The sequence below is a fragment of the Panicum virgatum genome, chromosome 1N, assembly GCF_016808335.1.
Source record: "Panicum virgatum strain AP13 chromosome 1N, P.virgatum_v5, whole genome shotgun sequence".
Taxonomy (NCBI): domain Eukaryota; kingdom Viridiplantae; phylum Streptophyta; class Magnoliopsida; order Poales; family Poaceae; genus Panicum; species Panicum virgatum.
Genome location: NC_053145.1, coordinates 14896445 through 14968045, shown reverse-complemented (window position 1 = coordinate 14968045; position 71601 = coordinate 14896445). Strand labels below are relative to the sequence as shown.

Genomic DNA, 71601 nt, shown 5'->3' with positions numbered 1-71601 from the left:
GATAACCTTCGGGAAGTTGCCAGCATTGACGATCTTCCGTTTCAACACGGTACTCCCCTCGTAACCGAGAGGGAAACTGGGTCCGGAGAAACTGTCCTAGCTGATTATGACTCAGACCTGGAAAGTTTCTCCCCCAAACGTTTGGTTTCAGTGATCATCCAACAACCTGAAGCTAGTCAGCACGACCCAAATGAAGCCTTGGATCAGATTTCAGCAGACAATCTGACCCAAGACGCTCCACAAGATGAAGATGAAGCTACTCGCACAGCTCGCAGGGCTAGAAATCAATGTAAAGGGGAGTGCAGGGTTCAAGCTGCCGAACGCACCTGCCTTCCTCTGCGCAACCTCAACAACGAATTCAACAACGTCGCGGATCCAGTTTTCAGAACCCCAATCGCCGCGATGACAGAAGCAACCTCGCGGCTCATGCAGATACCTCAAAACCCGAAGATGGAGCGTGTCATACACCTTGCCAAGAACGCCATTGAACAACTCAAGAGACAAAACCCGTTGTCCTCGCTTCATGGTACACGGTCAAGGGCCATGGCAACAAACATACCTCAGGCAAGCCGTACTCCTGGAGGCCACCATCGTCAACAACAAACGGAGTAGCAAAATCAAAGAAATCAAGAGGATCATGAAGCCGCGAGCAGCCATCGCCCCAGGGGTGGCCAGCAGCCGGCAAACCAAGCTCCGGGGCCCCAGCCAAATCGCAACAACAACAACCGCGGGCACAACAGGGAAGAGGTAGCCAACTCCATAATGGACGCACGGGACATCATCAACGCAAGACACAGATCACAGCTTGCAGACAACTCCGATCGCTTCTAAGCCCTCAGCAGAGTTTTCAACAACATCGAGTACCCAAAGGATTTCAAGCCTACGAACATCTAAAAGTACGATGGTAAGCAAGACCCTGCTCAATGGTTACATTTATACTCGACCGCTGTTAGTGTTGCAGGGGGAAACACCAACACCAAGGTCCTCTACTTCCCGATGGATCTGGAGCCCGCACCCCTCACGTGGCTTGAAAGCTTGGCGCACGAATCCATACACTCGTGGGATGACCTCAAGAAGGCCTTCATCAACAACTTCTAGGGGACGCTACATCGAGTAGCTACTCGACACACCCTGTCCATGTGCAAGCAGAAGCAAGGCGAGTCAATCGGATCCTACGTCATGCGCTTCTTCGACACAAGAGCCACCATCCCCAACTTCGCCGACGATGACATCATCGACTACTTCCAGAGCGGCATCACCATCTAGTCTCTATACCGTGATTTTGGGCGTAATCGCCCCAAAATGGTAGTGGAGCTACGAGACATGATGCAGCGCTGGGCGGACGAAGAAGAGCAAGAACGCAGTCGCTTCCCACGCCGTAACAACGACAACAATGGGAAGCGCCACAACGACCGGGGAGGGCCCAGTAACCAGCGGAATCCTGTGCGTAAACGCAAGCCTGACAACACAGTCGGCACTATGGATCGCACCCCGCGTGGTAAGAAGGGCGACAAGCCGCAGGATCAGTTCGACAAGATTCTTCACAACAAGAGATGTCCAATCCACCCCAAGAGCAACCACTCGATGTGGGAATGCACGATCCTGTGCAAATCCTTCCAGTCGGCACCTGCAGACGCTCCCAAGAAAAAACAAAACAAAGATGACGAAGATGACAAGAAAGACCTTGATGGTTTTCAACAGCAACAGAACATCGTCAACGTCATATTTGGAGGAGATCCCAGCTTCTCCAAGCGAGCCCAGAAGCTCCTACTCAGAGAGATCCTCTCAGTTGAGCCAGCAATTCAAAGGCCACTGAAATACAGCAAGGTCCCCATTACCTTCTCCATGGAAGATCAATGGACCAGCTTCTCTGAACCTGGAAAGTTCCCGCTTGTACTCGACCTAGTCATCCAAGGCTCCAAGCTCACCCGAGTACTCATCGACGGCGGAAGTGGGCTCAACCTGATCTTCGCAAGCACATTAGCCAAGATGGACCTCAACTATATGAGTCTACTCACTCCAAGCAAAGCTCCATTCTACGGCATCATCCCCGGGAACTCCTCTACACCAATTGGCTTGGTTACTCTCCCGGTCACATTCGGTACAGAACAAAACTTCCGGACAGAATACATCAAATTCGAAGTAGCCGACTTCGAATCTTCCTACCATGCTATCCTGGGAAGACTGGCGCTAGCCAAGTTCATGGCAATACCACATTATGTGTACCTGCTCCTCAAGATGCCAGGCAATGCAGGAGTACTTTCCTTACGTGGAGACCTCCTCAAGTCCTTTGAGTGCGACAAGGAAGCAATAGATCATGCTGCCACAATCCGGGTCCCCAGCTCTGTCAGCGAAATATTTGCTGCTGCTAAGGAACTATCACTCAGGGAGTCGATGCCTTCCAACAAGCCAAGCCAGTCATCGGTTAAACCAACTGGTGACGTGGGCAGCAAGACTATCCAACTACAAGAGGGAGACGACTCCAAAACCGCCATCATCGGAGCAGATCCTACACCAGCTCCAGCACCCCTCGGCTCAGTCACTCACGTTTGATTCTCCTTCTCAGCCTGAGGTGATCCGTCCATCCGTCGTGCGCATCACTCAGCCAGACCTGACTCCCGTCACGTCTGCTCCTCCGACGGACTCCACGATCGTCGCCGCGCCAGCTTCTACCGCTACTCCAGCTACTTCTGCTGCTCCGACGACTCCGGTCGAGCAGAAGTCTTCTTCGGTCGACGACGACTGGACGGACGACGACGTCGACGACTCCGACGCTCGTTTCTCCACCGGACCCAGCCGGAAGACCCCGCCTTCTCCAGCTCAGGATTAGATCGCCTTCCATTTTGGTGCTTTGTTGCCAAAGGGGGAGAGGTGTTAGGGGGAGGGTAGAGAGTTAGGGGGAGGGTAGAGCTAGAGAGAGAGCTCGTAGTTATCAGGACTTTGATTCTTTGTATCTCTTTTGGTGTTAATTCATGGATATGTACATTTGTCGCTTGAGTATGCCGCTCTTTGAGACATATCTATGGATTTCATTTGAGCCGTTGAGCTCTTTGGTCCTGCTTTCGGTTTGCTCGTGTTTTTCCTGCTTTTTCTTTCTCGCTCTCTCGTTATTTATGTTTGTGTTGTCATCAATCACCAAAAAGGGGGAGATTGTAAGCATCTAGGCACTCAAGGTATGTTTCGGTGATTAATGACAACCATTATTGTGACTAATGAGTTTGTGCAGCTTAATAGATCATTATCGCTCATTTGGTCATATGTCAAAAGAGGCCCCTCAATTTCGGTCATTCAAAAAGGCGATCTCGGCTTTTAACTTATATTTGTCAAGGCTAAGGATCTTTCTAGTCCTAAGTGTCACAAGGTTGAGAAGGACACTTAGGTTAGTATAGGTTTTATAGTTTTGTAGTGATCGCACTATTAAGAGGGGTTCATGAGTTAGTAGCTTGATCAAACTTGAGTTGGCCCTAGAAATATTACACACTCACTCAAAAACAGCAAAAGATGGTCAATAGAAGTCAACACAACTCTTGGAAGAAGAAACAATCAAAGTCACATTCGAATCCAAGTCAAAACAGCTGAAAACAAAGAAAATCAACAGCACCGATTGAACCGATGCTCTAGCATCGGAGCATCCGATGCATGGCGGAAGGACCGATGCCCTGTCGGTCTATCTTCTCTGGATGAAGGCAGAAATCAAGTTAAGCACCGGTTGAACCGACGGTTCAGAATCAAAGCACCGGTGCAATGAAAGTCCTTTGTTCCAGAGAGCATGTTTTGGTGGACTTCAACATCTCTTCAGCACCTGGTTGAACCGACGGTTCAGAATCAAAGCACCGGTGCAATGAAAGTCTTTTGTTCCAGAGAGCATGTTTGGTTGACTCCAATTTCTCTTCAGCACCGGTTGAACCGACGGTTCAGAATCAAAGCACCGGTGCAATGAAAGTCTTTTGTTCCAGAGAGCATGTTTGGTTGACTCCAATTTCTCTTCAGCACCGGTTGAACCGACGGTTCAGAATCAAAGCACCGGTGCATTGGATGTACTTTGTTCCAGAACGCTTGTTTGAGTTGATTAGCGAACCTCTTCAGCACCAGTTGAACCGATGCCCCTATGGAGCATGCACCGGTGTAATGACGCAAGCGTAGATACTGTGTCAGAACTTCAACGGCTACTTCTTTGACACAGAGAGACCGGTTGAACCGATGCCTATATTTTCTATACCGTCGGTTCTTCCGGTGGTCACGGTTTTTCTGCAGAAAACCTCCAACGGCTATGTGACCTCCTCCACTCTATATAAGGGTACCCCCTGGTTCATTTCAGTTGCCTTTGACACCTTGAAAACCTGAGGCCACCCTTGAGAAGAAGAGAAAGAGCTTTGAGCAAAAGAGAGAAGATCTAGTGCTTAGTTTGTGCTTCAACTTTGAAGAACTCATCCTTTGCAAGTGTAGCAAGTGTGCTTGAGCTAGGGCCAACTGAGTGTAGGTCAAGTGAAGGCTTAGGAGCTTGTTACTCTTGGTGTTTGGCAGCACCTAGACGATCTTGGTGATCGAAGTGTTTCTCGCGGAGCTTGCCAAGGATTGTGGGAGCCCGGAGAAGAAGATTGTACGTGGCTTGAGCTCCACCACGCCGGGATGGTGAACGGAGACTCTTAGTGAGCGCCCAAGTCTCGGTGACATGAGAGGTGACAAGACTCTTAGTGAGTGTCACAACGTGGATTAGGGGTGTGTGCCAACACATCGACACCACGGGAAAAATCCGGTTGTCTCTTGCACTCTCTTTCATTTCAAGCACTTACTTTCATGCTTTCTTTCATGTGCTTGACCTTAGAGATCATAGCTTAGCTCTACCTTGCTTAGTTCCATATCTTTGTTAGCTTGTGTAGTTTGCTTTGTTTAGCCGGTTGGTGAATTGAGCCTTACTAGCCTTGCATAGGTTAAGGTTGTTTCATTGCTTTAGAATTTTGAAAAAGGCCCAATTCACCCCCCCTCTTGGTCCATCGATCCTTACAAGCGATAGTAGTCGAACGCCCGGAGGAAGGCCATACCTATGGCATTCAGAGACCAGTTTACTTCATCAGTTAAGTACTCTCTGAATCAAATGTCAGATATTCATCAATTTAGAAACATCTGTATGGAATTCTAATCACCTCCAGGAAGCTTCGACATTACTTCGATGAATACAAGATCTCAGTAGCAATTGACTTCCCATTGGGGGATATACTCCACAATCGGGATGCCACTGGACGAATTTCAAAGTGGGCAGTTGAACTGGGAGCCTTGGAGATCAACTTCAAGCCAAGAACAGCAATCAAGTCACAGGCACTAGTCGACTTCTTACCTGAATGGCGGGAAAATCAAATTCCAGCGCCTCATAACGTTCCAGAGCATTGGGTAATGTACTTTGACGGCTCACTCAAGCTCGGCGAAGGCGGTGTGGGAGTTCTGTTCATCTCCCCCAAAGGAGAGCAATTGAAGTATGTATTCCAAATCTTGTTCAAGGTCTCCAACAATGAAGCTGAATACGAGGCACTGCTACATGGTCTTCGACTAGCAGTTTCTCTCGGCATCAAGTGACTACTTGTTTACGGCGATTCTCTACTCGTCGTCCAGCAAGTTAATAAAGAATGGGACATCAACAAGGATACAATGGATGCATACATCGAAGAAATCAGAAAGCTCAAAAACAAGTTCTCAGGATTGGAAATCCACCACGTAGACTGCGACAACAATGTGGGAGCCGATGTCCTTTCCAAACTTGGATCTACTCGAGTCGCTGTTCCACCTGGAGTTTTTGTCCATGAACTTCATCATCCATCAGTCAAGATACAAAGCCAACAAGCCACTGACATGGAGGCCCCGGCCACAGTCAGGGAAGTACTGATGATCGAAGAAGATTGGCGGATCTAGTCTATCAACTTCATCAAGGAGTTCAAGCTTCCACTACATGTCGATCCTAAAAGCGCTGAAGCTGCCCGTATCATCAGGCGTAGCAAAGGTTTCGTCCTTGTCGGCGACAATCTATACAAGCGCTCTACTTCTGGCATCCTCATGAAGTGTGTTACCCTTGAAGAAGGCAAAGACATCCTTAGAGAGATATACGAAGGAGTTTGCGGCAACCACGCCACGTCAAGGACACTAGTCGGCAAGGCTTACAGGTCAGGCTTCTTCTGGCCAACAGCTATTTCAGACGCAAAAGACCTCGTCAGACGGTGCCCTGGTTGCCAATTCTTCGGTAAAAAGACTCACGTCCCAGCACACAACCTGATTACAATCCCTCCATCATGGTCGTTCGCCTGTTGGAATTTGGATATGATCGGACCATTAACCGTAGCTCTAGGAGGATTCAATCATGTGCTGATAGCAGTTGATAAGTTCACCAAGTGGATCAAGTACAAGCCCATTGTCAAGATCTCATCCGATAGAGCAGTGGATTTCATCTCTGACATCAATCACCGGTTCGGATTTTCTCACACCATTATTACGGATCTTGGTTCCAACTTCACGTCATAATCTTTTTGGGATTTCTGTGACAACTCCTGCATTGAGGTCAAATATGTTTCAGTAGCTCACCCCCGAGAAAATGAACAAGTAGAGCGCATCAATGGCTTAGTACTCGACGGCTTGAAGAAAAGACTCTACGACGCTAACACCAAGAAAGATGGCATGTGGATTCAAGAACTACCCCATGTGGTCTGGGGGCTGCGAACGCAGCCTAGCAAAGTAACTGGACAGTCTCCTTTCTTCCTCACTTATGGGTCTGAGGCTATACTACCCGCAGATATCATGTGGAAATCTCCAAGAGTAGAAGCCTATCAAGAAGGAGAAGCAGATGAAGCTCGACAACTTGAGTTAGATTCAGTCAAAAAAGCCAGAATCAATGCTTTAACTCATTCGGCTAGATATCTTCAAGGAGTCAGACGCTATCATGATTGCAATGTCCAGCAAAGATCTTTCAACATTGGAGATCTAGTATTACGAAGAATTCAAGATGAAACAGGATTGCACAAGTTAAATTCCAGATTGGAGGGACCTTTCATCGTAACTAAGGTTACAAGACCCGGATCATACAGAATCTCTGATGCAGACGGCAACGAGGTACCCAATTCCTAGAATATTGAGCACTTGCGCAGATTTCATCCTTGATCAAAGTAACATGGTGATGTCAGTTGATCTCTTTAATAAAGCAAAGGTTTTCAATAGCTTTTCGGCTACATTAAAGGTAGCTTTCAATCTGGTCGCATCATTACTACCCTACAAAAAGGTTCATCCAACCAGGGTAATCTCTACAGATTCATACCGACCTAGAAAACCTATTCAGGATAGCTTACATAGTTTTCCATTAGGATAACTAAACAAGCCACATCCTTGTCCTTGACATAAAGGCACAACCTACTCGCCTAGCTCGAGAAGGTATATGGATACCTTTACTAGTTGTCCATCTTGGATAACGCGACGGAGTTCATCCTAACAGGTCAACTATAAGGAACTCCAGCCTTGCTTTAAAGGCAAAACTACTCGCCTGCTCGAGTATGTTATGGATACTACTATATTTTGTCCATCTTGGGTAACCCGACGGGGTTCACCCTAACCGGTCAATCTTAGTAGTTACTCCAGTCTACAAGTTAGACACCCTATTCACAAGCTTGAATAGGTATTGGATATTTTTAAGATGGTTTCATATTGGATAACTCGACGGGGTTCATCCTAACAGATCTATCTTAGAAGTTATTCCAGTCCTTGGTTAGGACACCCTACTCGCTTGCTCGAGTAGTTTAAGGATATCTTTGCAGTCTTTCTATCTGGGTAATCTGACGGGATTCACCCTAACTGATCAACTATAAAGATTACTCCATGTAAGCATTCTACTCGACTACTCGAGTAGTTTGTACATATCCTACGGTATCAGATCATACTTCTGAAGACACACCAACAGGATAAGAGCAATGTTTACAAGGTCAATGAGTTGTTACAAGCAAGTTACTCTGCCAAGTTCTTCAGAATTTCCTCAGCGATCACTTCTGATTCCTTACAATAGTCCCGGAATTTCTCATCAGAACAATCGGGAGCTATTCCTTTAGCTATGGGAGCTAAATTAAACTGAGGCAAGTAAGACTTGACAACTCCTATCATGTGGGTCAGATAATTCTTGGAGGTAGCCGTCATGACATCAAAGATCTTCTTGGGAGGCTCTTCTAAACGCTCTACCAAGGACTTGCTATTCAACGATCTCTCTTCAGAATCGACCATATCCACAATGACCTGAGCTGCTGCTACCAGTCGAGTATTGTCACCTAGAGAACCTGATGAAAGGATAATTCAGTGATTATTATTGACAAAGCAATATCATGACAAAAGATCGAATACTCACAAGCTTGAGCAATCTGCAACTGTTCTTGAAGCTTTGAATTTTCTTCCTGGAGCTTTGATCTTTCTTCTTCAAGACCCTTGATCTGCCGCTTCATATCACAAAGTTCTAGATGATGCTTTTGGTTTGCTTCATACAGCTTGTTCCAAGCGGCAAGGGATTCATCTAGTCATTTGGCAATCAGGGCATTCTACTGCTCTAAGGTTTTCCGGTTGTCAACAGTCTTATATAAAGCATGAGACTTCAAGAAAGAACGATTGGCAACATCCTGTATCATACAAGGCAAGATTGGTTAGATGTCACCAAACTACTCGATGCATGTAAATAGCAGCAGAGGAAGGCTCACCTTTGTATATTTGAAACACCATTGCATGGAATCTGTGAGCTTCTTCATATTCTCCACAGACAGCAATGGATCATCAAAGAGATCCTTACCCAATTCTTCCTGGGTAGATTGCGGCATCAACTGAAAGAGTACTAGTCGAACAGCTGGATTCTACGACCCTTCAGCTTTGTCACCTCCACATCCATCAGCACTTGAAGTACCTTCACCAGCTGCAGAAGGAGTAGACGCGGGTATCTCAAGAGTCGCCTCCTTTGACGTCCTAGGCATGGCCACACTTGGGGAGAGAGAAGTTGAGTTCTTGATTAACCCAATTACTGGAGAATCAGGGGTGGATCGAGTACTTGCTTCTGAACTACTCTCCATCCAGTTACGAAAGTCCTGGATTTGATTTTTCTCCTATGCTGGAAGAAATTGGATCCTAGCCAAGCAAGATTTTAAATAAAAAAGCTGAGGCAAATAGGATACAATTAAAGAAATTCAGATTCTTACTGGCCAGCATCAACACGAGGTATTTTTCTCCGCAGCAAAGCTCCAGGAGCGGCTTTCCGTTTCTTGCTATCATCGGAAGAAGCATCTACTGAAGTTGGAGGCATACAAAGCCATGTCTTATAATTTCTCTACAAAAGAAGCAAGAGTCCATCAGAAGATAAAAACTTTAAATTACAAGTACTTGGCGGTGTTTTTTCAACACTTACCCATGCATTTTCGGGAGGATTCTTAGCCCAGAAGAGTGTTGGAAGCTTCAAAGATTTGTCAAAATTATCGAGTACTTTACAACATCTTCTGATTACATCAGAATGCGCCATTGGTTCTGGAGACATTCTGGTAGCATCTTCTATCCCTTCATATCTAAAGGATGGATGTTGTCGACCCTGTAGAGGCTGGATTAGACGGCTCACAAAGGAGAAAACCACATGATCTCTAGTAAATCCCTTGTTTTTCACCTATGCAATGAATCTAAGGAGGCACTCGGCTTGTTGGCCACCAGGTCCTATACTTGTCCAGTTTTCTTGGACTTGGGGGGCACTAGGATCTCTTTCTGGAAGAGGAGATTCAAAGTTTCTGACATCAAACCAGAATTTCTTCCACTCGAGTCCTTTACCCACTGGATCATACACTAAGTACTCATCCCAAGTTTCAGGACGGAGTATTAGTTCACATCCGCTAACAACGACAGGTTTGCTGGCATTTGGGACGGGAACAAGGATGAAGAAATGTTGAAAATGGGGAAGAATGCCAAGGAATGCTTCGCAGAAATGAGTGAAAATAGAAAGATGCAGAATGGATTAGGGAGTCAGATGATGCAATTGGATTCCCCAGAATTGCAGAAGTGAATAGAAAAATTCCGACACGGGAAGTGCAAGGCCACATTCCAGAAATCACGAAACACAACGGTTTCAAGGGTATCTTCAATAGCGTAATCTTCTCCTTCCCCTGCACGCCATTGGATCACGCCCTGAGTTTGGAGGAAACCCAAATTCTCCAGTTCTTGCACCGCTGATTCAGACATTTTGCTTTTCCGCCAACCCGTTGAAAGATTGGCAACTGCTTCCTCTTCAACCTTGAATTTGTCCTTCTTGGGAGCCATCTCAACGTCACGAGTTTAGGCTCGGGGGCTACGAGAGGGGCTATGGATAACACTGGGAACGGGCAAGTGTGGATCTAAATTTGACGGCGGCCAGGAGTTCAAAGGGTAAAACCCTCACAAGTTATCAGACGGATTTCTATGGTTTCTGGTGGGAATTTTGTGAATATTTGGGAGATCAATTGATTCTTTTCTTTTTAGGGAAGTTTTCATTACTTATTCTGCCACGAGTTTTCTTTGATTCTTAAATCTAAATGGAGATATTTAAATTCAAGACTCGGGGGCTACGGGATATGTGTATCAGAGATTTATTTTTCAAATTTCTTGAAAAATAAGGAAGCAAAAAGACTGAAGTGACCCTCAGCCTGATTCTGCGATTCAACCTAAGGCTCGGGGGCTACTCCATATGGAGCGTGAGTACTTCGCGCGCCATATATGATCAAGATTTCAGGGCTTGAGCACCTCACAGCCTCGAAGCAACCAGAAGTACTTGGTGGACTACTTGATGTATCTGAAGGACGGACCATAAGCAACTAGAAAGATGTTCTGGCTATTTGAAGTACTCGAAGACGCCCGGCCAAATACTCGACGCCTGCAGGACTCGGCTACGAAGAGCTCGGGGGCTTGTCAGACCCGGGGTAGCGGGACTGCTTATAGGCATAGAATGTTCTAGAGTAAGGGATAGCTCATGGATGTACCTTACCTTTCTTGTAACTACCCGGATAGGTGTAGAACTAGCTGTAGTACAAAGGAAACTACCCGATCGTGCTGTAGTAGGACTCCAACTGTACTTGGGTAGGACTTTCCATGTAAACCTATCCCCCCGAATATATAAGGGCGGGCAGGTACCCCCTCTAAGGACATCAACACCTAAGGCAATACAAACCACCACACAGGACGTAGGGTATTACATAACTCGCGGCCCGAACCTGTCTAAATCTTTGTGTTCCTTGCACCATCGAGTTCCAGAGCCGTCGATTCCTACCTACAAACCTTACTGCTAAGGGTATCCCTGGGCAGGCTTGGCAGTAAACACCGACAGGGGCTCTCGCAGTTAGAGTTCTTCATGACTTGGTCGACTGTTGGCGGTCGATTTCGATGATTTTTACCGCCAACATTCCTTCGAATTTCATGGTTTTGGAACTATATTACTATAATTTTTACTAACATTAACAAGTTCCACAAGTTTTGATGATTATTTGAAGTTAGGAACAACATCTGCAAATTTGAGCCAAAATGGGGTGGACCCCAGGCCGGCCGGCCTACCCCAGCCACACTTGGCCATGAGACTTCGTGAAGAGTCACTTGAGCCCAAGGACAAGTCATAATAAGATGGGTTCTATGAGATTCACAAGCTAAGGCCGAAAGGCCTGAACAAAGTTAAGTGGAGGTCAAAATCAGTGACAATCCGAAGAACCAGCTCCCAATTCAACTTGTGAAGCAATGTGGGCCTAGAGAACAACAAGTCGGTGCAACACGAGCCTGAGCCGAGCCAGAGCCAGGCCGGCCAGCCCCTAACTGTCACCATTGAAGCTACACAACCGTTACCGACCTCAGGAGGAGATCCAGAGCGTCCCTGCAAAGGCGGTGGCCACGCGGCCACATCCCCAGGCCGGCTGGCCTAGGGGAGGCCGGACGGCCCCACTTGGCGGCCACTGAAGCTCTACCATGGCATGAAAGACAAGCATAACCGTCTTACCTGCGTGCAACTGACGCTCAGCTCAGTACCAACCTCAGAGTATTATAAATAGAGCACCATATGCCTCTTGTAACACACACCATTCCATAGAGAAGAGAGTCTCTTGTACACTTGTGTTGAGTAGGAAGAGAGTGAGGTGAGTGCTCTTGTGAAAGCCGAGCTGAAAGGAGCGGACTCGAGTTATCTCGGTCTTACTCCACTTTGTATCTGCCTCGGAGGAATTTATTCAGTAAGTTCATTGTCTCAACTTCAGTTTCTCGCTAGCTTTACTTTCTATCTTAGTTACTTGTTAAGTACTTACTTTGATATGCGGGATCCTGTGTCTGCGTAAGTAGCAAGTTCTGCTTATTTGAGGTTGCTTTCTATCTAAGTACACGATAGGAGCAAGTAGCTCGAGAGCTGTGGGTGTGGTGCCCAGGCTTGGTAGCTACCTTAGGTTGTGTTCCACCCCACAGAATCATTGTGGTAGTCGGTAGGTGGTGACAGCCCTATCCATCCTTTGTAGTCCACCACGTTCGGGTGTTTTCATAGCAGAAGTGCAGGTTACCGTTGGACTCCCCTCTCATCCCTTTCTGAAGTCCTTCCTCTTCCAGCCACCGAAGCAGATCAAGTTAGTAGTTAGCTCGTTAGCTAGTCAGAGTAGTAGGTTATCTGGAGTTACGCCCTCCTCCCTTATCTTCTTCTCGCTGGTTGTGTCTGGTTGAAGATCTGTAAGTTTGGTCGAAGCTTTATCGTTCCTTGGATTCGATATCCCAAGTATACTCTCTGGTGAAAGCTACAATCGGTCTCTGTGTGCTTGCGGAGTAATTCGTTAGGCTAAGGAGTGCCAACAAGCTTTCTGGCGCCATTGCCAAGGACGGTAGCAACACTAGGCTTAGAGCTAATCGGCCGTATGACTTTCCATCCATCCACATGGAGTATTCTCCTAGTTATCCGGCAGTTCCATCTCGCGGGTATTTGGAACCGCCACCATCTTGCCACCCCATCCTATCCGATGGTTACGAGATTCATCCCAGTCTCGTAGCCATGGTTCGTGCACAGTACTTCTTTGGAAAGAAGGACGAGTGTCCCTATGCTCACTTGCAAATTTTCGAAGAGAATTATTCTCTTTTGATTATACCCGGTATGTCCCAAAACACCTTACGGTGGAAGCTATTCCCGTTTTCTCTGACGGGAGAAGCCAAGTTCAGGTACAACCGGACAGCAAGGAGAGTCAGAGGAGATTAGATACAACTGAAGGATGAATTTTGCTTGTTCTTCTATCCTATCTCCAAAGTGATTCCCCATCGGAAACAGCTGCTATCATTCGAGTAAGGCGATGAATCAGTTGGAGTAGTCTGGGCTAGATCCATGCATTTAGTAGACTCCGGGCCACCACATCAGATGCCGGAGGAAATACTTATGCAACACTTCTTCTATGGCCTTAAACCGGAAAGTGCACATTTCATGAATGTGGCTTCCGAGGGATCCATCATGTACAAGACAGTGGCTGAAGTCAGAACTCTCCTAGTGAAGGTTCTGAACAGCACTGATTACACCGGTATCTATGTCAATCCACCTGAGCCTTTAGAACAGCCCAGTGAGACACATCAACTTCGAATCCTCTCAGCCACATCCTCTCCACCTCCACCATACATAGAGGAAATAACTGAACCACCAAAGTCCCCAAATCATGAGCCCTTCATCGAAGATATGCCCATGTTCGTACCCGACCTCTTCACAGAGGAAGAGTATTTGGAACTCGGCAATGCTACAAGCATAACGAAGGAACATAAGTGCATTTGCTCAAGATCTGAGGCGTTCATTCCCGAAGTTTCATCGCAGATAGAGGGTCTTTCTGCGATTATAAGGAATGGACAGAGGAAGCCGAGGCCAGCAGTAGCATCATTCAGATCTACTGTAATCCTAGAGTGCTCATCTGCACTATTGGGGACGCTGAGCCACAAGAAACTTTTTACGACCCGAAAGTCGGGGTGAACATGATGTCCAAAACCTTGGCAGATCACATTTCATCTGAGCCTCTGACCTTCTCTCGTAAGCACCTGAAGTGGATCGACGGCCAGATCGTGGAAAGTAAGGGAATTCTCCATGCTACGTCCCTAAAGATGGGACGTAACAAGGTTTTCCTGGACTTCCACATCTTCAATATCCCGGAAGGTGAAGAGTTTGTCTTGATTGGTCAGCCAATAAAGCCTCTTGTCAACCCAAATGGAGACTGAGCAACGCTCGAGGTCAAGGTTGGCAAGGAGAAGGTCCCGATCAGCCTGGTCCGCTCATGCAACACCATTGTTGAGGATAGGCCGGAGCAAGACCCATTGGAGAATGCAGTGAACATAAGCCAAGAAGAGCTAACTCAGCCCATTCTTGAGGAAGATGTTTCACACTTCACCCAGAAAACAGATCCGGCCGGCAAAAGTAAGCTTGACGGAGAGGAGATTCCGCAACCTCCTCTACTTGACCTGAAGCCGCTGCCCCCTGGTCTGAAGTATGCATTCCTCCACGATAACAGAGCCACACCAGTTGTCATCAGCGACAAGCTGACAGAGGGTGAAACTCAGCGGCTCGTTGCAATCTTAGAGAAGCATCGGTCTGTCATAGGATACTCTCTCCAAGACTTGAAGGGGATCAGCCCCAATCTATGCACCCATCGCATTCCAATGGAGCCGGAACATAAGCCGTCACGAGAACATCAACGGCGGCTTAACGATGCGATGAGGAAGGTAGTCAAGAAAGAGGTACTCAAGTTGTTGCATGCGGGCATCATATACCCCATGCAAGATAGAGAGTGGGTCAGCCCAGTACAAGTAGTCCCGAATAAGGGAGGTGATAGGGACGTGGGTTCCCAATCTTCCGTCAGGTTCTGGATAACTCTTGTTGTAGGCGGAGCAAGACACACCGATCCGGCTTCAGATCCTAAGACCCGAATCCAGCAATCTTAGCACCACAACTCCTCTGGTTATTAACCGTGTCACAACCCAGTTGACCTCACCAAGAAGGCTAATTCTTACCAGCGCAACGAAGAACACAAGCAAGAACTCAAAAGAATGCAGCTCAATTGAAGTGACTCTGCAGATGAATGATTAATCTCACAATTTTAGGTCTCACAAACCGACACGGCGGCGGAACTGTTCTCAACAGAATAATCTAAGCAAAACCCAAACCCTAACGATGTGGCGGTGGCTATTAATAAAGACCCTAGGGTCACCGAGGGACCCCTGGACGTGCCCCAATTTGGCCCCAACACGATACACGAACCATCGGCCCAAAAACAGTGACGCAGCACCGGGACAGCTTCTGGACGTCCAATTCCTCGGACGATTCCTGTCGACTCCGAATGAATTTGGGCCTGAGACCAGTCCATTGGAAGCATCTTGGAATTATCTTTCCAACCATATAAAGTGCGCCCAAATCCGAGCCCGTATGCAACCGTGGCGTCCATTTTAGTGCGGGCTGTTCCTGGAGTCCGAAACAGACTCGAGCTCTAATTCGATTGGGCCTCCAACTTGGGGACACCCTTGCTGGCCTCGTAAAGAGGTGGCTAAGGTGGAGGATGTTCTTGGGCATCTTCAAAGTCCTCTCCACATCTATGGCATGTTATCCAACTTGGGCCAGGGTCCCAAGTGTGAACAACAAGCCCATGACGACGATATAGCTCCCGGCATGTCTTGAGGATTTGAAGACCTTTCCGATGAGATATTGAGGTGGAACCAGATCTATTTGAAAGCTTATCAAATAAGCTTTCTATCAAGAGCTCATGGACCTCAATGATGACTGAGTTACGACCTTCGCAATGATTCACTGTCAGTCTACCAACGAACCGAAAGTTCAACTTTACATTTGTGCCTATAATCAAATATTGACATGTACAAGTGGAACCAAGTGAATTGTACCAAAAATCATTACACAAATATTGAAACGAGCTCACCTTGTGTTTAACTATCATGGTCGTATCGATAGGTTTCATGTCCTCATCATCCTCTCCTTCTTGCAACAAATAGTCCTCGGTTTGAGCTTAGTTGGTGGACAGGTTGTTGGTAGTAGCCAACATTGCTGATCTTCTTCAAATTTAACATGTTTCTTTATAACAAAATCAAGAGAACTTGACATGACAAGATTATAGCTATTGCAGCCCTTTAGTTAATCATATTTATGCGCAATAAAAGGAGATTTCAGATTTGAACACATATACACACGATGCACCATGTACTCTCCTTTACAATTATAATTGCCAATAAAGTGATATGTACATCGAGATAACCATGGCAATCCTACACATTTAAATTTCTCCTCCAAACTACTAAGAGCACACAAAGTCTCAAACTCTATATAACCCAAAGTATTAAAAGAAGACAACAATTTCCTTTCCTCCTTTTCTGTAGCAATTGGAATCAAATGTTTATTTTTAGCATAAGTCTTTGGTTCCAAAACAAAAGGATCAGTTTCCTTCACAAGTTGTGGCACAGGGATAAACATAGAACTATCACACAACTCTTATTTATCACAAAAATTAGTAGAATATTCATCATGTGACAAAGTCAATTCAGATTTGGTGTCCACTAAATGTTGCTCTATTATAGCATGAGTGGTGGACAATTTCAGCACATCAAGAGAGCTCTTACCTGAGATAATTACATGTTCATTCTCTATCACCTTGTCTTCTTTTTAGATACATGCTGCAAAATATTAGTTCCAACAAAAGACAAAGCGATATCTTTATATTGTACAAAATCAGATTTAGAGGAAGGCACTGTAACATCTGAAATAATCCATTCTTTTCTAAAAGGCTCATTCTTTCTTCTCTCTGCTCTTTCAAGATCAGCTTCTAAAATTTCAGTTGTGGTCATAGATTTAAGTGTAATTTTTCTACCATTGTAGTTGAAAGAATAACTATTTGCAACCTTTTTATGTACCACATTATTTATATTAATTCATGGCGTTCCTAGCAACAAATGACATGCTTGCTTGGGTACTATATCAAAATCAGCACTACTCTTGTAAAAACTAATGCTAAATTCAATATGTGCAAATTCAGTTACCTTAATCTTATCGTAAGAATTTACCCATTGCATATAGTATAGATGTGGATGTGGCTTTATGGTCAGACCAAACTTCTCAACCAGCTCTAAACTTGCAAGGTTGTTGCAAGTCTCACCATCAATGATGACTCGGCAACGTCGCTCCATCACAGCAAAGAAAGTCTGGAACAAATTATTGAATTGATTTTGCTCCACTTTCTCCATTTGAGAACTTAGCACTCGTCGAGCAATCTCAGTGTTTCCTGACATTGTTAGTAAGTAGACAAGAGAAAACACAAAAGGTTATCCCTATCAACTACTATATGTGGATGTGGATGGTGGAAACACAATCTCGCACGTCTTACCAAGCTCTTACAAGTGTTCTTACCAATGCAAAGCAGTGGATGGTACAACCGGTGGCTGGTTCGTGATACTTACCAAGAGGGTGTGAAACCAAGATTGCAAGATCCTCTGGGTGTACTGATCTGAAGTAATATGTGGATCTTGGGAGGCACACAAATGATTAAATATATGTATGTGGCACACAAGTCAGTAACAGATAGCAATATTGAATAAATGTCCGAAAGCACTTGTCCTAGTTGCTGGCCTATACGTGTTCCTAGCACCAATTTGTGATAAGCAAGAGAGGGAAACAAGTATGAAAGGTAGCAACGAACAAGTACAAGGCAAAAGGCACCACAAACAAATAGAGCTATTGGCTATTGCTTATGTGCTCCTCTTTTCTTGTTTTTTCTTCATTCACTATTTTTCTTTTTTTCTCAACCTTTTTTTTCTCTTATACTTTTGATATATTTTTTTTCAGAAAGGAGCACACAAGAACAAACCATAAAAAATATGAGCTCAATTGGATAAAAGATGTGGTCTATGCAAAATTAGGATTGTGCTCTCAAATGCATGCCAAACTTGTCGGCCCCGAAACTCAGTTTTCCTAATCGAATTTTGCAATTCTAATTTTTGCGAACCTAGAAAGACTAGGATGAAACGGATCTAAAATTTTCTATAGATCTCCGTAGATATAAAGTTTGCACCTTTTCGAGTTCGGACGCAAAAGTTATGACTGTTTTATGGAAGGCATACGAATCAGGATGTTATATGGACGAAAGATGCGGATCTAAAGAATGGTGATGGCAAGGGTTGATGGAAAGCAAAAGGGGGATCACACAAATTAGACTAAAACACAATCTAAACCAGCAACAAGAACTTGACCTAGGACAAAGACTCAACACTACGAACTCTGAAACTGAATTATGCAAAGGATATGGCACGGATGGTTTTAGGTAGGAAAGAAATATGGCGGTGGACTATGGGACGAAAACGAAAACACTCAAACTAAAGGATAGATGTAAACCTAACGGTATACCTGAAGCTCTGATTACCAAATAATGGGGACGTGGGTTCCCGATCTTCCGTAAGGTTCTGGAAAACTCTCGTTGTAGGCGGAGCGAGACACCGATCTGGCTTCAGATCCTAAGACCCGAAGACAGCAATCTTAGCATCACAACTCCTCTGGTTATCAACCGTGTCATAACTCGGTTGACCTCACCAAGAAGGCTAATCCCTGCAAGCGCAATGAAGAACACAAGCAAGAACTCGAAAGAATGCAGCTCAATTGAAGTGACTCTGCAGATGAATGATTAATCTCACAAGTTGGGGTCTCACAAACCGACACAGCGGCGAAACTGTTCTCGAAAGAATAATCTAAGCAAAACCCAAACTCTAACGATGTGGCGGCGGCTGTTAATAAAGACCCTAGGGTCGTCGAGGGACCCCTGGACGCGCCCCAATTGGGCTCCAACACGATACACGGACCATCGGCCCAAAAACAGTGACGCAGCACCGGGACAGATTCTGGATGTCAACTTCCTCAGACGATTCCTGTCGACTCCGAATAAATTTTGGCCTGAGACCTGTGCCATTGGAAGTTTCTTGGAATTATCTTTCCAACCATATAAAGTGCGCCCAAATCCGAACCCGTATGCAACCGTGGCATCCATTTTAGTGCGGGCTGTTCCTGGAGTCCGAAACAGACTCGAGCTCGAATTCGATTGGAGCTCCAACTTGGGTTGGACGCCCTTGCTGGCCTCCTAAGGAGGTGCCCAAGGTCGAGGACGTTCTTGGGCATCTTCAAAGTCCTCTCCACATCTATGGGGTGTTCTCCAACTTGGTCCAGGGTCCCAAGTTTGAACAACAAGCCCATGACGACGATATAGCTCCCGGCAGAAACAACGGCAGAATGTCTTGATGATTTGAAGACCTTTCCGATGAGATATTGAGGTGGTACCAGATCTATTTGAAAGATTATCAAATAATCTTTCCATAAAGAGCTCATGGACCTCAATCACGCTCTGGATGACTGAGTTATGACCTTTGCAATGATTCACTGTCAGTCTACCAACGAACCGAAAGTTCAACTTTACATTTGTGCCTACAATTAAATATTGACATGTATAAGTGGAACCAAGTGAATTGTACCAAAAATCATTATGCAAATATTGAAACGAGCTCACCTTGTGTTTAACTATCATGGTCGTATCCATAGGTTTCATGTCCTCATCAGGAGGCATGACGGTAGTCCGTAATGAGAGGAATGAGCTCATACCTCAACGGACAGTGACCGGATGGAGAATGTGTATCTATTACCAGATGCTTAACAAGGCAACCCAGAAAGATCACTTCCCTCTTCCCTTCATCGACAAGATGCTTGAATGGTTGGCCAAGCACTCGTACTTTTGCTACCTTGACGGATACTCCGGTTATCATCAGATTCCTATCCATCCTGATGACCAGAGCAAACTACCTTCACCTGCCCCTATGGTACGTTCGCCTATCGACGAATGTCTTTCGGTCTATGCAACGCACCAGCATCATTCCAAATGTGCATGATGGCAATCTTCTCGGACCTAATTGAGCACATTATGGAAGTGTTCATGGATGACTTTTCCATCTATGGCAAAGACTTCGCTCAATGTCTTGAGAACTTGGAAAAGGTTCTCAAGAGGTGCCAAGAGACACACCTAGTTCTCAACTGGGAAAAGTGTCACTTTATGTCAGAGAAGGAATTGTTCTCAGACACAGAGTGTCTGAGTGAGGAATAGAAGTGGATCGGGTAAAGATCGATGTTATCGAATAGTTGCCACCCCCGACTAATGTTAAGGGAGTCAGGAGTTTCTTGGGTCATGTTGGTTTCTACAGGAGGTTTATTAAGAACTTCTCCCGTATAGCCAGACCCTTGACCAACCTGCTAGTAAAGGATGCCCTGTTCAACTTTGACGAGGAATGCCTCGTGGCCTTCTATACCCTCAAGAAGGCACTCGTATCCGCACCCATCTTTCAGCCTCCCGATTGGAAACTTCCTTTCGAGATCATGTGCGATGCAAGCGACTACGCTGTAGGCACAGTGCTCGGTTAGTGTAGAGATAAGCAACATTATGCTATATCCTACGCGAGTAAGACATTGACCGGACCCCAACTCAACTACGCCACAACGGACAAGGAACTCTTGGCGGTAGTATTCGCCATGGACAAGTTCAGATCCTACTTGGTCGGTGCTAAGGTGATTGTGTACACGGATCACGCAGCACTAAAGTACCTTCTAACCTAGAAGGACGCCAAGCCACGACTTATTCGTTGGATTCTACTCCTACAAGAATTTGATTTGGAAATAAGAGACAAGAACGGAGCATATAATTGTGTGGCAGACCATCTCTCAAGGATGCAAATACAAGGATCGGACCTCCCGATCAACGATTATTTGAGAGATGACACTCTCCTGAAGGTCACCTCATCCAGTCCATGGTACGCAAACTTAGTGAACTATATGGTGACTGGATACATACCTCTGGGAGAAGACAAGAAGAAATTGATTCACCTTAGCATATTCCATTTATGGGATGACCCATATCTGTTCAAAGTATGCGCAGACGGTTTACTTCGCCGTTGTATCCCATTATGTGCGACCCGCAAGATTCTAGAGCGTTGTCACTCCACACCCTATGGAGGACATTACGGAGCCTTCTGGACCCATGCAAAGGTTTGGCAAAGTGGATTCTTTTGGCCAAACATGTATGGAGACGCAAAAGAATTTGTGCGGCGTGGCCCAAGATGCCAGAAACACAGGAATATCAATTCCCAAGACGCAATGCCCCTGAAGAGCAATCTTCAGGTGGATATCTTCGATGTTTGGGGAGTAGACTTCATGGGTCCTTCCCCATGTCAGAGCAATGCGAATACATCTTGGTGGCTGTAGACTACGTGTCCAAATGGGTCGAAGCACTTCCTTGTGTTGCGGCCGACTCGAGGAGCTCTAGAAAAATGTTTCAAAAAATTATATTTCCTCGCTTTGGAGTTCCAAGAGTCGTGATCAGCGATGGAGGCTCACACTCCATCGACAGAACCTTCAGGAAGTGCCTCAGCGAGCTAGGAGTAGACCACCGGGTTGCAACACCATACCATCCCCAAACAAGTGGTCAGGCAGAGACGTCTAACAAGCAAATCAAGAACATCTTGCAAAAGACGGTCAATGCCATGGGGAAGGGCTAGAAAAGCAAATTACCCAAGGCACTATGGGCTTATAGAATGGCTTACAAAATGCCGACAGCTATGACACCGTATCAACTAGTCTATGGCAAGACTTGCCATTTGCCAGTTGAACTCGAGTATAAGTCCCATTGGGCTACTAAGAGGTGGAACATGGATCTCCAATCAGCCGGAATCAAGAGACAAATCCAGTTGGCTGAATTGGATGAATGGAGGGAGAAGGCCTACCATAGCTCTAAACTCTACAAAGAGCGAACAAAAAGATGGCATGATAAGCGTATCAAGATCAAACAGTTCAAGGCGGGAGACAAGGTACTCCTTTTCAACTCCCGCGTTCGCCTGTTTGGTCATGGTAAACTTAGAAGCAAGTGGGAAGGCCCCTTCTTAGTATTGAACGCCGCTGACCACGGCGCCATAACCCTCTAGGACGATGACGGGAATGTTTTCAAGGCCAATGGCCAAAGATTGAAAATATTCCTCGAGCCCGAAATTCCCGAGCTTGAAGAAGTGGATGTCTATGAGCTTACCGAAGTATAATAATCATCTACGGTCGTCGCCGTACCTTAAATGTGCCTTATAATAGGTTAGATTTTCCTTCCTATTTCTTTCTTTCCATTTCTAGACCAAACCACATAAATACCCGAGAAAGGAAAGGAACTAGAGAAGCCTCCAGAAGCCCGGGGCCCACACCTGACAAGGTGGGGCTGGCCGGCCTACCCTAGGCCGACCGGCCTGGCTCTGCGGCCGTTCGGCGTCATCCTCTCGTGCAACATTCCCTGTGGTTCAAACCTCCTGATCCTAGGTGTTCGGAGCTCGATGAGATGATTTAAACCAAAAGGCTCCCCTCTCTTCCTCAATTTAGAGCCATTCACCATATCTCATCTCGAGCCTTGTTCCTTTCCCCGAGATCACCACCATGGCCTCGCAAACTTCTCCCAAAACTCCCAAATCCGAAGCCATGGACACACCCACTCCCAAAGCACCCTCCAATTCAAACCAAACCAGGGCTTCATCGAGCAGCGTCAGGATTCTGGAGCCAGTGGAGATCGCCGCTTTCTCGCCATCGCCACTAGCTGGCTAGGGGCACCAGCCCCAGGCCGGCCGGCCTCACCCCGAGGCCGTTTGTCCCCCGGTTCAATGGAGAGCTCGGTCCAGGGCCCTCGTGCGCTCCTGCACGCGCAGTCCGACACGACCGACCATGGGGGTTCTTTCCCCTAGGAAGGTCGTGACAAAGCGTGCGGGGACGTTGTCGAGCGGGGCACGTGTTGCGCAGGTCGCTGCACTACAGATGGTGCAGCAGGACCTGTCCACGTACTCCCCGGAGTACACCCCCGCTAGCCCTATCCCTCCACGCCACAGCGTGACCGGGGCAAAGGACAGCAGGGGTAAGGTGCTCACTCCCCCATTGGATCGTACCGGCATGGATCTTCCACCGAGTTCGGTGCGTCGCCACATCTGGCCGCCACCGATTCGTGGACCGATCGAGGTCCACGCCTACACCGACTCTGACGACGACGACGAGGAGGAGGAAGAGGAGCCCAATAACGTCGCTTCACTCCGTGAGTAGCTTGCTGCTCTCCGACTATGCCTCAACAACATGGACGAGCGCGTAGCCGAGACAAAGATAGATAGGATGGAGTTGGGGGATAGGGTGGATACCCTTCGCAAGGCGGTCTGTTCTAAGATCAAATGCGTTGCGAAGGTGACCAGGAACAAGGATCTCTATAGATCCTCGAATCCCAAGTAGGTGTAGGTTTATATTAGTGCTAGATTGGGTGCTTTTACTTTCTTTATTTCCTTCATTTATTTGTTTTGTAATCAGCAGCACCCCCATTTCCCTTTTTGAATAAAATAAAGTCTCAAGTTTCTTCCTCTTAGTGTTTATGTGGTTGGTGCACATGTGTGTGCCAACCACGCCCCCTGCTCTCACGTTTCACCATTGCACAGCAAAATAAAACGAGGAAGGTGAACACAAGCTGTCAGAAAAATTCGGATGGATTCCAGAGAAAAAGCAAGCTGGGCGGCTTAAACCAGGCCGGCCGGCCTGGGACTTTCGGAAAAATTACCAAAACACCCACACTGGTGCAGAACAGACTGAGCCTGAACCTGTGCAAAAAGGGTCACCGAGGGTGGCCACAGGCTCAGGCCGACCAGCCTCTCCTAGGCCGGCCGGCCCCACCTATCGGCCATCCCCTGGCCCCCTTCGCGTACTCATAGTTTGACACCTCTACTCCCTGTTCCTTCCTGGTGTCATTCAATTTCGTTCAAAATCTTGCCAACTAAAATCAAATAAAACACTTGGATGAAATGACTAGGAAGAGTTGAAATCTTTTCACAACCATGGTATGCTAAGATTTATTTCTTATGCAAGTACCCAAATGCCTTCGGAACTCATGTCTAGGATCACTTGATTGCTTGCTTATTGCTTTCTATGATATAATGACATGGAGTTATGTTAGTTCTTGACTCAAGGTCTTGGAAGTTTTCAAGTTGAAAAAAAAATACAAAACCAGGCAAAACTCTTATGCTCAATTTTACCAGTACTCATTCCAGAGCCATACTTATGAAATCCAGACACATAGCTATCCTATGCATTGTGAGCTTGCTCAAGTTGGGTGCCTCCAAAGAAATTTAGATTGATTCATCTTCTTGGGATCATTCACATACACGTCCATCAAGTCGAATACATGAAATGTGGTTGCAAAACAGTGCTACACCCCCTGAAAAGAATGAAAATGGTGAACAACATTCATGCTTTGTCTAATAAAAAAAAGAGAAAGAAAGAAAGAAGGGGGAGGTGTGTAGTGCTATACACGAAACCACCATGGATTGTATCCTCATCTATCACTTGCACTTGACCCATGAGATGAACATCTAAATTGCTAAGAGACACCAGGTTTGATCTTGCAATATAAATGTATGGATATGCAACATCCTTCACTTAGCTCCACATACTCTTTTGGAAGAATTAGTGAAGTATGAACAAAATTGAGTGAATGAATGACTTGAGCAAAAAGAGTATGTCTTGGGTTTATTTAAAAACAAAAATCTTCCAAGTAATACGAGACAGGGCTAATCATTACCTTCATCGATTTATTCTGGAGATCAATAGGTGAATATGAAGGTGTTAGCCACCCAGAATCCGAGGTATAAAAGGAAAGCTCTGAAATAATTCTTATGCATACTTGCGTTTGTGAACCCCAGACCCTGCTTGATCCTCAGGAATCTTTATCGACCCCTTTTGCTCGGGACGAGCAAAGTCTAGGTGTGGGGGTGTGTTGGCGGTCGATTTCGATGATTTTTACCGCCAACATTCCTTTGAATTTCATGCTTTTGGAACTATATTACTATAATTTTTACTAACATTAACAAATTCCATAAGTTTTGATGATTATTTGAAGTTAGGAACAACATCTGCAAATTTGAGCCAAAATGGGGTGGACCCCAGGCCGACCGGCCTACCCCTGCCACACTTGGCCATGAGACTTCATGGAGAGTCACTTGAGCCCAAGGACAAGTCATAATAAGATGGGTTCTACGAGATTCACAAGCTAAGGCCGAAAGGCCTGAACCAAGTTAAGTGGAGGTCAAAATCAGTGACAATCTGAAGAACCAGAGCCCAATTCGACTTGTGAAGAAATGTGGGCCTAGAGAACAACAAGTCGGTGTAACACGAGCCTGAGCCAAGCCAGAGCCAGGTCGGCCAGCCTAGGAGAGGCCGGCCGGCCCCTAACTATCACCGTTGAAGCTACGCAACCGATACCGACATCAGGAGGAGATCCAGAGCATCCCTGCAAAGGCGGTGGCCACGCGGCCACATCCCCAGGCCGGCCGGCCTAGGGAGGTTGGCCGGCCCCACTTGGCGGCCTCTGAAGCCCTACCTTGGTGTGAAAGACAAGCATAACCGTCTTACCTGCATGCATCTGACGCTCAGCTCAGTACCGACCTCAGAATAGTATAAATAGAGCACCTTACCCCTCTTGTAACACACACCATTCCATAGAGAAGAGAGACTCTTGTACACTTGTGTTGAGTAGGAAGAGAGTGAAGTGAGTGCTCTGGTGAAAGCCGAGCTGAAAGGAGCGGACTCGAGTTATCTCGGTCTTACTCCACTTTGTATCCTCCTCGGAGGAATTTATTGAGTAAGTTCCTTGTCTCAACTTTAGTTTATCGCTAGCTTTACTTTCTGTCTTAGTTACTTGTTAAGTACTTACTTTGATCTGCGGGATCCTAAGTCTGCATAAGTAGCAAGTTCTACTTATTTGAGGTTGCTTTCTATCTAAGTACACGGTAGGAGCAAGTAGCTCGAGAGCTGTGGGCGTGGTGCCCAGGCTTGGTAGCTACGTTAGGTTGTGTTCCACCCCACGGAACCATTGTGGTAGTCGGTAGGTGGTGACAGCCCTATTCGTCCTTTGTAGTCCACCACATTCAGTGTTTTTCATAGCAAAAGTGCAAGTTGCCGTTGGACGCCCCTCTCATCCCTTTCTGAAGTCCTTCCTCTTCCAGCCGCCGAAGCAGATCAAGTTAGTAGTTAGCTCGTTATCTAGTCAGAGTAGTTGGTTATCTGGAGTTAGGCCCTCTTCCCTTATCTTCTTCTCGCTGGTTGTGTCCGGTTGAAGATCTCTAAGTTCGGTCGAAACTTTACCATTTCTTGGATTCGATATCCCAGGTATACTCCCTGGTGAAAGCTACAATCGGTCTCTGTCCGCTTGCAGAGTAATTCGTTAGGCTAAGGACTGCCAACATCGATTACCAGCTTCGAGTCGCCGTAGACGTAGAGGCGAGTTGCCCCAATGTCAATGGCTATACGAAGGCCCCTGATCAGTGCCTCGTATTCGGTGATGTTGTTGGACGCGGGGAAATGGAGGCGGACTGCGTACCGGAACTTGCCTCCCTCCGGGGGGACCAAGACAACTCCGGCCCCCGCGCCGGGTCCCATGACCGACCCATCGAAATAGATGGTCCAGTACTCATGGGAGATTTCTGGGGTCTGGGCTTGGACTTCCGTCCACTCGGCGACGAAATCGGCCAGGGCCTGAGACTTTATCACCGCGCATGGCACAAACTTGATATCGTAGCCCATCAGCTCGACCGCCCACTTGGAGATCTACCCCACGGCGTCGCTGTTGCGGACCGCCTCACCGAGTGGAAATGAGGTGACGACCGACACCTCATGCTCGGTGAAGTAGTGTTGAAGCTTCTTGGTCGCCATAACGATGGCGTAGAGGAGTTTTTGTGTCTGTGGGTACCGTGACTTGGTGTCGATCAGTACTTCGCTGACAAAGTACACGGGTTGTTGGACTTTGAGGGCGTGTCCCGGCTCCTCCCTTTCTACAACTAAAGTGGCACTGACCACATGGTTGGTGGCTGCTAGGTAGAGCAGAAGGGGTTCGCAAGGGTCCGGCACTACGAGCACCGGAGTAGAGGATAGGAGGGTTTTCAGGCGGTCGAGGGCCGCCTGTGCCTCCTCCGTCTAGACAAAAGTGTCGGACTTCCTGAGGACTTTGTACAGTGGCAGACCTCGTTCGCCCAGTCGAGCGATGAACCGACTGAGGGCTGCTGGGCACCCGGTTAACCTCTGAACGCCCTTGATGCCACAGATTGGACCCATGTTGGTTATGGCCGCGATTTTGTCGCGGTTGGCTTCGATGCATGGCTGGGCTTGGTCTCCTCAGTCGAGATGAAAGTCGGTGCATGGCTGGGCTTGCTAGGGTCAGGGCGACACTCGGCGGTGGTGACGTGAAGCTGGCTGAGCTCCGCTGAGTTCGCGGCAGTGGTGGCGAGGTCGAAGTGCTCGCGACTGCTGGCGTAGTCCTTCTTGAAGGAGCCGCTCCTGGTGATGACTCCGTTCGGACCTGGCAGCTTGAGCTTGAGGTAGGTGTAGTTGGGCACCGCCATGAACTTGGTGTAGGCGGGGCACCCGAGGATGGCGTGGTATGCCCCCTTCCAATATACCACCTCGAACGTGAGGGTCTCGGTGCGGTAGTTGGTCCTACTGCCGAACGTGACCGGCAGGTCGAGGTTGCCGAGCGGGTATGCTTTCATACCCGGTAGGATGCCATAGAAGGGAAAGAGAGAGGCCCGCAGGCAGGCCCACGGGGTCCCCATGGCCTCAAGAGTGTAGATATATAGGATGTTGAGGCTGCAACCCCTGTCCATCAACACCTTGGACAGGCGTATGTTGCTGACGACGGGGTCGACGACGAGTGGGTAGCTCCCCGGTCGAGGGATACTAATCGGCTGGTCGTCCTAGTCGAAAATGATGGGCGTGGACCCCCACTTCAGCTTCCTGGGAACGACGCTTGCGACGGCGTAGACCTCACAAAGTCGCACCTTCTGCTGGCGCCTGGAACAGTCATCCTCCAGGACGCCGATGATGACGAGGCACCGGTCTTCCTGAGGGAACGATTCCTCCGCCGGCTTCTCCTTGTCCTAGTCGGTGGCGGGCTGCTTGTCGCGGTCGTCGCCATCAGACTTGGCCATCCTGCAGAGAAGGCGCTTCATCATGTCACAATCTTTGAACTTGTGACTCACCGGATAGCCGTGGTTGGTGCACGGCTTCTCTAGGAGCTGGTCGAAGTGATTGTTCCTGGGAGGGCGCTTATCTTGGTGATCGGCCGCCGCGACTTCGCCGGCAGTTCTTCTTATACTTCCTCCCCTCACGGCCCGCGGAGGGCCCGTCGGAGATGTCTCGTTTGACCTTTGTCACGAGCTGCTCCCGCACAAAGACGGCTCCGACTGCCTCCTCGCCGGAGACATGGTTGGTGGCGATGTCTAGAAGCTCGCGAGTGGTACGCAGCTTCTGGCACCCTAGTTTTGAACTAGGGTCTTGCAGCTCGTTCCGCTAAGGAACGCGCTGATGACATCGGCGTCGATGATGTCAGGGAGCGAGTTGCATTACTTGGAGAAACGCTGGATGTAGTCCCGTAGGGACTCGCTGGGCTTCTACTTGCAACTCTTGAGGTCCCAAGAGTTGCCGGGTCGAACATACGTACCTTGAAAGTTTCCGACGAAAACTTTCCGGAGATCCGCCCAGCTGCCGATGGTGTCGACGGGCAAGAACTCCAGCCAGGCGCGGATGTTTTCTCCCAGGCAAATTGGAAGGTACTGGATGACGAACTGGTCGTCGTTCGCTCCTCCGGCTCGGCATGCGAGCCGGTAATCTTCCAGCCATACGCCGGGGTTCGTCTCCCCGGTGTATTTCGCCACGTTTGCCAGTGGCCGGAAACGCTGGGGGAAGAGCGCCCCGCGAATCGCCCTGGTGAAGGTGTGCGGCCCCGGAAGGTCCGGGCTCGGACTCCAGTCATGGTCGACGTCTGGGTCACAGGGGCGTCCCCCACACCGGAGCGGCGAGCACTCCGGGTTCGGTGCGTATGCCAACTCATCTTGTGCATGGGCGGCCGCACGATAGATGTCAGCATGATGCCGTGCTTGCTGTCGGCCTTGGATCACGCTGCACGCGTTGTAGTTGGGGCTGACGCGATCATGGATCGGTGGCCTTGGACGGAGAGGAGCAGGTGCCGGCGCCGGGATCGGCGCGCCGCCCGCGTCAGCTTGCAGCGCCGGTGGTGCGCGCTGCTCCTCAGACAGCTCCAGCCCTGGACGGCTTGCGCAGCCGGCAAGGCACGAAGTGGCGGCCTGTCGGCGGTGTAGAGAGCAGCTCGCCGCTTGTTGGACGGCGGCGAGTTCCACCAGGTTTTTAACCTGGCGGTGGAGGTCCTTTTGAGCGGGGTCCTCCGGCTCTGGTAGTGTCTGCAGAAGAATCGCCACTGCAACAATGTTCTGGCCCACGCGGAACTCTTGCAGGAGTTGCATGCGAGCATCGTTGATGATGTCGCTGTTGACCGCGCGCGCGCTGCCGCGCGGAACCGGTGGGGTTTGCTGCTTTCGACCCGAAATGAGGTCGCGGGGCTGATTCACCGGCGGGGACGTGTGCTGGTGCTGGAGATGAAGTTCTTCAGCATTGGCCTGCGCGTTGGCGAGCGCCTGTGCGCAGTGATCCAGGGGGTGTGCGTCTATTGCGATGGCACCACCTCTGGCGGCGGCTCGCTGGGAGCGCCAGCCATGGAGCACACGCGACACGGCGCGGATACTCCCTCCAGGTAGTTGTCTCCCATGCTAGAGGAATCATTCAGGGGATCCTCATAACACAGGAGGTCGTGGACGGAGTCGGGATAGCTCCCTGTCATGCCCACGAACTGGGACGTGGGCTGGTGCCCACGCATGGCCTTGTGCATCTCCCGGACGCAGGTGTCTGCGGAGTTGCGTAGACCTAACGGTAGTCGCTCGGAGGACGAGCGAGGTGGCGGCAGTGGAGGTCCGCCCGCAAGCTGCCGAGAAATGTTGGCCAAGGAATAAAGGACCAAGTTAACGTCCTCGGCGGCCGGGTTAGACGCCATCATGAGCGCGATGTGGCGGAGCACCACGCGGGTAGGCTGCGATGGCTTGCGCTTCCAGATGCGCCAGTGAATCGATCGCCGGCGCTTCAGTTTGAGAAGCTTGGGAGGAGGAGCGGACTCCTTGGAGGCCACCGGAGCGGGTTCCTCCTCACAGAGACGGAGTGCACCGAGCTGGTCAGTGACGAACTCCAGACTTCCGAATTGGAAGGTCTGGAAAGGCGGGAACAGTGGAGGCACCCACGATCCGTCGCGGGGGATCGCAGGGAACTCCAGGGAGCCGAAGCAGATCGTCTCGCCCTGGCTCGCGCCGAGGCGGCGAATGGAGTGACCGAACCCATCTGATCGCCGAAGCAGTGAACGCACAAAGCGCTCCCTACGGACGACGCCAAACTGTCGCTACGGAGAATCGGCGACTATTAAACTATTCGATTGCTCATTTGTTGTGCGCTTGATCAGATATGGTCTAGCACACAAAGACTCAAGGATTTAGACTGGTTCGGGCCGAAAATGCCCTACGTCCAGTATGGGGGTGGTGTTCTTACTCTATTGCTCTCGAGCCCCGGGTGCTCAAAGTTCAGAGGGGAGCTTACAAGCCTTTCAAGCAGTGTGCTTTCTTGGAGTCGAACCTCTAGGAGTCCAACCCTTTCCTACGTGGGGGCCTTTCCCTTTTATAGTTCAAGGTGGGGCCCCCTATTTACATATATCTATCGTGATGTCTTGGTTCCGCCTAGGAGTCCTTCATCTTCGTCAGTCGCCGGGGCCCACTCAGTCGGTCGGGAGTGGAAAGGCTTGGGCCCAGTTGGTTTTCTTGGGCAATGGGTTGTCTAGGTGTGGTCCCGTCCTTGGTCAGTCGGGATGGCCTTGCCACTCGGAAGGTCGCTCGGGGGTCGTCTCCCATCCTGTCCGTCCGTACCTATGCCTCTGTCCGTAGCGCTGCCGCACGTCCTCCCCTGCGAAGCTTCTGCCTGAAGGACAGCACGCCCGGTGAGGGATGTCCTGCCATAGTCAGGCGGTGCCGTCCGGTCACACCTGCTGGCGTAATGGAGTGGTGCGCAGGGGAAGCCATCATTACGGTGTGGGAGGGGGTGCTCGTCGCCCTCTCCCGTTGCGTCGTGCGGCCTGCACGGCTGGCACCGTGCCCTTGTCAAAGGGCCCTGTAGACCACGTACGCACAGCGTGAGGAGAGGAGTGGCCGTCGTGGGAGCCTGTACAGGACCAGGCTTGACCGGCACGCCCGTTATACGGGGTGGCAGTCTTGGAGCGCACGGCCCGGGTTGCTTAGTACGGCGCTGACCCGGGGCGCTGGGTCGGGAGGCCTCCACGTGTCCCCTGAGGGTCGGCTCTTGGCTGTGTTGGGTTCTAAAGGGACGCAGTCGCCCGTACCAGTTGGTGAGCTGTGCTGCGGTGAGCTCAACGGGCTATTGGGCTTGATACTGTACGAGGCGGGCCCGTTAGGGATCTCGGGTTTACACCCCCGTCAAATATCAACAGCTCTGCTGTTAGCATGGTACTTTTTCCCTATCCTCTTGAGTCACACGAACATGAGGAATAGCATAAGTAGCATCCTAAGTGATTTCCCAAACTCCTGGTCCTCTACTACTTAGATAGGCTCTCATGCGAGTTTTTGAGTATCTGTAGTCCCATCAAAATAGGGAGGAGATGTCGAAGAGGTACGCTTAGGGTCGCCATAATGGATCACAGAGGTCAGTTAAGATAGAGTGATCCTAACCAAAGCTCTAATACCAATTATGGGACATAATAGACGACCAAGGGGGTGAATCCAAGCCTCAAATCCAATTTCAATAAATTAGAGTGAAAAAGTCTCAATTGCACCCGACGCACACGAATGGCTGTCGGCCCTAGGAAAACCCCTACAGTGAAGCCGGAACACACAGCGGAAGCACGACAGGGTAAAGCACAAACGTGCTCACACATGCACACGCACGAAGGAAAGTCAGGGGAAAACCGCTAGATACACATGTAAAACAAGTAGCTAGAAAAACCAGAAATAAAACTAACTTGCACTAACAAAAATTTACGAAATTTTATTTTTTTCGTTTTATTTAGACCTAACAAGAGCTAATTAACATAAAACACTAAGTAGCCAGATCAAGATACTGAATCCTAACAGAGTACAAAGACAAACTAGTCTAACTAATTGACACGAACTAAATAAATGGAAGTGGGAGGAATAGAGATACATGCTCACAGTGCTTGCACATTGGGCCGAGAGTTGTGGGCGCTGCTCTCCTGGTCGTTTCTGGTCGTGATGGGCTCCTTGCCCCACGCCCACTGCAGCTTGCTGGGCTACCTGCCCCGAGCTGGGCCGTGGGCTGTGCTAGGAGTGCCGCGCTCTGCCCTGGCTTGCAGCGAGCAGAGCCGCTCGCTCCGAACGCCGCCGCCTCGCGAGCTGCTGCCGTGGTGCGCTCGGCCGTCGCCTCCGACGCTCGCCCTCAAACTTGTCTGCCTGTTCCACCGGCCGTTTCGCACCGCACGCCGTGCGCTCCACGCTCCGCGCGCTACTCCGCTGGTTCCTGCGCGTAAAGAACATAACGGAAAAGAGGAAAAGAAACAAGAGGGACACTGAAAATTCGGACAAAAACAAGATTAGAGCCTGTATGGCGAAACGAGGATACAGCAGAGTCCTGTATTCCTGGTCCTCTTATTCCTGGTCCTCTACTCCTGGTCCTTTATTCCTTTTATTCTTCGATAATTTATGATACAAAATCTTCTTCATCTTTCAATTCCTAATCCTAGGTTCAATAAATGGAAGGGAAAAGAAATAAGGGAGAGAGACACACGGGACGAGGGAGGGGGCTAAAATAGGATGGCTGCTCCTCATCTCCTTGTACCCACAAATTCTCCGCAAGATAACGGTTTTGATCCTACACTACTAATTATGATAACTACACTACTACTAAATGATTCAGATTTTTGTAGAACCATCAGATGGACACACCGCCTTCATGACTTTGCTTTGTCTCAACCCAAGCTTCGCGATGGCAATGTGCCCTCCGCCTTAGCAATCCAACCGCACCGAACGCGTTCCTGGTTTTGAGGCACAAACCGGTAAACCTGCCCGTCTTGTGATTTTAGGCCCAAACCACCAAACCGTCGATGCATCTTTCCATGGCCGCCATGTGACCGCCTTGATGTCGAGGCGTGTCCAGTCTCCTGCTTGACTCGATCGGCACTATCTTTATTCATTCATGTACTCTTGCTCTTCAGTAGACCACGTCGATCGCACGTGACTCCGCTCAGACTCCACACATCCTTCAGTTCAAGCCTACTCGTGTTCATCCTCCACCGCTTTTGGTTCATCTGCACGAACCTTTCGCTTGAGATTCACCACATCCGTTGGCCGCCACGTTGCATCCTGATTCTTCACATCACGAGCCAAGTGACATCAAATTCACACAAACCCTATTCTATTCCTCCTACATAGACGCGACGCAACGTGTAGCCATCCGTTACCAGTTACCACGAGTGAGGTGGACATCGCACATGGCCCAGAATTGAAGGCGGAGGGCAGCAAGTTGAGCCTGAGCTGCATCCATCACCGACGAGTCTGAAACGAGACATGTAACAACCGCCGCGCACCACCCGTCAGGATCGAACAGAATCCTCAGGCCCCGCGACTAATAACGGCAGCTCCTGAGCCACACCTTCAGCTCGCCTGCCCCCACACAGAATCTCAACGGAGAAGACGATCTTTTGCCACGCGCGCATGTGGTAGAGGTTTGGCTACATCTCTGCCTCTCTGCATCGGTGACTCTGTGAAACCTATAGTGATCATATACATTATGCTCTTGCCGTGCCCTTAAATCGGCTTTCCTCTGTGACAATAAACTACTGAATCAATGCAAGACGGCTCCTCGAGTCCTCGTGATGTGTAATGCAACACGATCCGGTTCCGAACTTTTATGCCGCACCTGCTGGCCTAACTCAAGAAGATGCTGTGCCGATCAAACCAACTTAGTCTCCTCCGAAGGTATGATATGAGCTAGTACCCAACTTCAAGTAATTTACTTTAAGAGACAACCCTTCTAATGGTCTGGCTCTTAGCATAATATGAATCGCCCTACACATCATCCTCCTGTAATCTCGAAGTTCATATATGAAACTATCTTTTGAACCAGAGATAGCTCTTCACTTTTAGCACTGTTCACCGACTAAAAAATTCTACGAGCTGGCTAAGAGCTAGCCTTTGGAGGAGGCCTATTGCCAGCTTCTCGGTCATCTGAAAAGTCGCTGGCAAGTTGTGATAAAAGAGATGCCAATCCAACAGAACAAGGTGCTCATCGCTGTGCTGCTGCATGCGCTCTGGACCGACAATCGTCGTCGGCCGATCGTCGTCGGCCTTTTAAAAGCAAAAAATAGCGCGCGCGCCACATATATCCTTCATTGGTTGCGTCAGCGATATACGTAAGCAGTGAGACGTAAGCATGATGTATTCTACTATCTGTCACATGTTACACTGTATGGATCGACTAGGATGAGATCCAATGGGTAGAACTCGATTCACTTGAGTACCTTGTACAACAGTAAGAGATCTTGAGGTCTAGAAAACATCTACTACTAGATATGGACAGAGAGAGTGATGTAGAGGGAGCAGACCATCGCCGGAGGACTTATAGGAGCCAGCCTCTTGGTTGTGCGCCATGCCGAAGTCGGGGACGCGCCGGAGTTGTGGACGGCGGTGCAGAGATCGTGGATGGCGTGGCGAGGTCATGGATGGCGGCAAAAGCGGCGTGGTACTTCCCATCGCTAGCAGCGCCTCCCAGATCGGATCTGGAGGTCTGTAGGTGGGTTTGGGGGGGCGGTGAACTTTAGTTACTGTGACCTTAGCCTCACCCTCTCTTTTATTGTGGCGTTGTGCGACGGGGGCCACAACCATTGATTGGTTGACTGCCCCCGAGTAGGACGCAAATCAAGGGTTGGTCCAGCCGTTGAGCTGGGCGAGATCAACTCTTATAATTTACCGGAAGTGGTTGGGTTCCAACATACAAGCTTAAAGCAGCGCATGCAAAAGCAGGCCGGCATCAAGCTGGTATATGTTTTGTCATTTTCATCCATGCATGGTGGGACCAGATCACCAGAGTTTTGGGGAGTTCATCATCGGCGAGTTGACAATGCCCTCGGTGCTCGGGGTGGAGGATGCATGGGTTCTTTGGGTCACAGGCAAAAGACTTGCGAGACTTGGGCTGCCAAAAATAAATTGACGCTATCGATTGCTATATATATATATCCTGCAGCGCTCAAAACATCTGCCTAGCATTGCCATCACGCTCAGATAACCAACCAACCATGGTCAACTTCTCCGATCACCGCATCCACATCCTCGTCCTGCCGTACCCGTCCCAGGGCCACATCAACCCGCTCTTCCAGTTCGCCAATCTCCTCGCCGGCCACGGCGGCGTCCGGTGCACCCTTGCGCTGACCCGCTTCGTCGCCACCTCGGCGAGCAGGCCGGCCACCGGCTCCGTCCACGTCGCCGTCATCTCCGACGGCTGCGACGACGTGGGCCCCGACGGCGTCGGAGGGCACCGGGGCCCCTACTTCGACCGGCTAAACGCCGCCGGGCCCGAGTCCGTGGACCGGCTCCTCCGGGCGGAGGCGGAGCTGGGGCGGCCGGTGCACGTCGTGGTGTACGACGCGTTCCTCCCGTGGGCGCAGGGCGTCACGAGGCGCCGCGGCGCGGCTTGCGCCGCGTTCCTCACGCAGGCGTGCGCCGTCGACGTGCTGTACACGCACCTGCGCGCCGGCAGGATCCCGGCGCCGCCGGTGCGGGAGGAGGAGTTGCCGCCGGAGCTGCCCGGGCTGCCGTCCCGACTCGAGCTGACCGACCTGCCGACGTTCATGGTCGACAAGAACCGTCCCCCGGGTCTCCTGGAGTTGCTGATGAACCAGTTCCTGGGGCTGCACACCGTGGACCAGGTTCTTGTCAATTCGTTCTACGACTTGGAGCCACAGGTGAGTCATCAATTATGTCGTCCATACACTAAGACACACGCACGCCTAAATAAAGATGACATGGCACATTTTTGGCAATGCTTTGCCACGTGTACAGGAAGCGGATTACGTGGCGTCTACGTGGGGTGCCAAGACGGTTGGCCCAACCATGCCATCCGTGTACCTTGACAACCGCCTTCCAAACGATGCATCCTGTGGCATCCATCTCCACACCCCAAAGACGTCACAAAGCAAGGCGTGGCTGGACGCCCACCCCTCGCTCTCCGTCGTGTACGTCTCCTTCGGCAGCATAGCCTCCCTGAGCTCCAAACAGATGGCCGAAATAGCCGAAGGCCTCCGCAACAGTGGCAAGCCCTTCCTGTGGGTCGTTCGGGCCAAGGAGACTTGGAAGCTACCCGCAACCTTCGCCGACGAGGTAAAAGATAGGGGTCTCATCGTTCCATGGTGCTCGCAGCTGGAGGTTCTAGCGCACCCGTCCATCGGGTGCTTCGTGACGCACTGCGGGTGGAACTCGACATTGGAGGCGATCAGCGCTGGTGTGCCCATGGTGGCGATCCCGCACTGGTCAGACCAGCCGACGAACGCCAAGTATGTCCAGGATGTTTGGCGTGTCGGCGTACGGGTGCGTCCAGATTCCCAAGGGGTGATGAGGAGGGAGGAGGTCGAGATGTGTGTTCGGCAGGTGATGGAAGGAGAGATGCGCAAGGAGTTCAAAAAGAGGGCTTTGGAGTGGAGCAACAAGGCCAAGAAGGCCATGGGTAAAGGTGGCAGCTCAGACATCAACATCTCAGATTTCCTCTCCAAGTTTGGGCACCACAAATAATCAGCTCTGATAATGCGGCGTTTCATATCATCATATGTATGTTTCCTTCAAAATGGGTGTGACTTGTAACAACCTTGAGTGATAAGAAAATGCATTTAGTTTGCATGCTGTAAAGTGATTCTATATCATAATCTTAAAAAATATGCTTCTGAAATATGGAAACATGGAGTTACGGTCAATTATTTGTTTTCACTTCCACTTTGAGTTCTAAAGATTGTGGAATGTGAGGGTACCCGCAACAATATAGAGAGCACGCTCTCTATAATACAATTCAAGTCACCTATAGAGATCATAATAGAGTAGTCTCCCAACAGATTTATGTAACATTTATTTCTAGATTTTAGTAGATCCTGCATATCAGATTTTTTTAATCAAATTTCCCCCTCCCTCCCCATCTTCCCCGAGCACTGCCGCCCGGCAGCTCGGGAGCTCCGCCTTGTCCCGCTTCTATCCGCTCCGGCGGTGACCCAGCGGCCGTGCCCCTCCCTCCTCCCTTTGCCGCACGCTGAGGCTGCCTCCCCGCCGCGCGCCGGTAGCGGACCCCAATGCAATTCCCCTCATTGCACTCTGCGGCCTCCTCGGCTCCACCCCATCGCGTGCCGGCGGCGACGTCCCGCCCTCCTCCCCTCGCCACACACCTGCGGCGACGTCCCGCCCTCCTCCCCTCGCCACGCGCCGGCGGCGACGCCCCGCCGCACGTCACTCTCCTCCCGTGGCACGCACATCTCGCCCGCGGCGGACAGTACTAGCCGAGCTTCAACCCAACCGGCGTGCCAGCGGTCGCCGCCGCTGAGGCCGAGCTCGATCGCGCCGGATCCCGCGAGGCCATGCTGCGACTGGCGTACTTCGCCTCCCGCTCGGGCTCGGCATTGATTTGCATGCTATCATGAGTCACTGGGTCTAGTGACGTTTTTTTTTCGAAATCATTTACGGTGCACAGTACTACCACTCGATAGTACGTAGTATATAAGAGATCTAACCGTCCATTAGAAAAGGTAAAATTGTCATTAGTAGTTTAATAGGCTACCTGTCCTCGTCGCCGCCGGCCGAGGGCTCCTTCACGGGTCGAGGCCCTCATCGCCTCGCTCGTTGAACCACCTCCACGACCTCATTGGAGGGGCGACCATTTCGCAGGAAGACCTGCGGCCGGCGGACCTGCGAGCGGTGGTGCGCTGGGGCTAGGACCTGAGTGGAGGTTGCGAGACAGATCAGGGCCCTTTACGTCCGTCCCCTTCCAGGCTTCCACTTCAATTCAATATATCGAGGACAAAGAGCCACTGATTCAGGAATTCAGCAGCTGGTAGTAACTGGTAAGTGAGCATCTCAAATCGGCATATTCATTAGTGTTGGAGCTGTTCAACGCCCTTAGAGAAAAAAGGATCTTCACTTTATCTGTACATCTTTCCTGTCCCTATGGACAAACGTCTCAAATCATGCTAGCGATTACTTTTTTACTGGAAGCTACATGAAATTTAGTCCTTCTACTCTGCTCATATTAATTAAAACAAAACGAGTATAATTAAACAGCAACAGACTAGTGTAATCTATAGCACTTGTTTGTTTAAGAAACAGAAACATTTCAACCTTGCAATCTTGACAAGTCAGCATGAATATTTAATTGCTCGTGTGTGCCTACATACTGTTCGGATCATGCATGATCAAGAATAGGTCAATAAAGGATTAAATCCATCAGCACTTGTAACTTTTTTGTTACTGATTAGAACTTGAAATGGAAGATTTCTTTGAGTTTTACAATGGTTATGCATTCCATAAAGGATTTAGTGGCAGGGAGGACAGAGTCAAATACAAGCCTAGCACCAAGGAGGTGACATGGAGGAGATTTGTGTACTCATTTGAAGGATACAGATCAGAGAAGCATTTTGAAAGGACGGATCAGAAAAGACAGCCACGTGCACTGACCCGATGTGGATGTAACGCCAGGTTTGATGTGCAGAGGAGTGAAAGCAGTGGCATATGGTATGTGACTGATTTTGTTGATGTGCATTCGCATCCCTTTGATAAACCAGAGCATGCTTTTGTTTTGCGGTCGCACCGAGGGCTTAATCCATACAGATCCTTAGAAGGTGGAGGCAGTCGAGCTGGGGCTTGGTGGGCTTCATCCGTACCAGATCATGGATGTGATGGAGACCAGCCACGGTGGTCCAGGAGAGACTGGATTTCTTTCGCAGGATCTGTAAAAAAAATTTCGAGGCAGAAGAAGGTAAAGATACAAGGGAATGACGTAGAATTCATGATGAATCATATGTGTCAGATGCAAGAGAAAGATCTGGAGTTTTTTTAAGTATAGTTTGGATGCAGAAGGGAGGCTTAAGAACCTTCTGGTCGGATGCACAATCTCAGATGGACTATGGTGTTTTTGGAGATGTCGTGGTTTTCGACAGCACATGGCAGCGTGTGTTTCATTATGACTAAGGGCCCTTGGCGATTCATGTGTGCAGTTCTTGAGATCAGCAGGGATACAGGCAGGGATATATAACTCCATTTAGGCAGCAACAGTAGTATTCATAATTAGCAGTAGAATAAAGAAGATTCAAGGCTTATTGCATTTTCTGAATGTGCGTTTCCTGATTTCAGACAAGCATATGCGGCGGCTGAGTTGCTGTGCATTCACAAGTGATCCCTGTCAAGAAAAATGGGAAGAGGAGGACGAGAGATTCAGAGGAAATTCTGTAGGTGCAAGTGCAACTGCTTTGATCGTCTCCCTCATCGAGAGCAAGCTCAAGGACTGGTTCGACAACATATATATATGTATGCAACGGCTAGGAAGTTCTGAATTTTTCTTCAGAGAAATAGTGTGGGATGGGGAGGATCAGCGCCTAAAGTTAATTGTACACAATATAGTGAGATGGAATTGGTCTTTTGGTTCTGCTTTGGCGTCGAGTTTGTAATGAGTGTTTTGACTATGAAACCAGTATAAATCCTTGTTATTGATGACATCCTGATGCTTTGCTTCTAGGAAGCCTTTTCATTCATAAATTTGTATGATTGGAATTGCTCAACAGCTGCTCGATACATCAGTTTGTGAAGTCGTCGATATATTATCTATTGTATAAGCAGAGCACTAAGTTTTTTTTTGCCACGTACATGATGCGAGCAACGTCTATAGTATTTTCAGGTGGCGCAAAGCTTGCCCTTGTCGATACAGTGTTGAGGCACAGGTTGCCAAACACTTTGCGTCCATGTATTAAGTAGAGAACTAAGCTAGTTCTTTGACCACGTAGGGGATGCGAGCAACGTGTTTGGCAAGAGACTACTATTTTATTTGTCACTTCTATTTTATTGACAACACATGGCGTGCATGGCAATGATAGCTTTTTAAATTGGAAAGAGAGCCAGTATGCCAAATCGTATTTTACACGGACATTGTTAGTTTACAGATAGGAGATCCAAACTGAACCATCTCAGACACCTAAAAAGTAGTTAGTATCCTGATTAACATCTAGAACGTGGGGAAGTATATAAATATTGTTGTGTATCTCATCCGCTCTATTATTTTACAATACACAAGATCCACCAGGGTTCGCTGTCGTTGCCGTCACTGCCGCTCATACGTGGGCAACGTCCAACTTGCAGGGTTCGTCGCCGCCGCCGCCATGACGAACACATCAGATCAATCTCCTACAGCAACAAAGCATACGAACACATTAGATCCATCTCGTGCACCAACAAAGTATACGTAATGTTCTCCAATAACACCAGCGCAGATGAATCCTGTAAGTTCATTATTTTTCTTCTCCTATGTTCCTGCTTAATTGTATAAAAAATATCTCAGGTATAAGCAATCCTTGTTTGTATGTTATTTAGATCATACTGGTCCACATAGTGAATTGTCACAGGAAAACCAAAACGTAGAGGTACTTTTGATGGATATTCTGAACCAGATGAGGAATTTGAGGACCCTCTTGTTGACTTTGCAAAGGACCGGACCCAATCATTTACCCACACCTGAGATTGGAAGAAAGCAGGTATATTTCCTACTAAATTTTATTTTCTAAACAGTTCATATGTTGTTGCACTATGAATGAATTCATTGTCAATCTGTAGCTTTCTTTGGTATATGCCGACATAATGAAGAAATTACATTATTTTGAATGCTGGGGGGCGGATGAGTTCAGAAAAGTAAATAGATGTCAGGACTCCGTGAGTGAAGACATAAAAGAAATTAACTTTACCACATATACCATTGAAAGGACACTGATCAAAATCCAGGTACATAATTATTATTTTTAAAACTATGCATGTGGTTTCAAAATATGCTAACAACCTTATATCCTTCAATGCAGATGAACGAAATTAGCAATGCGGTACAGGATCATAGAATCTCCAAACTCATCTCAAGCTTTGCTGGGAGGCCACCAAAGCCATATGAGGAAAAGGCAAGTAAATTTTATCAGTACGACTGTACACTAAGTGAATAGGACTATACATATTCACCCAGGTACCTTCTTTCAAAGTTCAAATAACATGTACCAACTCTGCCCCATCTTACACTACAAGTTAACCACTATTTATATTGGTAACGCGCAGAAGGATATTACTAATCTTAGGCTCAAACTAGCGGTCATATTGGTTGACTATCCGTGGAACAAGGAGCAAGGGAGTCCTGGCTACAAATCTACCGATGACGAGGAGAACTACAAGCTAGAAGACGTGGAAAGATAGATTTAATTCCATGCTTCTGTTTATTTCAACTACAAACTTTATATGTTATTAGCAGTATCAAGCAATCCTGTTAGTACCTCTGTACTTGACTTTCTTTATTGGCCGAATTGTATACTTGGCCATTGTTAACATACAGTTAATTAAAGTTGCCTCAATCTATGAGCTATTGGATAAGCAAAGAGGCTATAAAAATTATCCCTTTTTAACCAAAGCCACATCAAATAAAGTATATGCATATCAGTATAACAACCTATGGATCACAACCTGGGAAGCTGGACAATCATCCCAAGAATCAGGACGAATATTCTAAAGTAAAGAATTCACATAAACACACTTCAATTAGTAAAGAATAACATGTGTAACGGCACCAATTACTTCTGCATATTGAAGAAACATGATACATATATTCAAAGAAGATGGCTGCTTTCCGTAAGCATGGGCTAGAAAGTGGACTTGAGATCTATGTAGATAGTGGTAGGCCAAAAAATAAGCATCAGACCCTGATTATAATTGCTTGGACAAAATGGTGAAGGAGGTGAGAATGGAAAAGAAATACCTTGCATATTATTTTGCCATGAAATCCACCAGTAACAAGCAAGTTGTTTTTCACTGCCAAAGTACTGACTTGAGTATGATAGAATCCCTCAGAGAAATTTCCATGGTGCTTCTGAAGACAAAAAACAAAGAAGATAAGAATGGTATCACCATACATCAAATAGACAAGGCTCTGAAATAAACGTCTGAAAGAGAAATCCTGTACCTCACATGGTGTGACATGCCCCTGAATAAACGTCTGAAAAATGTTGAAATTCACATCCGGAAAAATCCGCGATGTTACATAGAATGTTCGATTTATAATTCGGATGAGAGAGTTATGATTTCAGAAAGACTTGATCCAGATCGGGTCGGTCAGACCAGTTCGGTCAATCAGTCAGACCGCAGGTTGTACAGTCCGAGTTAGAAATTGTATTTTGATATGGGATTCATATAAGATTGGACTCCTAATAAGGCAAGACCTCCCCTCCCTATAACATAAAGGTCATGGCCGTTGAAGGGTATCCAATTGATCAAAAACATAATCTTTTATCTTTACTTTTGACTTTTTCCAAACCCTAACTTTTCCAATCCCAATTTGCTGGTCTTCCTTTGTCTCAACGGTGTTTGAAGACAATCTAAGTGCCCTGCCAATCCTAGAATAGCCCATGGTATGCCCACCCCGACAGGGTCCCTCCAAGGCGGGCATTTGTTGGATCCTCGCCAGGCTACCCCGACGAGACCAGTCTAGCCGGTCCACCATATCGGTCTGACCGATTGGCGAAGCGGCGATGCAAGGTGCACCCCTGCGTACTACATGTTCTGTGCTTGGCATTGGCGTGGCAGCTTTCCGCGTCAGTATACTTTTTGGTGACTCCACTAGGGAAGAAAAAAAGATCAATTGGCTGCTATACCTAAACCTAGTGAGGTTGATGCCGACAACATTCAAAGGCTGAGTTTTTAGCAACTCTCAGCTGAGGATCAAAAAGCTCTCGATGATATCAAGAAGAAGATTAGAGAAGGGGAGCAGGAGATCCAAAGATAGGACCGACCAAGACTATGCAACTTTATATGTCACACTTCTACATGGATTGACAAGGGAAAGTCACAAGGATCAAGGATGTCATCTTTGACTCTCCGCTGCTTGAGGTGAAAATTGATGTGAGTAAACAGCCCGCTCTTGATCAAGAAATTGCTAATATAGTGGATAGTGTTGTTACTACCCATTTGAATAATAAGCTGGATTTTGTAGGTCAAAATCTTCATAGTATATTCGATGCTCACCTTAGTCGAATAGAGGCCCATCTTGGTGTGAAGTTTGTCGTTAATGATAAACATGCATCTACTTCTAGTACTGGTAAGATGGTAGGTAGTTGAAGGGATTCCAGCTGTTGTTACTAATGTTATGGTGATTAATTCAGCCAACCAATTTGCCTAGCCGAACTAATGAGACCTTGCCACATCATACAACCTTGTATCAGCACCTAATGTAAGTGTGCCATATGGGCCAGAAAGTTTGTTGCAACACATCTCTACACCGCCGAACCTTGCGCATCCTTATAGCACACTGATTTCAAATCGGCCTAGAGCCGAAGATGTTGAAGCGGGTAACCTTAATAAAGAGGAGGTGATTCAGATCTTTAGGAAAACTTTCGGGCTAGAATCTAATGTCAAATACCGATCATATCAAAAACCATACGCTGACAATTATGAGTATATTGCATATCCTCAAGGGTTTAGAATTTTTGAATTTGTTAAATTTACAGTGAAGATAGTACAACCACATTAGAGCATATAAGTCAATTTATTATACAATATGGTGAAGCTAGCACTAATGACATTTGCAAATTGAAGTTGTTTCCTTTATCTCTATCGGGTGCTGCCTTTACTTGATTTATTTCATTGCCAACCAATTCAGTTTACACTTGGGTTGATTTAGAGCAGAAATTTCATGATTATTGCTTTACTGGTGAAACTGAATTGAAATTGTCACATCTTACATTGGTTAAACAAAAGTTGCATGAAAATATCTTTGAATATATTAGAAGGTTTAGAGACACTGAAATCGATGTTATAATTTGACAATTTCTGATAGAGATTTAGCTCTGTAACTGTTGAACCCTCTGCTTCTCCTTAAATGATATGGTAGTGCTCCTACTAATGTTTCAAAAAAAATATAGTATAATAAAGTAGTATTAATTGCTAAAAATCTATTAGCAAAACAATTTATGATGCTACTTCACTATGATATTGTACTGCAGCACCCATTAATATTTTTTTATCGAACACGCAGGAGAACTGCGTATCTTTGTATTAAGAGAAAAAAAAGTGGTCCAATTACACAAGAAGCAATTCTCGTCTTGGATCAGAAATGAGAAAAGCCGAGCAAAGAGCTAAAAGAGCTATTACAAGATAACTAAACTTAGGACCAGACCAAGGGAACCTAGACTCGGTTTCCTCCCAACTCGAGGCAAAGGGAGGACAGCCCTTTAGCCCCTGCAAACTTCCAAAGGTTAGCTTCATCTTTGAAATATGTGAGGTTTTTAGTTTTTACTAAACATATTGCTGTGTCCTGTAGGCAAATATGTCATCTATTCTGAAGCTACTAAAAAAGAGCCCGAGACAGAGAACATATTGGACGGCAATGAAGGCAGGCAAACGGGTAACTCGGTAAGATACAATTCATATTCTGTCATTGCTGTACCACTAGCAGCAACCATTCCTTGCAGTACTGTTCTAGCATTCGGTCATGTACTCATGTTTTCATGATCAACCCAAACTCTGTTGCATCATGCAGGCCATTGACACCAATGCAAAGAACGATAAGTTTCAAAGCAAAGACATGGAAGGTAAGTGGTACACATTTCACATCTCCATTTTAGTTTGATGATCAACGCTGTATTTCTGCAGATAGATACTAGTGAAAATTAAAATGATTTATTTATGCAAGTCATGAGTTGTTAAAAAGATCCTTTTAAGTAGGGTATCTGTTATATCAGGATAGCTATTTAAAAGCGGCACTTGGATTTGGAACTTCAAATTTCATAATATGAATGCCTTTGACTTGGCATTCTTCAGAAATTTCAGATCACTGTTGCAAATCAATAACTGCTCCCTTGCTTGATCTTGTCAGATTGTTTCCCAACCCAAGTTAAACTAATATTTTAAAATATATTTGTACTAAACCCATTCTTCTATGCTACAGGAGCTAGCTGTAGGCTGCATACTGTGCACAAAGCCAACAGCAAAAAATTATTGGAGCTTAATTCTGGTGCGAGTAACCATATCTGTGGTAAAAACAAATGGTTCACAAATTCGAGACTGATCCCCAAAGGTAAGGAGGATTACTTTCTTAATGCTGCGAAAAGGAAAGTACAACTATCTAAAATGGGTGACATCATGAGTCAGGAAGTAAGACTTTTACAATATCTTCCTCAGCGATGACTTAGAAGATAATGAGCTGTATGTTTCGATTGGACAACTAACTGGTAAAGGCTACGTTGTGATCGATGATGCACAAGGGAGAAGTTACCATAAGATTGGCCAGAAATTCCAACCATTTTGTTGGAAATGGCTCATTGGACCTTGATACGATGGCATATATATTTGAAGTCTTCAAAGGTTCAGTTCTAGAAAGAGATGAAGATCATTCGGAGGAGAGTCAGGGGGGAGAATATGAAATGGCTGAGGTAACATTACTAGTCTTGCTATTATCCATTTACATGTGTGTGCTTAATTACATGATTGATTTCCCATTTTTGTAGGTGTCATCATCATATCACGAAGGATAAATCTTCACTCCTGAAAGAGAAGCGCAGCTACGGAGGAAAAAAAAGCTCAATGTTGCTGGCTATGGATCGTTAACTTGCAAGCTCAAAGGTGATGTGGAAAAAAAGGTGGAATAAGATTGAAGGACATATACCTATGCAAAGGATCCTGGCGTAATCTCATATCAGTATCCCAGCTAGATGTCCTTGGATACAATTTCTTGTTTTCAGGGGATCATCACTGCGAAATCAAATACAAGGACGAGAAGGATCTGGTGGTAATAGCCCACATTGATGGTGGCATCTTAAACTAATATGTTGAGTTCCTTCACTCAAAGGAGTGAACCCTTTCTTTCTTACTCAAAACTCATGTGCCCCAACACGTGTAGATAGTTTACAGAGTTGAAGCAACTATAATGCAAATCACCACTGTGAAAGTTGGCCTATTCTGTAATCTTTCAGAATCAGATTGAATCATTGAACTGGATCGTATCAGAGTGTTGAGAACCAAATGTGTGTATATTTCCTAAAAGGACATACAAGTATTTATAACCATGGCCTGATGATGCGCTGTTCACACTTAAAGAGATACCTTGGAGAATTGGGTTAATAGAATGTTGTTTACATCTGCTGCTCTTGAGCCTTCTAGAATCAGTCTTGGGTTTCCAGTTTCCAGTCATGTGGGTAAGCTATCCAGGAAAGTAAATGCATCATAAATTTTGAAAGAGGTGAACAAAATTGTGAGATTTAGCGAGGAAAATGGCTGCAAGCCCTATAAACCATAAACCAAAGAACATATGAAAGAGCATGTGCTTTTCAGTTCATGCTATTGAGAGCATGTTTCCTAACTGTCTATTGCAGAGTTGTGCCACAGATGGGTCAGATCATTGCCCCCTCCTGCTAGGTTTGAATGATGTACAACTGGCTAAGGCCAGATTTCATTTTGAGGCCTTTTGGCCCAGCCTGGATGGTTTTCAAGAGGTAGTTGCAGCAGCTTGTGCATCTGAGGCAGTTTCTCATTGTCCATTTGACACCCTGGCAAGAAAATTCAGAACACTTGTTAGAAAACTTCAAAGCTGGGGCCAAAAGAAAGTGGGCCATGTCAATTCACAACTAGCATTAGCCAGGGAAGTGCTCCATCAGTTAGAAATAGCACAAGATTCTAGGGAATTATCCAGGATCGAATTATGGCTCAAGAACAAACTGAAGCCGCATTCCTTGGCTCTTTCCTCTCTGCAGCGTACCATCACAAGAAGTAGATCCCGCATTGGTTGGCTTAAGGAAGGTGATGCCAATACATCTCTGTTTCATGCACACGCCCGGCACCGCAAGAGGAAGAATTTCATTGCTAAGATCACCACGGTCGAGGGGACAATCCTCACCAAACATGAGGAAAAGGAGCAGCATATCTTTGATTTCTATAACAGTTTGCTGGGCAGCAGTACTGACAGAGAGATGACAGTTAATCTAGCAGAATTAGACATGCCAAATATTCCTCTACATGACCTAGAAGTTCCTTTTTCAGAAGAGGAAGTTTGGAAAACAGTAAAGGCATTACCTCCCGATAAAGCTCCTGGCCCCGATGGGTTTACAGGCAGATTCTATAAAGTGTGTTGGCAGATTATCAAAGTGGACATAATGGCTGCGATATCAGCTGTATGGAGTCGAAAATTCACCAACTTTGAGCTCCTGAATTCAGCTTTTGTCACTCTCCTACCAAAGAGAGAGAATGCCTCCAGTATAAAGGATTACAGGCCCATCAGTTTAGTTCATTAATTCGCCAAGCTGGTAGCTAACAGACTTGCCGGGTATTTGAATCAGCTGGTTTCCCCCAACCAAAGCACTTTCATTAAATGTCGCTTCATTTTGGACAACTTCATGTTGGTCCAACATACCACAAAGTTCCTGCACCAACAGAAACAGGCCCGTATTCTTCTCAAACTGGATATCACTAAGGCCTTTGACTCGGTTTCTTGGCCTTTCCTCCTGGAAGTGTTGAATCAGTTGGGTTTTGGGCAAATTTGGTGTGATATCATAAGTGGGCTGCTAGGCACATCTTCCACTCAGGTACTCCTCAATGGCTCTCCAGGAGAAAAAATTTATCATCAGCGAGGCCTTAGACAGGGAGACCCACTATCCCCCATGCTCTTCATACTAGTCATGGATGTGCTGTGTCATATAATAAATAAAGCTGCAGAACAGGATATGCTACAACCATTGGCGAGAAGAGCATTACGCCATAGGATCTCCTTGTATGCCGATGATGTGGTGGTTTTCTTGAGGCCCTCGGCTAGTGATATTGAGATCACTTTGGATATATTGCAGCTATTTGGAACAGCTTCTGGGCTCACAACAAACCTCCAAAAAAGCAGTGTCCTTCCCATCCAGTGCAGCGAAGATGACAAAGTATTCTTGCAGGAATCCTTGCCATGCCAAATCTCTGAGTTTCCATGTAAATACCTGGGGGTTCCTCTCTCCCCTCACAAACTCACCAAAGCTCAAGCAATGTCCATTGTGGAAAGAGTAGCAGACAGACTCCCAAATTGGAAGGTTGACTTGCTCACCAAAGCTGGTAGGGTAATATTGGTCCAGTATGTGCTCACCTCAATGCTCATCTACATTTTGTTAGCACTTGAGCTACCACCCAGTGTCTTGAAGGCAATAGGCAAGTTCAGAAGAGATTTCTTATGGAAGGGCAGGAAGGATGTTAAAGGAGGGCATTGTCTGCTTGCATGGCCAAAAGTCACAAGACTAGTTTTTTTAGGAGGGCTTGGCATCTCTGACCTCCAAAAACTGGGATGGGCACTAAAACTTAGGTGGCTATGGCTGCAGAAAACTGAACCTGAAAAGGCATGGTCTTTTTTCCCAATTCAGGCCCAACACCAGGTCCAGTCCTTTTTTGCAATGGCTGTCAAAACAATAATTGGAAATGGAAAAAACACTAGTTTTTGGACAGATGGCTGGTTGCTTGACCAAATCCTAAAACCCTGCCACATCTATACAGTGCAGTAGCAGTAAGAGCAAGGAAAAGAACAGTGTTCGATGCTATAACTGATGAAAGGTGGATTTCAGATATTAGAGGAGCATTGAGTGTGCAGGTTCTGATTGAATACATTCATCTTTGGGAGCTTCTTTCAGATGTTGAGCTACAGCCAGAGGCGGAAGATTTACATATTTGGAAGTTCACAGCCTCTGGTCTTTATTCCACCAAATCAGCATATGAGGCTCTTTTCATTGGTGCCACCCAATTCGACCCTTGGGAGAGAATTTGGAAAAGCTGGGCTTCGGGGAAATGCAAGTTTTTTTTGTGGACTGCTGCCCATAATCGATGCTAGACAGCAGACAGACTTGCTAAAAGAGGCCTTAACCATCCACCAAAATGTCCACTTTGTGATCAAATTGAAGAAACAATAGACCACCTGCTGGTTTCTTGTGTCTTCACCCGGCAATTCTGGTTCATCATCTTGCAGCAATTTGGGTTACAAGTTGCAACACCACAGCTAGCTGATATCTGCTTTGTGGATTGGTGGGGAGGAGTTAGCAACATGCTTTCTGGTCAGGGTAAAAAAGGAGTTAACTCTATCATTATCTTAGGGGCCTGTTTAATTTGGAAACATCGCAACCGTTGTGTGTTTGATGGTGAGACCCCCAATGTTTCCCGGGTTGTGGAAGCCTTTAGAGAGGAGGTCCAGTTGTGGTCTGTAGCAGGGGCTAGAGGAGTTTCATATCTCCTCGCCTTAGCTCCCTCTTAGCTGAAGAGGGTGTGTGTCCGTGTGGTCTGATCCTTGTTAGTGTCCAGGTTTTAAGAGGGAGAAAGTACTAGTTTTTTAGTTTTTAGGGTGTGTTACAGACCCTTTATCCCTGTAACATTTTTTTGGGGGCTTTACCCCCACAATCTCTTCTTAACATATTGATGTGCAGTTCTCCTGCGCGTTCTAGAAAAAAAAAGGTCACAATTATTCTTGATGTGCATATTTGGACTTTTGCTGGAATTGACTTGCTTCTGCTGGTAGCCATTTTCCTCCTCGTCCTTGAAGTGTGAGATAAACGATGGAGTCCTACACTATGTGAAACTTGCACAATCACCACACTATTGCTTCTGAAGCGATACAAGTTCAAAAACTTGCACAATCACCACACTATTGCTTCTGAAGCGATACAAGTTCAAAGATGGGTTTCTGGATTTCCTTTTCTTCTCATTTTTTTCTGATGGACAAAAAAAAAATATATCAGAACGAAGCTATTACATCAACGTACAAGTACAACAGCTAAGTTTGCATTCGTGCCTAAAGTTACTAATCCTCATGCTGCTGCTGCTGCTGCTGCTGCTGCTTCTTGTCCTGGGCCATCTTCTTGCGGATCTCCTGCGCAGCGTTGAAGATGCCCATAGTCGGCTTGTTGCAGACGAAGCACTTTTTGTTCTTCGAGTGGTGCTGAAACATTAAGGGGGGAAGATTGAACTTGTTAGAATTTGCTATACCACAGGGAATATGATTAAAAAAACATAAAGTCGGTCTCATGTCAACGGGACACTGTAATTTGCCCAAACACAAAGTAGTTGTGAAAAAAGGAAGTCGTAACTAGTACTCAACCAAAGCAAAAATATACATGATCAACGGCTACAGATTCACATGTCCAATCTCATATTTATAGTTTGCACAGAATGGGGTCCAGTTCTCAAGAAATATTTCCACCAGAGGGCCACAACAATCCAATTCGACCGTCTAGTCAAGAAATATTTCCAAATGAGGGCAACAACAATCCAATTCGACCGTCTAGTCAAGAAATATTTCCAAATGAGGGCAACAACAATCCAAATTTCTAATTTCAAATCCTTAGCTCTATATGCATACACAGTACAGAATTCTCAACCTATGCTTTATCCACAATCTGCAGTTGTAACTCCCGTACATTGAAATTTAACTAAGGACTTCAGTTTTATTGCTGGGTTGCGTATAGTTGGCTACACAGGCAGCTAAAAATCATTCCAGTTTATATTCTTAACAAAAAAAATCAGGTAAACTCAACATTTCCTAAATTATATGCAATTCATCATCACAATCCAACTCCATAGATCACCAAAACTCCCCCATGTGATGCTTCTGAAGCCACCAAGCTGCTGCCATATCTGAATTGCAGTAAACCTGACATACCTTAATACCTATTCCACTATCCTTACAGAAACTAAATTGACAGTAATCTCAATACAAACTCTACAAGCAAACAGTTCCATTCTCCAAAATTGAAAACTAAACAAGCCACAAAATTTTTCACATCATCAACAAAACACTAACTTCATTACATCATGAAAAAAAAATAGTTTTCGATCCACGAATCACACTCCACAATATATTCAGCGCCCATGGGATTGGCTCACACGATGTGTAATACTTCTCCCCCTTGGCCCTTCCAAATTTTGTCAGATTCAGAACTTAATTGTTTGTATAATGTGACTTCTAGTTTGTATCATATGATTTCTAGTTTAGTGTCGAATAGCTCAATCAGCATTCAGAAGAGCACAGAGAGGTATAAGTGCTTCCTAACAGATTTCCATGTGCTTTTTGTACAGGAATCATACAAGGGATGTCACAAAAGGTAAGAAAGTGAGTTAGCATGCTCTCCTGATGATAAAGACAAAATGGGATAGCAGTATGGTATGCTTCTCTATTGAAGTTTCTGTAATGTTCATGTGTTTTACGCTCTTTATTGTCTACTATGCCCTATTATCACTCAGGCATGATTCAAATACCTCTATGTTGCTTGACCAGTCTAAGCTTCAGAGGCAGAGCATATGATTACAATGGGAATTTCTATGAACATGAGATTTTTCTTATTCCACATCGGATCGGATCTCATATTATTCCTTCAATCCAATAATCAGAATGACACTAAGGTCAATCCCAATGGAAGGTTTCATTTTGTCTAAGGCCAATCCCAATGGAAGGTTTCATTTTGGTGTTTCCAAGGGAGCCAAATCAACAAGACTGCAATGAAATCATGGTTGAAACTACTCCAATGCATTATTTCATTTTGTTATTTCATAGGCTCTCATGGCATTCAATTCTGTGACCCATCAAGAGTTGGAAACCATGTCCAGGTGGTTTCATCTAGATGCAACTGATCCTTTCTCTCCTTTACTTCTTTGCCACATCATTAAAAAATCATAGGTGTCATGCAATTAAATGAGAATGGAACTCCCACTCGGAGTGGCCTAAAATCTATTTTTGTCATGAATAGTTTTAATTCCTCTGGAGGAGGAGATAATATAAAGTTCATCTAAGGAGTAAAAGAAAAGGAGAGAGGCTTGGAGGTGGAGCACAAGGAAGCATCCAACCCTTAGATGGTAGCCATGACTACCCAATACCTTTCCTGATTAAAATTATTGGATTTAACTTGTCTTGGTTAAGATCATTGGCCAGTAGTCTCTTGCACAGGTGATTGGACCACCTTTTCTTCTATGGAAAGATGACCCACAAGGTGTCCAGGCAACCATCTCAAGGCTTAAGTGCTGACCATCATGGGCCGGTTCATATCGAAAACATCTCCTATTGTTTGAAGTGAACTTTGTTTCAGATCAAAACAAAATGGTCAGTCTCAACAGAATTTAACTATTCAAGGAGCAAAGTAGGAAGCATATAATCCATGGGCCTATTTGGCACAGCTCCAGTTCCAAGATCCAAGTAGAAATTGGAGTTCGTTGATAAATTAAAGCGGTTTAAACCTCTGACTTTAATATACAGAGAAGGATAGAATCACAGAATGGCTCAAGCTCAACTAAATACCCTCAATGTGCACACACTACAGCTCCAAGATTTTCTGGAGATGGGAACACGAGCTAAAAAAAATTCTTGGAGCTAGACCTCTGCCAAACAGGCTCTGTAACAGACCCATAGCAACTTAGCTACAGTTCTAAACAACAAAACTGCTAATCAAATTACTTCATTACAACCCCATGCCACTCTAAAGTCTACCAAGGCGATACACTATTTTCAAAGTTTCAATCAGAACAAAATATGCAAATAACAAGCTTATATATTTTAGTGTGACAAATTACTTAGCAAGAAAACATGATAAACCTAGGACAGGTTTCAGAACCAACAATAACAATTCTACGTCACACAATTCAGGTCAAATACAACATTGCTAAGCAATTTTGTTGTTCAATAATCTTCTGCATCAAAAACTAATTGCCTAGCCGAGCAAACAAGTGGAACACCTTGATCGTGTCCATGATAAACCCATCAATTAAACAGACCAAAAGCATACTACACATAACGAAACCAGGAGAAACTGATTCATACCTTCAATGCGCAATGCTCACAAAAGTAGTGCTTGCATTTTGTGACAACCGGATCTACAAAAGGCTGCCTGCAAATGAAGCAGGCAAAGGGCAGGGCCTCATCGTCGTCGTCGTCCTCCTCATCCGCTGCCTCATCATCGCTCCCATCGCCACCGCCCATCGCAATGCGCCGCTTGCGGGCCTTTTCCGCCTCCTCCCACTCCTTCTCGAGCTGCCACCCGGACTTGTAATCCCCTCTGTCGTGCATGAACTTGCAGGAATCACCGTACCCGCAGTAGCCCGTCTCCTTGTAGTCCTTGCAGATGTCGGGCTGGTAGTCAAACCGCGCGGAGAGGCGGATGTGCGCGGAGGCCCGGAGCGGGCCGTGCGAGCCGCCGGCCTTCTCGCTGGCCACCGTGTGCTCCCGGCGGAACCCGGCCTTGTAGTCCGTGTAGCCGTGGATCCCCTTGTACACCTCCCCGGAGGCGGAGGCGGAGGAGGCACCGGAGGGGTTCTTCTTGAGGGCCTTCTCGGCCTGCTTGAGCTGGCGCTCGCGGATGGCGCGCGCGTCGCGGTCGAACTCCGTCTCCGTCTCGAGCGTGGCGGTGGCTCGGCTATCCGTGGACTGGATCGTCCGGGAGGATTCGTACTGGAACCGCCGCGGCTCGGAGGAGGCGTCGGCGGAGGAGAAGACGAGCTTGCCCGCGGAGGACGGGCCCTTCTTCGACCGCAAGGCCGCGAGGGCGCCGCCGCCGTCGTCCTCGTCGTCGGAGCCTGCGGGCGCGGCGGGGCGCTTCCGGATGTTCTTGGGTGGTTTCCTCACGAAGCTGCACACCGGCGCCGAGCCAGCGCCGGCCGCTGGCTCGCCGGCGCCGCCACCGCCGCCGCCGTCGGCCATAGATGCGGTCGGGTTTGGGGCTTGCTCGGTTTGGATCGAATCGAAGCGGCACGAGGAGAGAGTCCCTCCGTCTCTGATCGGTGGACCCGTCCGTCGTTACAATTACAACTAGCAACGCGTCCGTTTTCGTAGTACGAAGAAAGAAGCCTACGAAGAATTGGGAATTGGGGGAAGAAGAAGAAGAGCCGGGTCGGTTCGTCCTGATCGTAGCCCATTTCGATTTAGAGTCTGGTGGGCCGGGCCCAGCAATGTTCCTGACGTGTCGAACTCTCAAACTCCCCCGGGACCCACCTGCCAGTATCGTCTCTTATTTTCTTCGAATTTCACCGAACGCCGCGTAAACTTCTTTTTGAGTGAGCCGCCGCTGTGAGGTTGTGGAGCACCGAGCACCACGTTGTACTTGTACAGCGAGCTATGGAACTGAACCAAACAAACACTTCAATTGTCTTTTCAAAAGACAGGCTGCTTATAAGTCACCCTTATTGCCTTATAAAGAAAGTTCGATTTTTATAGAGATGATGATTAATTTAATAATTTAAGAGGATTCGTATATCTCAACAGCCTAGAACATAGCTAAATGTTGCATCGATCTATTTCGAACAAAAGGTATTGTCCTGAGTTCAATTTATTTAACTTCAAAAGAATATACATTATAATCTATTTTACCAAATAAATGTATTGACAAAACATGTATTTTGATAAATTTGATGTAATAGGTAGTGAATTAGTGATGCTTGGTCTTATAAACCATGTCAAAGTTGGGGACATTTGAATTACAATGAAGCTAAAATGTCTTCGTTCGGAAGTGGAAGGAGTAGGAAAATGAGTTGTGGCCGGTTGGAGAGAAGAAACTGAGCAGACAGTAAACACACATTAATTTATTTGAAATTCATCAGATTAAAATTGTCTCTTACACTGGTTGGAACAAAAATGTTTCCTAGAGGGCAACAAACAATCAATGGAACAGTTCTTGGCAGTTGCTGCATGAGCGATAAATCTGGGAGAAACCCCAATACCCGCTTGCAGGATAATAATAGCCTGAAGCAGGGTATTACCGGAAATCGCCACCCCGCACCTCATCCGGCTTTTGTCGTGGTGAAATTGGACCACGTCACATGTAATGTTGTCTGGTATCTCATCCAGTTTTATCATGGTGAAACTGAACCACGATGCATGTAATGTTGTCGGCGCTGCCCCGAGAGTAGGCGATCTCTGTCAGTTTCCGAGCTGCAGACTCAGCAGCATCTTCAGATTTCCCAAGGGAAACAGCTTCCTTTCAGAGAGAAAGCATTAACATGTTTAGTAAGATAGCTATAGAGGCAAGCAGAAATGTGTCAACTATCACAGCTGAGCATTCTTTGAGCAATAAGGACACAACCCGAAAGCAAACAGGAAAGAGAGTAAGGAAATGCTCTCATTTGATCATTTGAAATCAATTGTCTGCTTCGAAGAATTTAATTGAACTGCAGAACTTGGTAATAGATTTAATACCTCATTTTCCACGACATCCCAAAGCCCATCACTAGCTAGAACCAGGCATTCCAGGTCCCCATTGATCTGCTCTTCCTGCAGTTTATTAGAAAATACTTCATTAATTGCCAAAAGGCAAGTCTATGGACGAAGTTCTACTGATCGATCATCAAATTTGCGTAGTTGCAGCAGCTACCAACTGATGGATCAGCAATAGTAACAACTGCATATTGATGGTCTAGTTTTGCTTAGTTCCAAAGCTTAATAAATAGATAAACAGTTGAACAGAATTCCAGATTAAGGTTTAGATGTAAACAGGACATGTAGTTTTACCATTTTAGCAATTCTACTATAGCAAAATTAGTAAAAACTGGCTTCCCCTAAAATAAATTGAAAGATAACAAAAAAGAATACATGGAACCTTGGCATAACTCAAATTACAGTTTTATACCTGAATTTCAGGTTCTGCCACCACATATGGTTTTAGTAAACGATTGCCAAATGCACGGGACATTGCCAATACACCACCTACCCTCCAAGTACCTGGGAAACCGCCACATCAAGAAGGTCTTACATTATCATTCGAAGAAAAAATGACATGACTTGAAAAATAAGGGTATTCCAGATGACTATGCAATACTCGAATGATTGTATGGAAACATGACATTTTCAGCTTCCAGATGACTAAAATGAATAGAAGAAGCCTTTTCCTACCTAACTTATCAACTTGAGATGATACAAGCAAACTAGCCCGATGTAATAGTGAAGGATAGAAAATGCTTACCAGCCCAAATGACAATACCACCAGCATTTTCAATTCTCTTTCGCTCATCAATCCTGTTAGGTTTGTGATCTTCTGAAAGTGCCATAGCTAGAAAAACAAACAGATGAACTTTAAGGCATTTACCACAGGTGGCAAGGAATCAAATAACACGAATTTAATGAAAATACGTATGAACCAAACTTTCATGTACTGTTATGCAAAGTGATCAGGGACCTAAGTGCATAGGTTGACTGGATATCATGTCAATATGAGGAACAAAATGATGCCAGATTTTGCTTCTCGATTTAGATTCCAGAGACCAGACTAGATATTGCGTGAAGGATGTGGCATGAAATATAAGTTACTTAAAATACCTACTTCCAATATGCAATACCTTTGCCAGCTTTTGAAATAACAGCACGAGAATCACCAACATTTGCAACATACAGATGGTCACCCACCAAAACTGCAGTTGAAGCTGTTGAACCATCATCCCTAAAGGCACTTGATTCTGATTCCAAGAAATCTGTATCTGTTTTCTGATATGTTTCGCCTGTTTTTAGACATAAATTTCAAGTCATTTGTAGCAGCAACAAGAATGGCAACAGGAAGAGTCTAAAGTGAAGCCTTATGAGGAAAAAAGAAGTACTTATAGCAAGCTTTGTATCCGTCAAGAACTCAGGATGCTTCAGAAGATTCTCAAACAAGTGTTCCTTCAAATACTCAGCAGCACGTGATCCTCCATGACCTAATGCACAGATCTTGAGAGAAAAACATGGTAGACAAAGTATAAATAGGGCAACATTGGGGTTCATACCATCAAAAACACCAAACAGGCTAACAGCTTGCCCATCAATTTCAGTTAGCTTCACATCATAGAAATCCTCCATAGTAGCCCTCTTCCCTCTAAAACTTGAGTATCCACAACTCAGTTTACCATCTTCTCTGGCACAATTATAGCATTGTGTTAAGCAAGGCATCATGTCAAACAACCAAGAAAAAATACCATAAAGGTCTACAGAATAAAAGCTAAAAACGAAGGCATTCTTGTACAAAAAATATATAATTCAAATGTTCAAGTTATAAACTGTGTGAAGACTTGGAACCTATCATAGCAAAATCACAAAGTAAACAGTTATAATGACATATTTCGTGCTGTAGTATTTTCCAAAATAATGAGCTCTATCTATAGTGATCACTACAGAATGGACTCAATACCTATTCTTCTTTATAAGCTTTTTAGTTATACATTTTTGTAGCAGCACTTGGCCAGTCAAATATTCATACTGCATTCTTCATAATTTTCAATTTTTCTTTACAGTACTGAAATAGGATTGAGGGACCTAAGATGACTTGATTTGCGTAACTGTAGCCGGTTCACTCTTCAACCTCACAACACCCCGCCCTGCCACCCATCACAGATGCAAACAGATGAACACTGACATTTGCTTAAAACCAGATGTTGAATTCTGATTACTTTAATCTGACTGTCTGAGCCCCTACCAATGCAAACTTGTAAATAATATTGCTACCTGCCTACCTCTATGTGCAACAGATTGAACCATAAAAGCATCCTCATGCTTTAGAAGTTCAACTATCATTCAGACCTGATTCTGAGTTGCGATCATGAGAAAATGTATATACTTACAGATGAGGCCATCAACAGAGATCAACTTCCATATAAATATGACAGAAGCTTTAGCATTTCTCTAGAAAGATATTTAAAATTGTAAAACCAAATCGAAGCAGTAAAGTAACGAGATACCACTCACAACAATTAGCATATAGGTCTTATTGGCAGGATGATAAGCAGTGACATAGCAGTACAATACTGTGATAAATAATCTCTTCAGAGCATTCTTCGATAACTATTTGTTTGCTGCCATATAAAATGCAACTCGTATTGTATTTCAGTTAGTTACAAATAAGAATGATCTATGCCAACTATTGCGTGAGAGACAGTTGGCAACTAAGCACTAAGGCATGGCACTAACCACTCGCACCCTTTAGAAGGCATTGATGCCTGGCTAGGAATAGTACAATGTGAGACGGCAACACATTTGTACCAACAAAAAGTACAAGGTACATTTGCATGTTCTGGTGTTCAAGCCAATATAGCATCTCATCTGCATGCTTGTTGTTAACACCGCAGAGGCTATCCGATGCCAAAATGCAAGGCCCGCATGCTAATGCAGCATCCTAACCGGTTCGGACGCTCCATTCCGCACCACAAACATTTCAATACCGGCAGCGAGGCCTCAAACCACACGCGCATGCATTACCTCTCCCATCCGCCGCTGGCGTAGCCGCCGTCGTGCGCCTGGGGCACGGCCCCCGCCGCGCGTCGCTGCGGCTGCACCTGCCCCGCCTCCGCCGCGGCGGGGGAGGCAGGGTCAGAGGAGTCCAGCATCATCCTGCCCGCGACCGCCCGGAGCCCGCGCCAGCCGTACCCGTGCCGGGGCGTCACGCGCACATCCGCCGCCCGGCCGCACAGGACCCTGGGCCCCTGGCGCCTGCCCGCAGACGACGCCGCCGCACGAAGCACCAGCGCCCTCAGGAGGCTACCGATGCATACCATCTCATGGCTGCTGCCTCTCCGCTCGCTTGCCCGGGTGTCGCGGCCGCGCCCCGAGGCGAGATCCGCTGGTTTAATGGCTTCGGATCTGGGGAAAGGGAAGGCAGGGAGGAGGAAGCGGCGGGAGGGGGCGTGGTGGCCGGTGCCAGATTCCCCTGCGGCCTGCCTCCTCCCCGCTAGAAAAAGACACCGGTTTTCAAGGAATTATTATCCATAATAATATTTGCTATGTTGCATTATGCTCCCTTTTCTTAAAAAAAACTCTACCCGGGCATGCCCATGAGGGCCAAATCTTTTCGCTTCTGATGAGAATCGAGCTCAGGACTTGCTGAGAGCGCGACGCTACCGAGCCCGGGCTAGCCACCTGGCCGCCGGACCTTTCGCATGCTCTATTTTCTTACAAAAACCTATGCCTAGATTAGGCAAACAGAGGGGAAAATTATTGCGTAGAGAAAGGTTGCAGTGCTTTAGGCGGTGATGTGTGTAGCTGGCAATCCACTTTACAGCAATTTCGAATATAAAACTTCATGTTTGTCGTCAACCGAGTGATTTGGAAAGTATAAAAGTGCTATAGGTGCAATACTGCCTTTAATAATCACATATGTTAAACTTGAATTAAAAATATAAATTATAAACAAGAAAAAATGAACTATTTAATGCGTAATACTTTTTTGTTTACAATGATCATCTATATACCTATAAGTATAAGAGTAAATACTAGCATCCACCATACAACAACTCGTATGGTTGTATCACCTTGATTCAACAAGTAGCAGAATGCGCAAATTGACACACGAACTTGTCAAATATATGCATGTACGGTCATATGTACCCCAGGTCAACATGGCAGGTGACTTGGGCGGTTTTTTCATGTTATCTTCTTTGTTTTTATTGGTAAAAATTTCCAAACACCTACGTACCAAAAAGTCTACATTTTATTATTGGGCGGTTAAATGTGTTACCGCAAAAAAATGGATCGACTATGCATGTGTAACATCCCGAAAATTTTACCAAGATAAATCACGCGCTAAAAATAATTTTCAAAATCTCTTTTCATCGTTGAGCTCAAATCATTCCTAAACCCCTTCCTGTCCGAACTCCAATTTCCCCGTAATCTTTCCCGGCGATCCTGCCGACCCGGCACCGAAATCAATCGCCATCCCTTCTCCTTCTTTTTCTCGTCCCGCGCGTTGCGCTGTGCCCGACCGCCGCGCGTGGTCGACCGTCGCCGTGAATCCCGCTGACCGCCGCTCTCTCTCTTTTCCTTCCTCTCTTCTTGTTCTTTTCTTTTCTTCTCCATATTGTTCTGGCAGGCAAAAGGAAAATTGTGGGAGTCGCCGACGTCACTGATGAAGAAGAATACAATAAGGTTGAAGATATGACTCCGTTCGCAGTGGAGGTTGACACAAGTATTCTTTTAGCTGAAGAGGAGGCTCCGTACGCATGTCATGATCATAATGAAGGGACGATTGTAAAGCGAACCATCGTTAATATTCCATTAGTTGAATGATTATGTCTTATAATATTTTCTGTGAACATGCTATTAATAATTATCTATGATTGTTATGACAATTATCAGACTTTTTATGCATTTAACTGATTTATAAGGCAATTAATAGTGTCATTGTACATTTAAATGATTTATTATGAATTTATCCGATTTATTATGCATTTAAATGATTTATTATGCAATTATCATAGTTATTACGCATTTAAATGATTTATAAGGCAATTAATAGTGTCATTGTACATTTAAATGATTTATTATGAATTTATCCGATTTATTATGCATTTAAATGATTTATTATGCAATTATCAGAGTTATTACGCATTTAAATGATTTATTAGGTAATTAATAGAATTATTATGCATTTAAATGATTTATTATGCAATTATCAGATTTATTACGCATTTAAATGATTTATTAGGTAATTAATAGAATTATTGTGCATTTAAATGATATATTATGTAATTATCCGATTTATTATGCATTTAAAAGATTTATTACGTATTTAATAGAGTTATTATGCATTTAAATGATTCACTATTCAATTATCCGATTTTGTAAATAACCTATTGGTACCGGTTAAAATTTTCAACCGGTACCAAAGGGCTTGAGAAGAAAAAAATTCGTGCGCGGGAGTCGAACCCGGGCCGCGGCGGCCAAAATATTTAGACTTACCATTGAGCTACTCGGTGAATTCAATTGTTTGAGCGGCAAAAGTCTAAAAATAGACCGGTCTCAAAAGCCTTAGGCACCAGTTTTGAAGCATTAACCGGTACCATAGTCCCTTTTCATTTCCCGCCCATTGGAGCCTAAAGGCACCGGGTCGATATCCAACTGGTGCCTATGGGTGCCTAAGGTACCGGGTGGTTTACCAACCAGTGCCTTAGGCGCCCCAAAGTCACTAGTTGATTTTTTCACCCGGTACCAAAGGGCTTGGGGTATATAACCAAGTGCCCTGTTCCTCCTCTTCCTTTACTCCTTCCGATCGTCGACCTCCGTCGCCGCCTCCTCCGCGCCCGATCGTTGACCTCCGCCGCCGCCTCCTCCGCGCCCGGTCGTCCACCGCTGCTCCGCCTCGATGCCACCGCCGGTCGGCCTCCACAGCGCCGCCACCAGGGTCCGCCTCGATGCCCTCTCCCCTACGCCGCGCCGCCACCAGTCCCACTGCCGCCTCCGCCTCGTCTTCGTCGCCGCCGCCTTGTCTTCGCCGCCTCATCTTCGCCGTGGACGCACCTCCGCCTCGTCTTCGCCGTCGCCGCCGCCGCCTCTCTACCTCGTCTGCGCCGCCTTCTCCACTGCGCACCGCCGCGCCGCCGTCTCCCCTGCGCCACCCTCTCCCCTACGCACCGTGTCCCCTGCGCCAATCGACGTCGTAAGCAATGGCGCCAACGTGCGCCGGCCCTTTTTCTTTTTTTCCCATAATTATTTTATTTATATACATTAGTATGTACAATATATGTTATTACCTATAGAATTTAGTTATTATCTAGAATTTAGTTATTTAATATTATCTAGAATTCATTATTTGATATAGAGAAGGAAATTGAGAGAATTTAGTTAGAGAATATAGAGAGAATTTAGATAGAGAATATAGAGAAAATTTAGTTATGTAGCCCATAATTTTTTCCATTATTTGATATTATCAAGATTTTAGTTATTTCATATAGAGAAGGAAATGGAGAGAATTTAGTTATCTACCCCATATTCTTGTTTCCATTATTTTATATTATCTAGAATTTAGTTATTTGCTATAGAGGAGGAAATGGAGAGAATTTAGAGAGAGAATTTAGTGAGAATTTAGTTATCTAGCCCATATTCTTGTTTCCATTATTTTATATTATCTAGAATTTAGTTATTTGATATAGAGAAGGAAATGGAGAGAATTTAGTTATTAGAGAGAATTTCTATAATTATGTCTTATGTAGTGTATAATTGTGTCATTCAAAGATTTTATTTAATCATGTATTTAAATAGAGAGTGAATAATGCTTTTATTTATATATTTATCATGTATTTCTGTAACTCACGCACTAAATGGTTAGACTCACATAATCATGTATTGATTATTTAATTATGAATTCTTCATTCTTAATTCTCGAGCTCGCAAACTCGTGCAAACACACAAACTTCTCTCGCTCGGTCGCAAACTCGTGCTAACACACAAACTTCTCTCGCTCGGTCACAAACTTGTTCTAACACACAAACTTCTCTCGCTCGGTCGCAAACTCGTGCAAACACACAAACTTCTCTCGCTCGGTCGCAAACTCGCGCTAACACGCAAACACACTCTCGGTATCTCGCTCTCTCCCACACACACGCGCACACACGCACACACACACACACACTCACACTTGTACACACTCACTCACACACTCTCTCTCTCCCTCTAACATACACACAGACACACACTCACACACACACACACACTCACACACAAACACACACTCTCACTCACACTCACAAACACACACACACACTCTCTCTCTCTCCCTCTAACATACACACACACTCACACACACACTCTCTCTCTCCCTCTCCCTCTAACACACACTCTCTCTCTCCCTCTCCCTCTAACACACACTCTCTCTCCCTCTAACATACACACAAACACACACTCTCTCTCTCACACACACACACACACTCACACACACACTCACACACACACTCACTCACACACACAAACACACACACGCTCTCTCTCTCCCCCTCTAACATACACACTCACACACACACACACTCACCCTCAAACACACACACACACTCTCTCTCTCTTTCAAACACACATATTCGTTCAAAGAATTGAATTCTCCTGCTTCATTTAAGGATGGACACATACTCTAACACATTTTTACGGTTTCAGTTAAGGATGGACCCCTTCGGTGATGATGAGGCCGCCAGGCAATACATGTTGGACGCAATAAACGAAGATACGAGGGCCAACACCACCCAGCCAATTGGTGAAGAAGAGGCTAGGACAGCTGATTCGTTCCTCAATATGTCTGGAGATGCCGAAGAAGATGATGACTTTGCGCCGCCGCCCAACCATCAGCAGCACGTTTCAGTACGTATCTTAATTATGCATGGTGACTTTGGTAGATTAATTTTGCAATTAATATATCTTTTCTGTAATTTAGTCGACCTCCGCATCGACTTCGTTGAGCCAGTCAAAAAGGAGACGCCGGCCAACCAAGAAAATGGAGGGAAGATAGGTCATCACAGAAGTGGACGCGGAGGGCTGTCCAAGTGCTCCAGAGGCTGCTAGCACGAAATTTGTCAACCAATGTGGGGTTATTGTTCGGGCAAGAATTCCGATCACCACAAGACTATGGAAATCGAGCAAACCAGAAGAACAGCAACACACTGTGCCTCCACATCAGAAGAAAATGTTATGGACAGAACTCAAGGATATATTCACTCTTCCTGAAGGAGTTGACCAAGAACTTGTGAAGAAATGTGCCTTAAAAAAGATGGCCCTTGCCTTTGCAAGTTTCAAGAAGAAGTTGTACAACAATTACATCAAGAAGGATAAGGAGCCGAACTGGGACGATCTTCCTCAAGTTAAACCATACTGGGAGGAGTTCAGACAATACAAACTTTTAGAGGAAGCCCAAGAAAAATCCCAACAGGCCAAGGTGAATGCAGCAAATAAGAAGTACACCCACCACCTTGGGGCTGGAGGGTACAAAAAGGCAATAAAAAAATGGCAGAAGATGGAGCAGGACCTTATGGACAGAGGCATCAGGCCGACGACTTGGGATTGGCCGGATAGATCCAAGTGGTGGTTATTTGCTAATGGCGTGACACACACCGAACATATGCAAGAAGTGTCCCGCGATCTGGTCGCTGCAATAGATGAGGCCCAACAAGGAACATTCCAGCCTCAAAGGGAGAATGATGAGCTGACAAGGGCATTAAAGAATCCGAAACACCCTGGACGAGCCCGCGGCATCGGCGTGGTCCCATGGAAAGTTGCTTGGGCCGGAGATTCCTCTTACAAGACTCACCGAAAGAGTAAAGCCGAACAAGAAGAGAAACTCCGTGCCATACAAGAAGAGATGAACAGGAAGGTTGCGTCCTTGGAATCTCAGATGGACGCTCGGGTCAATGAGGCAATTGCGCTAGCTCTGAGTCAAAGGGGCACTGATGGGTCGCACCCGGATGTTGTGATAAGCCCGGCCTCTCAGTGAAGCAGCATTTGTGCATCCACGGCGGCGCCCGATATACAAGCTGAACATCAACCCCAGATTGAGCCAACGGCGGTAGATGACCAGAGGTATCCAGTGGATGATGTCACCATGCCGACACCGTGTGAGCTTCATGTGCGAGCAAACAATATATCCATTCATGTCGCATACGGGTCAGCCCTGCCCCTGAATCCTTGTACTACAATTCATGGAAGGCCAATACCCCCTGGCTACACCTCCGTCACAGTCGAGCAGGTAGTTGGAAACAATGAGGATCTTGAGCTCGACTTCGTTGGAGGGGATGGAGAGAAGACATTGGGAGATGCACTGCACGGGGTCGTTCTATGGCGCAAGGCCGACATCAAACTTACTACAAGCACAACGGCTCCCATGCAGACCGATCGCCCGTCTCCGCGGCCTCCCTCACCGCCGTCCCCACAACCACCTCCCTCACCACCGTCTCCGCCGGCACAAAGGGCCACGAGTACTCCAACTCCTCCTGCACCAGAAAAAGGAAAGAAAAAGACTGCATCCCTCTCAGTGGCTAGATCCTCAAAGAAGAAGTAGAAAACGGTCGAAAGAAAATTGACCTACGAGAAGACCGCTGAGGAGTTGGAAGAGGACACTGCTCGATATATAAAAGAACAGTTGAAGCCTAAAGTAACCCCCGCCGAGGGAAAAGGTACCTCTAGAATTAGGGAAAAAGCTTCTCGCGACCACCACAACCGAAAAGCTTACCCTCGGACTATGAACGTACGCTGACAAAGGCACACAAGGTGAGAAATGTGAAGAAAAAATGTGGCAAGACCATTCCTCAGCTTGGCACACAACAAAAAGAACTCGAGCCCCTCTGGGTGCCAAGGTTGCCACTCCTACACCCGACGGACGTACAACTCTAGGCGGACCTACAGGCCGCGATATTTCTTTCTGAAACTGGATTAACGCTAGAGCAGGCAACGGGGCAAGTGGAGGCGGAAATCCCTGTCGCTCTCGTTCTTACTCCATTCCAGCATGGAAAACCTTTTGTCACTGAGGAAGAGGAGAAAAGTCTAGGCACGCAGATGTTCAATTTGCATAGATGGTACCTGCGAATGTCGAATTACGAAGGGAAAATGTTTAGAGTCAAGTATCGTGACCATGATTTCTTCCGCGGGGAGAACGACTTCTGGGTGTACTTCGAAGATTTATATCACATTTACCATCGACAAGCCCTCGACGCCTCTATCATCATCATTTGGGGTTTTGTAAGTATCACTTACCTCTACATTAATACTTTTTGTTAACAAGAACATAATTATATGTGTGCATTATAAAATTTCTATTGTATCGTTTAGACAGGAGACCCAAAGAAGCCGAAAATATGGATGGCACCATCAGATTGGCTTCATGTCTCCTTTGCTAGTCAACCAGAAAATGCTCAACGAAAATTACACGGAAACGTGCCAAAACATGTACGATTCGTTGACTAGGAAAAATTACAAATCCTATATATTCATACCATACAACTTTGGGTAAGTCTTGGTCGACTCAATTCTCTGTTATATTACTAAATAAATACTAAGTTGTCTAATGCATGTATGTATATATCCTATCTATATCTGTAGTTATCATTGGATTTTACTCATACTTTCCGTAGAGACCTGCAATCTTATAGTCTTTGACTCAATGAGAAATCCAAAGTCCGCAATCCAACATATCATAGACCCCTTGAACAGGTAAGTTCAGTTTGCACAATCAAATCCATTTTCTGTTAATGACAATTCCTGAATATCAAACTTAACTTTGAGCGCAGGGTTTGGAAAAAATTTGTGAAAAAGAACAAAGGACATGGTCAATGGAGGCCCGAACTGAACGTCAAAATGGATTATCTGGTATGTTGGTTCACAAAGATTTGTTTAGTTAAGTAATCTGAAATTATTCTAAATTGAGTAATTTATTTTTTCTCCTTAAGTGCGCGAGACAACAACAAGGAACTGATTAGTGCGGGTACTACGTATGCGACTACTTGCACATCATGACTCCATGCGGGAAGCCTACTACGGAGGACATGAGTACGTCCAAACCGTTCACTAGTACATTTTCATAATTATACTAACGCACATGATGTTAATATATCAGTCCTTTTTTCCTAAATGATCGATGTCTCAAATGGGGGATGAATGTTACTCTACTGATCGGATCAACGCCGTGTGCGAGCCACTCGCCAGATTCATTTTGAACGAGATCCTGGATCCTAGAGGCGAGTTCTACCACGACGGTCACATCCATAGAGGACTTCCATCGAGATCCTAAGGGGCCCAGTAGTTGGACTACAAACATGACTTGTACATTTGTAAATATTTCTAAACGTGATGCCTTGATGTTTGTATATTTGTAAATATATTAGTTCATCTAATTAGCTTAATTATATGCTCGCATTTCACTTTTAGTTAGTTTCAGACATTCTCTAAAAATGAACACATACGTACGACCAATGAACGTATAGTATTGTAGAGCTCGAGTGCGCTTAGCAATTATAAAAGAATAAACAGTAATAAATAAAACTGGATTTGGACAAAATAGGGAAAGCTCATTAGTACCGGTTGAAAAGACCAACCGGTACCAAAGGGGCTGCCACCTTGCGTCAGCGTGGCAGCCTCTGTGGTACCAGTTGGTCTTTCCAACTGGTACCAATGGAGGCCTAAGGCACCGGTTGGTAAACCCGGTGTCCTAGACCGAGGCCATTGGTCTCGGTTTGGGGGTACCGGTTGCAAAACCGGTGCCTAAGCACCTCTTCAACCGGTTTTGAATGCTCGTTTTCTAGTAGTGATCCTTGACAACCTTTATAATAAGTGAAGCAATCTTCTAACATGGTTGGCCAAAAGTATCCATTTCTCCTGATCATCCACTTCATCTTGTATGCCGATTGATGTGAACCACAGACACCTTCATATATTTCTCCCATTAAAACCTTAGTTTCTTCTTTGTCAAGGCATCTAAGTAAAACTCCATCAATCGTCCGGTAATATAATTCTTCTTCAAGCAACACATATTTAGTCGCTTGAAATCTGATTCTTCGGCTTACTTTCCTGGAAGGATCTTCCAAATAATCTATGATCTCTTTCCTCCAATCATCAGCATGTAATTCTAGAGCCATTACACCCTCCATTGGCCGATAACCAGAAGCATATTTTGCCAGTCGATTGGCATCACCATTATAAAGCTTGGGAACATGCTCTATAGTCACCTTTTTAAATTCTTTCAGCAATCGGCAACACTCCTCATGATAAACCCGTAGAATATCATCTTTGCATTCATATATGCCGATCAACTAATTGACCACTAACATGAAATCCCCAAATATCTCTACCGCATCGGCCCCAATTTCTTATAATAGCCGAATTCCCTTAAGCAAAGCTTGGTACTCAGCCTGATTGTTAGTAGTAGTAGCTTCTATTGGAAAAAATAACTCAAACGTTACCCCTCAAGGCGACACCAAGACAATGCCAATACCAGATCCAACTCCACATGATGAACCATCAAAGAACAATGTCCATGGAACTAGATCAACAACCCCAAGCTCTGGCCCACAATGCTGAACAATAAAATCGGCCATGACTTGTCCCTTAACCGCTTTAGCCAACTCATATCTCAGATCAAACTCTGATAAGGCCAGAATCCATTTTCTAGTTCTCCCATTCAAAATCGGCAATGAGAGCATGTATTTAATCACATCATCTTTGCTTACCACAACACACTCAGTCGATATTAAATAATGTCTAAACTTGGTACACGAGAAATATAAGCAAAGACATAATCTTTCAACAGGAGAATACCTGGTTTCAGCATCCAAGAGCCTTCTGCTGACGAAATATATTACACGTTCTTTTTCCTCGAGCTCTTGAATAAGGACCGATCCGATAGCACGTTCATCAGCCAATAAATATAATTTAAACGGCTTATGCTTTTGCGGTGGAACCAACACAGGAGGCGATGTTAGATACTGTTTGATTTGGTCCAATGCCTTTTGCTGTGCTTCTCCCCATACAAATTTCTAATCGGCCTTCAACTTCAGCAAAGAACTGAACGGCTGTATTTTACCGTACAAATTAGCAATAAATCTCCGAATAAAATTAATTTTGCCGATCAATGATTGAAGTTCAACCTTTATTTCTGGAGCCACTACCTTGTTATATGGCTGTAATAGTCTTCTGACTAATCTCAATTCCTCTTTCATGCACCATAAATCCAAGAAACTGTCCAGCCGACACACCAAATGCGCACTTATTAGGATTCATTTTCAAACCATGTTTTCTAGTGCATTCCAAAGTTTTGCGCAAGTCGGCTAAATGTTCTTGGTATCCCTAAGACTTCACCACAACATCATCAATATAAATTTCTACAATCTTGCCGATAATCTCATGGAAGATATAATTCATGGCCCTTTAATATGTTGCTCCAGCATTTTTCAATCCAAAGGTAATGACAATCCACTCGAACAAACCAACATGTCCAGGACATCTGAATGCAGTTTTATGAACATCTTCCTCAGCCATGAATATCTGATTCTATCCGGCATTCCCATCCATGAAACTGATCACCTTGTGTCCTGCAGCAGCATCTACCAACATATCGGCAACTGGCATTGGGTAACCATCCATCGGCGTAGCTTTGTTGAGATCCCTGAAGTCAATGCACACACATAGCTTTCCATTCTTCTTGTATACATGGACCACATTAGATATCCATTCAGCATATCTGCATTGCTTGATGAACTTGGCTTCTATTAACTTTGTGATTTCGGCCTTTATATCTGGTAAAATCTTAGGATTACGCCGTCTTGAACCCTGCTAATGTGGCTGATATCCAGGTTTAATAGGTAACCGATGCTCAACAATAGATTGATCCAAACCCGGCATCTCATAATATTCCCAAGTAAAACAATCTTATACTTTTTTAACAGTTTCACTAACTCTTGTTTATACTCAGGATCCAACTTGGCACTAATAAACGTCGGCCTTGGTCTGTCTCCATTTCCAATATCTACTTCTTCCAAAGCATCGGCCGATGTGAACCCATGCCCCAGTTTCCCTTCATCATCTAGGAACTCATCCATTAGGAACGGTTTGGGAAACCGACTGCTTGGATCGGTGGAAGCACAGTAACCATGTTAACAGGCGCAGCCAATGATCCTGATTGCTGCTTATCATTGGCTCTTGGCTTGACACGCCAAACCTCTGATCTGACTCCTCTTCTGGGAGCTTCCTTTCTCTCTTCTTCCAGCACCTCCGTCTGACGCAGCCTCTGAACTCGCCTTTTCTGTGATATGGTCAAACCCGCTGGACACCACCGAGGCCGATCAATGTTATCATGAATAGGCTCTCTTTCTGGATCCCTACGATGTGGGTATTCATCCGAAAGTCGAGTATCAGCAGTCTGCTGAACCCGTTCATCGGCAGAAATCCTTCCTCCTGTAGGATCATGCAGTATGGTCCTACCCCCCCAGCCGATCATGCACTGAAACCCTGCCCCCTAGCCGATCATGTACAAGGATGCACTGAAACCCTGCCCCCTAGCCGATCATGTACTGAAGCGTCCCCTCATAAGAGAAGACTTAAATGTGATACAAACATCAGTCCAAGGAGGCTGATGACACATTCATTACATCAGATGGTTCATCACCGTACAACTCTACGCGGTAGTGAGCAGAGAAGCGCCACTATCGCGAGGATTACAACCCACACCCATACAACGATATTAAATATAAAAAGGGGGTCATCAGAGTCTTGCGCCATGCGGTATCTCCTACAGGTGACCCTAATCCATAGGCAAGGCTGGGTGCAGGACGGTACCCTACTCAACGTCCTCTGGAACGAAGTCTGGGTATTCCTCTGTAAAAATTAAGAATGGGGTGAGTACAAACGTACTCAGCAAGTCCAACCACACCCACGGAGGGGGAATAAACAGAGTATAATACACAGGGTAATTCAAGGATAAGGTTAAGGTTTACTTTTGCGGAAAGCAATATTTTATGCAAGGGTTCATTTGAAAGGAAACATTTCCAAAACCAGTTTTCTTGTACCGAGTAACACAAAGGGTTGATCCACACAGGATCCAAGTTTTAAGACTGCTACCGGACTCCTCATCCGCCGTAGCACACGGCACAACTGCTGGACACATTTTTCGAAACAACTCACGCCAACCCATCCCACATTAAACACTAGTTATGTGACCACACCGTAACTCGCCCAGTACCTTGGGCACGGCTATTCGAATAGGTTTTAACTTTGCAGAGGTGTGTAACTTTACCCACAAGCGGGGTACCACAACTCGATCACCTTAGTGTCGGTGCAGATCCCAACAAAGCCATTACCCACCTTAGCTAGACCTGACTAGCTATCACGGGTTGCACCAAGGGGTCATTGACCTATCACAGAGGTTGTAACCGGGGCATAAGTCACACAGAGCTAATCCCTTCTCCTTGATCACCCGTTGCTCTCAGCTCTCCTGATGGCTATTAGACTAACTAGTGGGGTTTATGCTAAGCCGTTGCCCATTCAACGGTCGAGTGGTTTGCACGATAGTGGAGTTAGGTGAGATGACACACCAACTCGGTCCTTAGTGATGACAAGATGGATATCTCCCTTCCTTGCTCTGCCACACAGGCACAAGCACACCAACGGCAAATCACACAGAAATGCCATCCATCCCGTCTAGATTTATCTTTTCGAAAATCCACTTTTATCCCTTCCCACACAGGCACAACTTTTTCTTTATAAAGCAAGTTGTATTGAGTATGAGGTCCTAAGCGTTCTAGCAGAGATTAATGTCCAAACAACACATTCAGACATTAACCTAGGTGGTCAAGGAATGGTTATAACAAATCAAGGGGTGGCTATCCAACCGTGTTTTCAGCAGGCAAAACATATGCAATTTTGCAAAATAGGCCAATAGGTTGTGTTTATAAAAACTAGGACAAAATATGCATCAAAGGATGTGATTGAACATGACGTCTTCGAAGCCTTCGGGGAGGTCCTGGTCGAAGCACTGTCCTTCGGGCTCGGTGTCGCGGAACTGGTCCTCGTTCGCTGGCTCACAGTACTGCTCATTAACGGGCTCTCCTTCATTCACACCGTGGTCTACGACACATACAAACAAACACACAATCAAGAAAAAGAAATAAAAATTTTATCGTTGAGCTCGA

At 46.1% G+C, this 71601-nt stretch overlaps 4 protein-coding genes and 1 long non-coding RNA gene across 6 annotated transcripts; 2 read left to right on the top strand and 3 right to left on the bottom strand.

Moving 5' to 3' along the window:
• Positions 1 to 27180: 27180 nt before the first annotated feature.
• Positions 27181 to 27672, bottom strand: LOC120653341. The gene has a single exon (XM_039931100.1). The coding sequence runs from the start codon at positions 27670 to 27672 to the stop codon at positions 27181 to 27183; it is 492 nt and encodes a 163-aa protein (XP_039787034.1).
• Positions 27673 to 35025: 7353 nt separating this feature from the next.
• Positions 35026 to 36943, top strand: LOC120655286 (UDP-glycosyltransferase 79-like). Its single transcript, XM_039933039.1, has 2 exons — positions 35026 to 35936; positions 36034 to 36943. The coding sequence occupies exons 1-2, from the start codon at positions 35271 to 35273 to the stop codon at positions 36757 to 36759; spliced, it is 1392 nt and encodes a 463-aa protein (XP_039788973.1). The 5' UTR covers positions 35026 to 35270; the 3' UTR covers positions 36760 to 36943.
• Positions 36944 to 44658: 7715 nt separating this feature from the next.
• Positions 44659 to 46217, top strand: LOC120653977. The gene is made up of 4 exons (XR_005666917.1): positions 44659 to 44825; positions 45182 to 45310; positions 45415 to 45665; positions 45741 to 46217. It is a non-coding gene; the product is annotated as an uncharacterized LOC120653977 (long non-coding RNA).
• A 3619-nt stretch (positions 46218 to 49836) lies between these two features.
• LOC120655285 (zinc finger CCCH domain-containing protein 15) lies at positions 49837 to 54112 on the bottom strand. Its single transcript, XM_039933038.1, has 2 exons — positions 53045 to 54112; positions 49837 to 50176 (listed from the first exon to the last, which is right to left on the bottom strand). Exons 1-2 carry the CDS (start codon positions 53918 to 53920, stop codon positions 50039 to 50041), a joined length of 1014 nt encoding a protein of 337 aa, XP_039788972.1. The 5' UTR covers positions 53921 to 54112; the 3' UTR covers positions 49837 to 50038.
• A 660-nt stretch (positions 54113 to 54772) lies between these two features.
• On the bottom strand, positions 54773 to 58917 carry LOC120655283 (probable protein phosphatase 2C member 13, mitochondrial). Of its 2 annotated transcripts, XM_039933037.1 has the most exons (9): positions 58436 to 58917; positions 56971 to 57098; positions 56803 to 56901; positions 56548 to 56706; positions 56175 to 56261; positions 55842 to 55933; positions 55412 to 55486; positions 55029 to 55193; positions 54773 to 54991 (listed from the first exon to the last, which is right to left on the bottom strand). In XM_039933037.1, the coding sequence occupies exons 1-8, from the start codon at positions 58729 to 58731 to the stop codon at positions 55056 to 55058; spliced, it is 1074 nt and encodes a 357-aa protein (XP_039788971.1). In that variant the 5' UTR covers positions 58732 to 58917; the 3' UTR covers positions 54773 to 54991; positions 55029 to 55055. The 2 variants fall into 2 exon arrangements, with proteins under 2 accessions (XP_039788971.1, XP_039788970.1); XM_039933036.1 differs by having other exon boundaries at positions 54773 to 55193.
• Positions 58918 to 71601: the final 12684 nt, after the last annotated feature.

Bases quoted from the DNA above. Each gene is read 5' to 3' on its own strand.
- LOC120655285 (XM_039933038.1), bottom strand. From the start codon at position 53,920: ATGGCCGACGGCGGCGGCGGTGGCGGCGCCGGCGAGCCAGCGGCCGGC. The intron at 50,177-53,044 runs GTATGAATCAGT...TTAATGTTTCAG, and splicing joins GTGAGCATTGCGCATTGAAG to CACCACTCGAAGAACAAAAA.
- LOC120653341 (XM_039931100.1), bottom strand. From the start codon at position 27,672: ATGGGGACCCCGTGGGCCTGCCTGCGGGCCTCTCTCTTTCCCTTCTAT.
- LOC120655283 (XM_039933036.1), bottom strand. From the start codon at position 58,731: ATGGTATGCATCGGTAGCCTCCTGAGGGCGCTGGTGCTTCGTGCGGCG. The intron at 55,487-55,841 runs GTATAAAACTGT...AATAAACTGCAG, and splicing joins TGGCAGAACCTGAAATTCAG to GAAGAGCAGATCAATGGGGA. The intron at 55,194-55,411 runs GTATTAAATCTA...TCTCTCTGAAAG, and splicing joins GGGATGTCGTGGAAAATGAG to GAAGCTGTTTCCCTTGGGAA.
- LOC120655286 (XM_039933039.1), top strand. From the start codon at position 35,271: ATGGTCAACTTCTCCGATCACCGCATCCACATCCTCGTCCTGCCGTAC. The intron at 35,937-36,033 runs GTGAGTCATCAA...CCACGTGTACAG, and splicing joins TCTACGACTTGGAGCCACAG to GAAGCGGATTACGTGGCGTC.